General features: G+C 45.1%; 1 long non-coding RNA gene across 1 annotated transcript; it reads left to right on the top strand.

The window, feature by feature from the left end:
• Positions 1 to 14,179: 14,179 nt before the first annotated feature.
• LOC138581851 (uncharacterized) lies at positions 14,180 to 56,507 on the top strand. Its single transcript, XR_011304824.1, has 4 exons — positions 14,180 to 14,267; positions 39,847 to 39,893; positions 40,155 to 40,322; positions 55,204 to 56,507. It is a non-coding gene; the product is annotated as an uncharacterized lncRNA (long non-coding RNA).
• Positions 56,508 to 72,089: the final 15,582 nt, after the last annotated feature.

Genomic DNA, 72,089 nt, shown 5'->3' with positions numbered 1-72,089 from the left:
GTGTGTGTTCAGCCCACTCTACAAGGCTTTTTTAAGGTCTCCCTCTTCCTCTCTAAATTCTGCATACAAAGTGTGAGCTGGGGCAGTAATAAACTTATAGCAGAGACCGATTCTCGTCCATGCTACGTAGGCTTCTAATGATAATAGACCCAATATGTGTCTAATTACACTAATCGGGATGGACTGAGGGAGCCTTAATTAGGCCCTCGAAATGGCAAAAGTCTTCCTCCAATAAACAATGGTGGATTTCCGCCCCATAAATCAGCATCAGTATTATCTTTGTTTTGTATAGTTTCAAGAGCGGAATTAGGGAGATTTTGCCATATTTATAATTAAAATGTCTCAACTGGGCCACTGATGCCTTTGTGTTGAATCCTTCCATAATTGATTTCTTGCTCAGAGTATTGTGGATATCAAAACCTAAATATCGCATACTGCTAGTATCAGTTTTCCAAAGCTGGCAGCACTCTGCCTACAGTGCCTTGGGCTGGAGCACCGGTGCCCTATTTGCAACACCATTATTTTCTGTCGCATAACTTCTTTGCTCAATAGCTATTTTGTGCTCTAGCACCTTGAAGCGTTTCATGTGCTAGATGGAATTACCAATAATGATATTGGACCCAAAGAACTGGACAGACTCAAACAATAATGAAAGAACTACTACATAGGGCAATCTGGCGAATTCAAACACTCACACCAAAGTGTCGGTATACAAAGTTTTTATACCTCGATATATGTCCTCTATGATGTCATGCTATGTGGCAACCTAAAACCAATTGAAGGGAGGGATTGGTTAAGGGAACATATTTACCTATGGTACGTATAAGTGTTAATAACTTAATTGACTATCCCTATCTGTTGGGCACGCCTTGAACCACCACTAAATACATATAATAATGATTATAATTGAAAAATGGCAGCAGGTTGGTCTTTGCAACATTGTATAGCATGTTGCTACATAGACCCTCTGATTGTTTGGCATGCTTTCCTGACCTTGGACTTTCGGCTCGTTGGCAGCATGTAAGCAAAACAGAACTCAGGTGCCACAAGCAACGTCAGACTACTCCCCACTTTCCCAATTAGTCCATCGTCTCTCATGGGTCAGGCCCCAAGCCAAGACTCTCCTTTGTAGTTGACCTCAAAGCCTGTTCTCTGTTCTGAGACATTCAAGGGAGTGTAGGCACACCATTTTCTTCATTTGGGCTCATTGAATAGCCCTTGTTTTCAACTTCTGAATCACGTGTGAGGGGCCCACAAATGTGTCCATCTTTGCCTTCTATTTACTGCTATATTTGATTCAATTGGGCTGGGTGTCATTACGCTTCTTGGCCTCTGCAGACTGGCTCACTCCATCTTACATAGGTTTTCTGCCTCTTTAATTGTCTAATACTTGGCTACTGCAGGTGTTTTCTCCTTTGCTTAATCTAACAGAAATATGTCTTATGTGCATGGCTTATCCTTTTGACTCCCTTTGTGCCTCGCAATTATTCCTTGAAGTAGCATCCTTGTTCCCAGGCCAATAGACTCCTCTTTATTTGCCACTTTCTCCAAAGCTTCCTGGAAAAATGTTGATTTCTTCTTTACCATCGCCATTATCTGCAGTATTTCTCGGTTCTCCACTTTAATCCAATAAGTGAGACGTATGAAAAATACTAATGCATCATCATAATAATCATCCCAAAAAAGCTCTTCATCTGTTAAATCTGTCAACCTATATCCTTCACTGAGGGCTACCACTGCTCTCCACCCTCTCCCTGCATCATCTGTTCCATGTACAACCGCTCTTCCCTCTATGACCACTGCTGCTTCTAACTCCTGTCCATCTTCATCATCCAGGGGTATATCTGGTCTAAACAAAAGCTCTTCAGGTATTCTCAATATTTTACCTACCAACTTAGGTAACCACGATAATGAAATGGTCAATCCATACAAAAATACTTCTGGATCTAATGGGAGTCCTCGTAATGCTTTCTGGCCTGTGAAGGCTAATATTAATTTGTTCACATTCATGTAATGTAGCCCTGGAGTGGAACACACTATTCTCTCATCAGTAAAAGATATTGGCCCTCATTACAACACCGGCGCTAAACCATGGCGCTATTGGCTCCATGGTTGCTGCCGGTATTGTAACGAGTCCGCCATGGTGAAATGGGGAAGTACCACCCCATTCCAAGGTTGGCGGGGCGGTACTTCCCCATTTCACCATGGCCCTTCCCCATCCCCATGGGGAAAGGCGGTAATTACGGTACCGCAAATTGCGGTACCGTAATTATCGCCAGGGTCCCTTTACAGGTCCCTGCAATAACGGCTGGTTCCAGCCGCCGTTATGGGAATTGGGCGCTAAGGGATTACCGGTACCCTTACCGGTATCGGTAATCCCTTAGCGCCAGGGTTGTAATGACCCCCATTGTCATGTTAAGTTATGTCATCAAGTCATGTCCTAATATTTCAACTGGTGTCTGCCGAGAATATAATACGGGCATCGACAGGTAGTGTCCTCCTATAGAGATTGGTTATGCGTCTGTAAAAGGAACTAAACTCATCACCCCAGAAAATCCCTGTGCATTCATGGCAATGCCTGACATTGGGTATTTTCCCTCCAGGACACAGGAGTGAGTTGCTCCAGTGTCTACAAGGAACGAAAATGTCTTGCCTCCTATCGTTAGTATGACCCTTGGTTCCTCTTGGGGTCCGGTGTCACTGATAGTACTGAACACATCGGGTCGCTCTGTGGGTTGTCCTATTGTGGATATAAATTATTCCCTGCACCTATGAAAGGATTTCTTCCTACCACAGTCACACTCCATAGTTTAGGGGCAGGTGTTTGCGGTATTCCTACATTTGAGTTCCATTGTGGTAGTATGGCCTGTTGTGTCTGTGCTTGCTGGGTCTGTATTTGTTGCACTTGCATAGGTACTTGCTGTGGTTGCCCTTGTGGCAATTGCATTTGTAATGGAGCTTGCAGTGTTTGCTGTGGTTGTGGCGCACATGCCTGATTCTGCGTGTGATCTTGGGCATAATACTCCTGTGGTTCTGTATTATATTGTGGAACATAGCCCATCCCCTCTCTGGAGCTTGCAAATTTTGCTGCATGCTCCGTCTATTTCTACATGTTCTGGCTATATGTTTCATCCTCCCACAATTCCAGCATTGTTGCCGCTGTCTGCCATCAAATCTTCCTCCTCTGAAATCCACCTCGTCCTTCTCCGGATGGTCCATTACCTCTTCCTCTTGTCCAAAAACTGTACCCACTCTGTTCCATAGGGTATACTACATTACGTGGTTGCACTGGCTGCATCTCTTGTGTCGCCACATCTTGATTACTCATCAATACCGCTCCCTCTATGGCCAGTTTTGACAATGTTTCTGAACTAACTTCGCTAACTCCTGCTTTCTACGCTCAACTTTCTTCTTATTCCTCTCTTGTAACAATCGGCAATGGTGCACCATAGTCAATTGTATTTCTGGCCATGACTTTGCTTCCATCCCTACCTGTTTCTTCATCTGCCTTTGCATAGGCTCAGGCAGTGCCTGGTATCAATATATTGAATAAAGGCTACAGGATTTTCATCCTCACCCATCTACCTAGTCATGATCGCCCCCATATATGATGTATCGGAATATTGTACTCTGAGCACTCGCCATACATCTGCTCTGCAATTATTAAATGGCGCTCCATTGTGTGTCGTGTTTTGGGCAGTCACACCCGCATATGCTGCTCGCTTCCAAATGTCATCTGCCCTCTCCCCCAGGATGGCTGCTAGCAGGCCTTTTATGTCACCTATACTAACGCCATTCCTAATTTCATTCTTTCTAACTCATAAATCCATTTTCCCACACCTGTAGTCAAACTATGTAATTTACATTTCAATTTATCCTTGTCCATTTGTGGCAACAGAATATATTGTAGTGGTCCTCCCCCTTTCTTTAATAATGGGATTTGTGAAAACCCTGATCCATAATCACACCCACCTATGCTTCGTGTCTTCCAGGGGGGATAGTCGCACCCATTTGCCTCTGTCCTGGTAGTGACCTTAATCTGCTTACATAAGGCAGGGATACATTACCTGCACTCTGCGACTGTGCTTGTGGTCGCTCAGTGTATGGTGTCGGTTCAGGTGTTTTTTCTTTAGGGTCCTCTAAGTCAGACCATTTTACCCCTTTCTCTACACTACAGTCTTTTGAGAAATTGCCTGCGCCCTCCCTTCGCGCTTTCTCCTTTTCTTCCCTTTCTCTGTCTAACATCATTATGCCCCAGCTTGTATGTCTTTCATCCCTTTCCACATCATCCAGATCTAGTCTACTTAAAGACAGTGCTCTATGCTAATCTGCTAATGGGTCACCTGACCATCCTCCTGTTTCCCTAGATAAAGATCCTTCAACATCCTCTTGAGTTTTAGTCTCATCTGTATCTCTCATTTGCCTATATAAATCCCCAATCCTCTTCCCTATTTTTGCTGATTCATGCTCGTCAGCCCATGTCTGTATTCTCGGCATCCTTTGCAGTTCTCTGCGGGGCTGTAGGGACCCTCTCTCTTCCTCAAATTGTTCTCGTGCTTCGATCGGCACTAGTCCCCTATTTCTGTTCATCTCATCTTCCCTTCATCTCATCTCTTTTTTCTATTCTTCCTCTTGCCTTTTTTGCAACCTGCGTACTTGCATTTTCCATATTTCTATCTCCTTTTGCTTCTTCTCTTCTAGTCTCTCTTTTTCTTTCCTTGCCTCGTACCTTCTTCATTCTTCCTTTCACTTCCTCTGTTTTTCCTTTTCTTCTTTGTATGCTCTCTCATGTTCTCTTTCTTTCATTTCCTGCTCTTCTCTTTCTGCCCTTTTTTCAAACACCATCAATGCCCTTATCATCTAACTTAAGTAATATCTGTCCTCCCATCCATTCATTCTGTACTACTGTTACTCCCTTAGCCTTATCTTTCACTTCCCTATGTCTCCCGCTTCTTCCTTGATCTTACATCTGTCTGTCCTGACAGTCCTTTCTCTCATCATGCTGTTTACTTTCATTGCGTGTTGGCATATATTTGCGTTCTCTACTTTTGCTCTCTTCCGTATTATCCTCACTGTTATAAGTGGGGTGGGGGGCTCGTATGTTGGATTAACATACCCGCTCCTGCTTTCAATTCCTTTAAAGAATATAATCCCTGTTCCTCAGTATCTTTGCTCTTGTTTTCAGAAGGAGAAAGAGGAGTTTTTTCAAGAGTGGAAAGAGGAGCCGAAGGAGTTATAGCCTCCTCCTTATGCTGAGTAAGCATTCACTCCTTCTCGGGTGAATCTTCTTTCTCGCTCTGATACATTTTCCACAACTCTAAAATGGACAATCTTTTCTGTAACTTCTTCCCCTTGTATGTAGCATGCAAATCTGCTGTCATATGTCGCAATACAGTTTTTGACAATGAACTCTCTTGAGGCCACGGCATGAGTGTTTTATTAGTCGTGCCTCTGACCCACACCGGGTGATACTGTGTTTTATTGGACGTGTATCACACCAGTGTCCTGCATAGGTACAGAATAGGAGTGTCCCCCATGAAGACAAGTCGATCTTGACTGTCAATACTTACCAGATCTTTTATTTATTATATCGAGTATACCACACTAATTAATTTGAGCAGGCGCCATTAATCACCACGTATTACCAAAAAAACTATTTTTTTAACCACTTTAAAAATCTATGCAATGATGTTCTTTTTGTTCCTTCGTTTACACTTTCTATCAATTTTACCTGTTTCGTTGTTTTATTATTGATGTTTTCAGAGTCTCTTATTTATTTATTTATTTATTTATTTATTTATTTATTATTCTCCTTTGATTTTCACCCTCCTGCTTTACATCAATCTCTTGATTTAAAAATCTGATGATCACCTTAATTTTTTACTATTGTTTTATATCTCCTAATCTCTACACAATAAAAGTTGTATACTGACATATGTATAACCTCAGACACATGTGCACTCTTAAATGTTCTACGTACGCCTTCCTTTAGTACCTTTAGTAATTGTATCTCATCTCACTTTTTACTGCATTTTCGAGTTTGATATGCACTCTTCCTTTCGACCTTGCCTCAGGAATCCTTAAATTATACCCCTATTTGGAGTTTTAGTGCGTACCCTTCCGCCCCTCTTGGAACCAGGAATATAGGTATCTATTTCTCTTCTTTCTAATCCCCAAAAATCCTGTTACTTCTATGCATATATTTACAATACAGTCCCTCCCCCTTATTTTTCCACCTTCTATGTTCTACTTACATCCATGGCTCAGCTTCAGTTCCTGTGCATCGACTTTTCCCCAATCGACCAGTTCGCCTTCAGTCCACGGTGCACCTGTGGGGACCAGACAGGAATTTAGTCAACGGGGCATCTGCTGACCGATTCTTTTCACATGTGTGTATTTGCGTGCCGATCTCCACAGGAAGCTCCACGGTCTTCTGGCTAATGGCGGAATCAAACGAGAGTCTAGATCTGGGCCAAGGTCGATTAGACCAGAACCATACGCACTGCTACCAAAATGTGCTCTAGCACCTAGAAGCATCTCATGTGCTAGATGGAATGACCAATAAAGATCTCAGACCCAAATAACCGGACAGACTCAAAGCATATGGCAAACGACTACTCTATTATTAGCATAAAAATAAAGTAAGGCAATCTGGTGAATAACAGGCAGTAATTCACACACTCACACCTCGATATGCATCATCTATGACATCATCCTATGTGTCAAAGGAAAACCTATTGAAGGGAGGGTTTGGTTAAGGGAACATATGTACCTATTGTACGTATAAGTGTTAATAACTTAATTGGCAGCCCCTTATCTGGTCAGCACCTTGAACCGCCTCTAAATATGTATAATACTGATTATAGTGGAATAGTGGAAGTGGGTTGGTCTTTTCAACATTGTATAGCATGTTGCTAGATAGACCATCGGATTGGTTGACATGCTTTCCCAACCTTGGACTTTCGGCTCGTTAGCAGTACATAAGCAACCGAAACTCAGGTGCCGCAAGCAACGTCAGACTACTCCCACTTTCCCAATTAATCCATTGTCTCTCATAGGTCAGGCCCCAAGCCAAGGCTTCTCCTTTGTAGTTGACCTTGAAGCCTGTTCTCTGTTCTGGGACATTCAAGTGAATGAAGGCACACCATTGTCTTTGTTTTGGCTTAATGAGTAGCTCTTGTTTTCAACTTCTGAATTACGTGTGAGGAGACCACACATGTGTGTATCTCAACGTTCTATTTACTTCAATTTGATTCAATGGAGCTGGGTGTCACTGCTGTTCTTGGCCTCTGAAGACTTGCTCACTCCATCTTACATAGGTTTTCTGATCTTTAATTGTCTAATACTTGGCTCTTGCAGATGTTTTCTAATTTTCTTAATCTAAGAGAAATATGTCTTACATACATGGCTTATCCTTTTGACTCCCCTTGTGCCTTGCAATTATTCCTTGAAGAAGCATCCTTGATCCCAGCCCAATAGACTCCTCTTTATTCCTCGCACAAAGCTGTTTTTCCAGCATCTCCTGACTCTGCAGCACTGGTCTGTCTCTGAGGTAGCTTGATTGGTTTTAATACGAGTCCGACGTCCATCTTCCATCATGGCTGCTCTAGCCATGTTATGTTTTGCTCTGCAGAAAGCTTCTATACGTCTCATTTACCTTGCGTTTCTGCGTATATACAAGTATTAGTCAGCAGGTTTCCTTATCTTCGATTACATGTTTCTCTTGTTACTTCAGTTATCTCTTTATTCTTTGAGTATTTGCAAATTGTTTCAGTGAGTCTCAGTATATTTCCTCTATGACGTCACTCTGCTCTTGTCAGATTTCACTTATAACTCTATGATGTCCAATGGTGTGTGAAGACATCCTTCCACCCTCTCAGTGCGAGGCTACATTCGATATGGTTGTCTGAGTGCATATCATCTCTCATACACTCAATGCAATATTGGTTTGATACCTGGTTTCTCACATAGGCCCCTTCTCCTACTGTTCCAGTATGACGGAGGTGAGGGGAGGGAGCTAGGGATGAAATGTCCACCTGCTCCTCTACAATTTTCTTCTGTTGTGGTTTGCAGAGGAGTTTAACAGTAACGCAATGCACAGAAGAATTGGATCACAAACTCTCAGCTGAAAAGGCCAGTATGCCAACCTCCATGACTTATTCTCATAACAAGAGTCCTTAAGCCAAGGATTGTCTGGTACAGGATCCGCTACTTATATTGGGACAAAACAGGGCAGTATTCATTAAGGGCCTCCATGCCTTTAATCTACCGGCAGCCCTTCAAAGCCTTGCCTTGGTGTAATACTACCAGGTTCTTCCCTTTGTTGCTTCCAACCCCTAATAGTACCGGCGCATTGCTTGTTTGAGGTTCACCGTGCTCTACCCATGGTGCTAAAAAGTCTAAGACCCACATATGCTCTTAGGTGCCTGCAAGAAAGTTAAAATCAGAGGAATGTCTGGTGCACATGGAGCCTGAACAGGCTAGCAGATGTTCCTCTGGAATGTGTTTGCATTCTTGCCACCATACCTTCTGTAAATTGACCAACTAATAAAGGGAATTGATATAAGATGTGCACTCTTCTTAGAATCTGAAAGTCCAAAGAAAATGTCCAAAGCTCATTACAGGCATCTCGCCAGGATTGTCATGCTCTGAAGGTTTGGGGAGCCCACACTGCTTCTCCCCAGAACCGCCTGGCACGTAAAAAGGCCACTGGGCTTAGGGGACTGCATGCCACTTCTGCTTTTCTAGCAGCCACTTTGGCTGGTTGGGGAGGCCCAAGTCTGGGTGGGCAGCAGGCTGGGTAGAGAAGACGATCTATCCGGCTTCAGTTCCCCCACTCTGCTTTGCTCCTTTGGGCCCCTCCTTCATCCCTCTTGGTCACAACATCTTTCTCTTTGCTCCTCCTGGCACAATTGCTCCTTAGTCACCCGCCTGCCCCGTGACTGCTCCACCCCTGGTCACTTCTCTTTCTGACATCCTCCTGCTGTTTAGCTGCTCACATCCTCAACCTCACACTGTCCAACTCCACTCTTCCAACTCCAATTTCACCAAGGCATATAGTACCCTGCTAACCTGTAAGGGATATGGTGCCCTGCTCACCACCAAGGGATATGTTGCTCTGCTCAGCCCGGGTTGATGGTCCCCTCCTCACTCCGGGATATAGTGCCCTGCTCAACCAGGTCAGTTTTTCTGTACCAATTCCCGTAGTCCCAACACCACCTCTCCCCTTCTGGCTTCCTCTGCCACCTTCCTCCAACTCTGGATAATTTAAACCTTCCTCCTATTCCTGATAATAAAGCTTCTCATGCTTAGCTGTTTCCCCTCTGTCCTGCTCCTCTAATGTTACTACTTCCTCCTCACTTTCTACAACACCATTGGTTATACAATATCTCTCTCTGCTAACCTCCCCCAATAAGCCCTCTTTCACAAATGTATATCCATCCACCTAATCTAATCTAAGTGCCCCCACCCGCATTTACTCCTTCTTCCCTCCTGGTTTTATCTCTCCTCCCCTCCACCTTTCCACCTGCGCTGTTGTACTCCACTCTCCATCCACCTCCTTTCGCCTGCTCCAAACCCCTTCCTCCTCAGAAAACTGTCCTTCACCCACTCCAGCAGCTCACACTCTGAGCTATGTGGTGTGGCTTCTTATACTGTGTGTGTCCTCCCCTAGGCTTGTTCCAGGCCTATAGTTTGCACATGTGACCTGTTTGGAGGGCTACTCTGTTATTGTTTGAGGCTGCTACCTTCCTGCGACTCTCTTGGGTGAGGGGGTGGGAGCGAGGGGGGGGTTAATGGAACAGAGGCTGTACGAGGTGGGACAAGCATTTTAGATCTTACTTGGCTGCCCTGTCTCTCCCTGCCTGTTTGTCTGCAGTCCCCACGCACTGTGAGCCTAACCAGTAGCTGCCCCCTCTTAAGTAATTCTTGGTGTTTTATTAATTATCATTAATTTCCCCCTAAGCAGCTTTGTGGGCACAGCTGTGTTTAACTTGTCAGTCAGGCAAGCCTCAGTTCCTTTAGATTTGGAGAGAGGCTGTACTTTTATTTTCCTTCCTGTGTCAGTATAAAAAGGGAGGAGTTGCACTTTCTCAACTCTTGTGGACAGGGGCTGTGGGTTCTGCTGTGCTGTCTGCAGTTAGATTTAAAACCTCTGTGGGGTGGGGGAGTCACCCCACGCTGCTCTCGTGTCCCTGTGGTAGTGATTGTGGTATTGTGGTCTGGGATTTTCTTTAACCCACCACGGGTATTATGGGAGATGTAGTCCTCCGGCTCCTGTCCTGTAGACAAAACTCGGCTGGCCTTGGTTAGGGACATATTCCTTGGTGCTCTATCAACCATCTTGGACTTGGCTGGGCCTTTACCAAGGGTGTCTCCCACCCAGGTCCTAAATATCCCTCTCTGGATCTGGTCCAGGTCTTGCCTTTGACTGAGTGGGGAATTCTGGGAGTGGTAGTGGTCTTGTCTCATCTTTCCCATAGTAGCCTGGCTAATTAAAACTAGGCTTCACTCGTGTGTGATGATTACTGACAGGTGAGGCCTGTGACAGTTCCCTGCTATGAAGAGGCATTGCTGAGTAGGTGAACCCTAGGGTTTTAGAGTCACCCTGATAGGCCTTTAGAGTCACCCCAGAAGCCGAAAATATCATGCTTTACTAACATTGGAAAAATGTGATGTGCTCCAATTGTTATTTGCCTTGAAGAATCTTGCATAGAGCGAACCGTGTTTTGGCACATAGGCACATGTGTTTGCAAGTACACGTTAAATTTATAAACAAGACATTGCAATCTAGAATTTCAGTGTATAATTATTGCCTGCAAAAATGGCACATCGCTGTTTGTTCAAAATCAGAACATATTGAATTCCGAGACAAGTGCTGGGCCACAGTTGTTTAACAAAGCCACATTGGGTTAATGATATGTTTCTGGGTGTGCATTTGAAGGGCCATAGTCAGATTGGTGATGTCCTCAGAGGAAATGAGGGGCTTTAAAGCAGTCGGAGTACTCAATAATCAAGAATGCACGGATTCCCCCCCACCTCAGGCACACCAGGGAGTTCAGGCTTAGCAGGGTGGACGGTCCAGCGTGTGGCAACACAGAAAGAGGGCAGAGCTGTAGACGCTACAACGGACACGGTTTATCCTCTTACACCGTAGCCCCCCCGGATGGGAAGCTTGGGGCCGTAACATGGGAGGTGGGACATTTGTGCGAGGTCCGGTGGGGCAGCACCATTTAGGTGCTGCCCCACTTAACATGCACATGGTGCGGCGGGCAGCTGGGTCCCCGAGAGAAAGGGGACGTGTCGCCAGTGCAGGAAAGCTAGGTGAGGGGGGCAGATGACAACAGGTAGTCCCTGCCCCCTGTCACCTCGCTCCAACTTCAAAGGTTCCCCCTTCCCATCCTGGCGGATGCGGAGCGAGGACGTTTGAAGTTCAAAGAGGGGCCACCTTGCGCCCAGGCAGAATTTTGCCTTTATCTGGCAGGGGCAAGGTAGCCCCTCTCATTCTTTCTCCCCACTATCTCGCTGACAGCAGCAGGACAGCTGCATGATTAAAAAAGACCTCGCTCATCCTGCAAATAGCTGTAAAGAACCCCAGTAGAGGGGGCCAGATAGACTATGGAATGTACACAAATACAAGGGGAGGCTAAAACGCCTCACTTTAAAAATAAAAATAAAATTCAACTCCAAGATGGGCTTTAAAAGACACTGGAGGTGAGCGGGGTTTGTTGATTATTTAATTTTTCTATACAAATACAGTTATGTAAGACCCAAGCACTCAGAATCCACCAACAAAAGCGGAGCACGAGACAGAAGGATCCTCATCAAGTCTACAGGAACCCATTTCAGATACAATCAATACAGGTTAGAGTTCTAGGTGTCTTACAAAACAGAAAAGGAGGGAGGACCTTGAGCAGAAACATGTACTAGTAAGCCTCAAGTGTCTAACTCCATGCATGCATAGGGGGGTCTCACCACAAGTGGATCAGGAGCAGGGTAAGTTCCTAGTAAGGCCCCCGGAACCCACCCCCCTCGCATTATATATCCAAGATAAGCGCACTGGGGAACACAATTGGGTCGTGGGCAGGGGAAGTTCCCATTAAAGCCCTTAGAACCCACCCCAGTGGCGAAATAGTACAACACAAGCGCAGAAGGGGTTTCACAACACAAGTGGATCGGGAGCAGGGTAAATCCTAGTAAGGCTCTTTGAAACCACCCCGGCTGAAAAATAAGCAACCTAAAGCGCAAAGGCTGTCTCATAGCACACATGGATCAGGAGCAGGGAAGACCGTACTAAGGCTCCTAGAACCCACCCCCGAAGAAATAACTAGCCTACAAACAGAGCGTGGGGGCTTCAAAAACTCAAGTGGATCATATGAGTAGAACATGCCAAATTCATCTCCAAAGATTACATCAAGATGCTAAAACGCCTCCATCCATGGAAAAGTACAAAACACATGACCAAAAAATCTAATGGCTCTAAGAACCCACCGCAAGGAGTATCAAGTGAAAGGTTTCACAACGGGTTGTTTTGTCAAGAAAAGCGGATCAAGCGCCATAACTTCAGTGAAAATCACCCTGTGAGCAAGCAAGGGCGCAAGTGCTAAACCTGGTCAGGTTGAACATCAATGAAAAGCACATAAGCGCATACCTCCCCATCTCACATGGAAAGGACAAGAGAAAGCAGGCAGAACCTGCTCCAAAAGACAAGCAAACTATGAACAAGTCACAGCTCACACGCTGTGTCCAAACAATTGTCACAAGCTTTCATTTGAATGGCGGCGGGGATCAGCCTTGAGCGGGCCCTAATTGGGAGAAGGGCCCCCCTCTCACCTGATCCCTCTGTCCCCAAAATATATTATTGTTATACTTCTTATGTGATGTTATGGTTGGCTTTTCTTTTGCACCATGGCTGGTACTAAAATAAAGCTAGTGGCCAAAGTGTTTCCACTTCACATCCTGGTTCAGTCTCCTCCTTCCTGTAACTGTCATTACTGTCTTTCCTGTCATGTCATACTTGTCATCCATTACACCTGTCTCCCGCATGCCACTCCCCAGCACAAAAACACTTCCAGGCTTATCAAAACAGGGCAGGTCTGAAGCAACGACAGGTTGACTGGATATCATAGAAGAGACGTGTCAAGAAGGACGAAGCTTGGCAGGGGGTGACAGTCTTCCGCGCTATCTGGACTTGCAGACCAGACAAGCAATGACAAATGTCTGACATTTCAAGATGAGGGGCACGTGTGGGAGTAGGGCTTTGTAGCCATCCATCAACATAGCTGCGATAAATTGTGATAAATTGCCCCGTGCTGTAAAACGTAAACAAGAGTTAACACCCCTTGGGTTCACTGCAACCCGCGAGGACTTGGATCTGCGAGAGACTCTGAGGTAATTTCTGACAGGAGCTATTTCTGTAGCTTTGAGAAGCCTAAATGATGCTCAGTATTCCTTTGTTTGATATCAGTAGTTTCTAGGGATTCAATTTAATGAAGTAAGGCGGGAACCACACTCTTGTTTTTTTAGTTGTTTTATTTACTGGTGCATGATGGACTGGGATAAGAGTAAACGATTATAATGCATGTGTGCATATGGTCGGTTTTACACAAGAAAAAAACAGTTTTCTTGTACTTTTCATATTGAATTTCAATATAATTAATCTATAATTAACATAAAATGATTTCTATTTTATATCATTAATATTTTATAAATAATGTACACATATTTATTTAGAAGTTTTTCTAAACACAAGATTAATTTAATCACCCTTTCAGCCTCTCCTATGCTCTACCCACAACCGCCTCTTCAGATAACTCACTTATCTCCTTTTACAGTCTCATTCTGGACCTCGGTGTAGTGGAGATCGTCCAGAAAAAAGGCTTAACTCAGAAGTTCTCTCCTGCCACCATCTTGAGGTTCTCTGCTACAACCATCTTTTTTTTATTTCACCTTTGGTCAGCTGGTGTAAGTTGTTCTAGATCACGTGGCCTCTGCTCCCCACCCACCTGCCAATCACTTCTAATCTGTTGGTGCCTTCATGTTTTGCTGCTCTTTTGGTATTACTTAAGAAGCCTTTTAGTCTCTTTTGCAGTTGTTAAGCTGGTGCTAGTGACATCTGTTCAACATAACTGGTAAGCCGTTAACCCTTCCTTTCCTTTCTTAACTGTTAGTTCACAGGGTATCTCCTGACCACATCTGAAGCAATTACTATTGGGACCTGTTCGGACTGGAAGGACCCAGGACCAGAACCCCTGCTCCTTAAATATCAGGTAAGCTACCTTGAATATGTGTTTCACATCTCTCTCCCAATAACCCATCCCCACCATCGCCGCCCCCAAGCAACATAATGGGAAGCACATTGTAGCAACCTCACCTGCCTCACCATATACCCAAACAGCACCATGGGCACTGCATTGTAGCAACCTCATCTGTGTCACCATAAACCCAAACAGCACTCAACCATTCAGCACTTCAAGAAAACTGATGCTCACCAACATCTGCTCCGCAATCAACCATGCAACAGACATCGCCAATCTCATGACCACACACCACTTAAATACCATCTCCATCACTGAGACCTGGATTACATCCACCTCCACCCACATTTTAGATGTCATTATGCCAAATGGCTACAGCATTCTACAAATGGACCATCCCAACAAGGCGGATGGAGGCCTTACCCTTCTTCAAAAGGCCTCAATGCCATCCATCGAACTGGATGTTGCCACCATCAGCTCTTTCAAAAACCTCTCCTACCACTTCCCACTCTCTCTATTGGACACAGTGCTCTTCCACCACCTCTACAGACTTCCCTATCCAATCCAAACACCTCCTTCGTCAGAGATTTCACAAACTTGGCCACCATGTCTCTCATGTACATCAACAATGTCTTTGTCTGTGACTCTGCGTCCCCGCCAACCTAATAGTCAAGTCCATGAAGGTAGATCGCCACTACCGTCTCCACATTCTGAATCTAACTTAGCACACGAAAGGCCCAAGACACAGGAAAGATAATAGTTGGACTTCATCACCATCCTGCCCATTCACCGTCACAGCTCTTCAATTCCGTTTGACTTGCCGTTGATCTGGCAATCCCCGTTGACATTAGTCAGACCGCGCCAGTCAAGCATACCATCAGAAACCAAGCAAACAAGACCTCAAGAACTTCCCATTGGAAGCTCTCACGGAAGACTTCACCAACCCCTACCTCACTGGGCCGATCTACCGGAGATGATCCAAGACTGTGACTCTCTTCTCCAAGAACTCAACACCACCCTCACAACCAACATCACCCACCATGCTCCAGTGAAACAATGCACCCTCAAGCCTAAGCGTTCTGTGCCCTGGTGCACTCAAGAAATCAACTGCAACAAAGAACCATCATAAAACAAGAAAAAGACTTGGCAACAATCCCACAGTGCATCCAACCTCACCCTGCTCAATGAATTACATGCTACATGCAGATGACTGATCACCAACCCGAAGGTAAACTACTACCAAAAACGCCATAGCCAAGGCCAACAACGAAATCAGAGCCCTCTTCAAAGCCATCAGACATTGCATCAACCCTCTCCCTGACCCTCCCGAACCAACGCAATCAAAAAATCTACTGTCATCAACTCTTTCTCCATCGACCAAATAAGCATGATCTGCCAGCACAAAGACATTATTGCCACAACTGACAGCACATTACACATCACCACTCGCAAAACCACCAATACCTGGAGAACTTTCAAGATACTTAGCATTGAAGATCTGACTGCCACCCTAGGATCCCACAAGGCCACATTGTACACAGACGAAATCCTATCTGTCTCCATACTGAAGACCCTTGTGACTGATGCACTCCTCTCTTAACTGACAATCATCAACAGCTCCATCACTCAAGGCCTCTTTCCTCAAACCTCAGGACTGGACAAAAGCTCCCACTTCTCAAGAAACCAAAACTGGACCCAGATGACCTCAGCAACTACTGCTCCATCAACCATCTTCCCATCCTAGGTAAGTTCCTTGAGAAAGCAGTAGCCATATAGCTCCCCCAACACATTGATGCCAACAGCCTTCTTCAATACTACTAATCTGGCTTCAGACCCAGATCCAGCATGGAAAAGGTTATAATCAAGGTGATTGATGATGCCCTTAACATCATTGATGAGGGCCAACCTTGCCTCCTGGCTCTCCTCGACCTCTTAGCCACGTTTGAGACAACCACCAGGAATGTATTTATATTCTACATTATTGCATGGGGATCAGCAAGACGATCCTCGGCTGGTTCAAATCCCACTTCACTAATAACCACCAATGTGTCTAAATAGATTGCACCAGATCACCAACGCTTCCCATCACCTGTGGAGTTCCACCACACTTCTCTACTTCACAATATCCTCCATTGAAAACATCCACAGGATAAAGGCCTGCCTCCCATGAATCCAATTTTGAATGTTCACTGCTTTCATGAAGCTTAACCCCTTCAAGTCCGAATTTCTGCTGCTGACCAACATCAAACACTCTGACATCCAGACCTAGTTCAGTATCCAGTCTTTCCATCGAAAAAGTTTCCAACAAAACCTTTTCCATTGAAAGTTTTGCAACTAATTTTTTTCTATCGAATGTATGTGCTTAAGTGCACATTAATTCGTGATTAAGCTCACAGAGTAAATGTATTAGGTACAATAAAACCCTTAATACGTCTTTGCAAATTGTTTCCTCTGGATTTTCTTTCTGAGATGAACTATTACGTTAATACCCCGATCTAGAGAGTGGGGTCTCCTGTGCCCTTCAGAGACACATTTAAATGACAACTGGCCAATAGGAGCGTCTAGAAGACTAGAGTGTGTGTGTTGGTTCTGGCGACTGATCATCTATCCTCATGGCCTTTTCCTCCTCCCAGTTGTTCTCACTTGGGATATGCCACTACAGCGCATGGAAGTGATAGGTAATGGGGAATTGGAGGGGTCTTGAGGGAAGGTGGGAGGGTCAAGGGGTAACCGCATTCTCTCCTGATGGCCATCCCTAATCCCACACGGGGGACTCCCACCCATGTGATCCTCCCACTGAGTACCACTCTCAGGAGGACTATCGGGTAGCAACCTCACCTCCCTGGCGACATGGGAAGGAGCTCCTACTGGGGAAGAAGGGACGACATCCATAAATATTTGTCACATACCCTTCCCCTCGAAATTAAGGTTTTCTAGTTATCTAATATTGCGGATGTATTCTTCTGGGGTCTTTCATCGGGTTACATATTTAGGATTATCGCTATCATTATCACCTCACCGCCTAGAATTTCCCTACTCATTTTAAGTCTAGTTATTTGAGCAATCCATTGATTGAATTGAAGGACTGTGCTACCTATGAACAATTGGGTCAGCAAGTTGGGAATTACTATTACATTGTCCCATAGTTTCTCCCCCAGGTGGTTGATGGGAATTTGTGTGTGGGGATACCGCACCACCTGAATATGGACACACCAACTCTATTTTCTCATCTGGCTCCACACTTGGGGAGGTCGTTCTGATTTTATGGCCACCCCTTATTCCCACTATCTAGTTATTTCCCGTAAACAAAAAGGTGTTGGGGTCTTTCCTGCCTTTATTTTTCCTCCTCTTAAATTTCGAAGTCTCTGGATTTCCGTTCCCACTGTGCTATTATCTCACAAAGTTGGGCCCAGAGGATATTAGCGAAGGGTAACCAACTTCTTAGCTTCTTTTCCCTGACTGTGCTCTTTAAATGAGGCAATAGTGGCAACATTAATTTGTATTCAAAGAGAAATTCCTCGACTTGTGACCAAACTCCCCACATGAGAAACATTTCTTACATAGAGTAGGAGATGGATGGGGTTATAGAAGATGACATCTATTCTTCTTCATCTACATCTAGGGTGTTGATATCTGGTTCACTATCCCTGGATTTTGTGTGTATATCTAATTCCCCGGCACTATGAGGGGGTCTTAATAGGAAAGATGGTTCTTGCTCTTCTTGTTGTAAAGGGCAATACCCTGGAGGGAATCCAATACTTCCCACAAGGGATCTGTTTCCTCTCTTGTAAGGGATGAGGATCTAGAGAATGGTAACTCTCCATCTTCTCCTCATACTATGAGGTTGTCTGTATATGTTTCAATATCACTGTGTTTCTTGGGTTTCTTTGTAATGGTCCCTACTGATCTAGGGATATCTGTCTCTAAGTTGTTCTGAACCTCCTGGAAATTGTTATTGGGTGGAGAGATGGGGGGATAACTTACAGTTAGGGCACGGCTTTCTCCAACCTGTTCTGGTTCTCTACATGAAGCAGCTACATGACCCTCCAAGCGTGTTACCTTTGGGGAGAGAGAGATCTGATTACAGTAGTTTCTCCGGCATGTGTCACCGCAGGGGCATTACTGCCGATGGCTGTGATGTTTCAGGCTTTTCAAGGTGAGAGATAGAGTTCCCGACTTCTTCAATCTCCACTCTCAGGGATAAGGAACTTTCTGTGGATATTAGGGAATTGGGAAGGTTGGCATTTTCCCAATAGGCCCTGTCTTTGGCCTGATCATACTCCAGGTTAGTATTCAGCTCAGCCTCCTTGTAAGGAACTCATGGTGGCAACAGTAAAGACAGACACAAGTGATCACAGTTCAAGGGTGTTTATTGAACAATAAATGCAGGGTGGAAAAAACGCCTAAGCTAAAAGTAAATCTAAGATGGGAGCAAGCGTCGCCCATCAAATGAAAAATGAGGCAGTCCTAGTGGTGTTGTGTCAAAATAAAAGGGCCTATACTAAGAAAAACCTACTGCCAATTCCATACAACTAATCATAGAAAGAGTGAGGGATAGGGTTTCAATAAAGAAAGGAAGTGTTCCAAATAGTAAGTCAGGATTTGATTGCCAGCGTTCTCCCTACCCCGCGTTTTCATTACGGGACAAGGTGGGACCTTGGAGCACAGCACACGCTCGAGCTTTCTCGGCACGAGCCAACAGTTCCGATCCAGCTATCAGGTTCTACTGCTCCATCACCCATCTTGGTTGGTAAAGTCTTTTTGCATTAAAAAGTGTCTTGCCTTCGAGGCCTGATGTATCCAACAAACAAACACAAACAAAAGGTTATTTTCCAGAGTTCACGTTGGGTGATGGCTTCACCCCTGGGTCCTTCCGGGCGTCAACCCTTCCTGTATTGTGTTCAACCAATCAATTGAACAGTTCCTTTCTCAATGAACTTTGGGTGATGACTTTTCACCCCTGGATCTCCCTCGACCAGGCTCGGACCCACTTGACAAGGGGGACAATTCACTTCCCCTCGTTTTCCAATACCTCTTACTTTCACAAGTCTTAATGTCTTTTTAAACAGTACTTCAGGCTTTGTCTCCGAGTGTCGGCTTCGCTCTTGCGGATTCACTCTCGCCAACTTTTACCACATAGTGTTCATGTGCTCATTTCACCAAATGTGATTAATTTCCCTTAGCTTTGTAATAATCTGTCGGTCAAAGACTTTCGACGTTACAGAGGATTTCACTAGGCCCCTGTATGACCACTTTGACCTCTTCTCGCCTCTTCCCAAGGGCTTCTGGTTCTGCTAGTTTCTACCATCGGGTAATTGCCCAGAGTTTCCTGCCTGAGCACACAGGTGGTGCCGGCCTCCTCTGTTGCTGGTTGTCCCCCTCGTTCCTCAATCATATCTTTAAAAGTTCAAATTAGCCGGTGGCTATTTTTCGTTCAACACAGTTCGGTTTCTTATTGATTCTCCCCTCAACTCACCGGCTGTGATGAACTGCTTGCCTTTCTTTATCCTTGGAGTCAAGATTGGTACCACCAAGACCAGCGTCCTTCCCCGGCTTGGTTATCAGCGGAGGGGGGTCACACGTACCATAGACATCTGCTGCAACACATGCTGGCTATTCGCGGTTTTATGTTTCCATCTGCAGAGGCTTCATGGGCCTTGATCGGAAAGGGCAAGGTTATTTCTCTCTGTGTCACTCTCTCCGTATTCGCCATCTTTCTCCTCCTCTTGAACTGCTGTGCTGAGTTTGCTCTCACGTCGTACGGTCTGCCTTGCTCATCTTGTGTTCTTGTGCTCCACCTTTTATCCCTGTGGGGAAGGGAAAGGGCCGTCAGGTGTGTATGATTCTGGTCAATTGCCTAACTTTGCCTGACCCTTGTATTGGGACATGTCAGGTAAATGGCTCTGTTTTTAGTCTGTTGTCTTTCATGTTGTGTAAAAGCTTTCATGTGGGAAAATGGGGGGGGGCAGTGTCTTAGAATATCCTACGTGGTAGGATGGGGAGAAGGTGTTGAAAGAAGGGGGAAACTGTGTCTCAACCATAGGTCTCCCACTCCAACTCCCCATGGACCCCCATCCAGGTGATCCTCCCTCACTGGTCCACCCCCAGGAACTGCATCCAATAGCGATGGCCGTTTCCTGGCCACCTGGATGACAGATCCGCGAGGACTAGCTAGGGAGATACCGTCAGGTTTCCCACATCCCCCACAACAGAATAATTTTTCATGGATCCTAGTTTCATGGTAGGGGTTCTCTTGGGTGGTTTTCTCTCTTGTTTGTGTACCTTCCCTTGAGACTTCATAACTCAAATACCCGACTAAACCTCCCCTCTGAATCTTAATAGAGTTTTCAAAGAAATTCTAAATTATGACTTGGAGGTTTTCATCACAGGACAAGAGGGGTAGTATTATCAGTCCTTTCTTCTGCTTTGTGTTTAAATAGACAACTAGATTGGAAGGGACATGGACCTGAAGGTCTAAGGAAAGTATTATTTTCTGTCTCCCAGGGATCTGGCAGCCATAGGGACTCAGCAGTTCGTAACTATTTCCCTCAACATTATTCCGAACCAGATAAATGGATTTCGGGGTTAGAGAAGTGAAGGTAAGTCTTAACCTATTACTGCTTCTGTAGGAGTAATCATGGATTTCTAATCCCGGATTTTGTATAGGGGGGGCCAGAGTTCTTACTATACCACCCACTACTGTAGATAGCTAACTCTTTCTCAAAGATAGATATAGTCGGGCTAGAAAAGGTTCTGGTTAAGTTTGGGTTCCCCAAGCTTGTGGGCAGCATCCCACTTCTAACACCATATGTGACGGTCTAGGAGTAAGAGACGGACACAAAGGTAGCATGTTTATTAGCAAATGCCTTTATTAACAACAACAATAGACAGAGGTTTGGAGGAAATCCTAACTAGCCTTACGACTAAGAGGGGTTTCCCTGCCTCAACCAAACTAGTTAATGATACTGTATCAGAATGTCGAAAGTAAAGTTCTCTGTCCTATGTCCAAATCCAAGCTTGTCCCTCACAAGCTAAACTCAATATAAAGTGAAAAGGGGAAGTGATTATTGGCTTTTGACCTGCAGCCCAACTCAGTAGCTCAAAACAGAAGGTTCAAAATGGTGTAGAAAAACAAACAAAAGTTCCACAAGACTCAAGGTGTTGTTCCCCTTGCCCCAGAGTCTTTCCAGTTTTATCCAACTTGGTATCTGTGTCTTTAACAGTTGAGACAAGTCTTTATCTTTACTTGATAAACCTGGTTCCAAGCCGGGTTGAGGGTTCCTGACCCTATTCTCAGTATCCCTCCTCTTGGCATGCTCTCCTGCCAAGTGAGACACTCAACGTTCATAGATTCACAGTTTGCTTTCTCTGTATTCACTTCCACTCAGAGCCCAGGCGGGCAGGGGCCTTATTGTTATTAAATGCGCCTACAGCGGCGGGGCGCATTTAATAACAATGGGGTGCTGATGCAAAAGCATCAGCACCCTATTGAGATGATTACCTCCCCGGCACCTGAGCAGGGAGTTAATCACCGGAATAGAGCGCTCATGCTAATTCCTGAGCGCCCTATTCTAGCGAAAAGCACTCCGCTCCCACGTTGGGGAAGTAATCATCTTAATAGGGTGCTGATGCCTTTGCATCAACACCCTATTGTTATTAAATGCAACCTGCCGCTGCGGGGAACATTTAATAACAATAGGGCACCTGCTGCACCTTCTCCCACTGCGCCAGCTAGGGGGAGCCCCTGAAAGACTCCCTGGAGCTGGTGTGACGGGGGGCTAATGGGCCCTGGGCAGCCCCTCTCTAGTGCCAGCGCTGACCCCTTGCATGTGGCGAAACAAACACTCTCCATTTTACCACTATGAAATAGGAATCTGGAAAAAACAAAATGGAAGGCACAGTCCTGTTGTTTAATAAAACAAATGTAATTTACATCAATGTGAGAAACAGATACATCGACTACCACACAGTGAACCCAAATACACGATTACCACACAAAACAAACACCCACATACCAGGTCCAGACCTTCAGCATAACATGTTGCACTTATTGTGTATAAGTGACATGAATTAAATTCCAACAGAGACCTGGAATTCATGGGAGGGTTACACACGTATATCGTCCATGACACAGGAGAGCCACAGTGTTGTGTTGCACTGGCACAAAATGGTGCTCATTAGAGAAGTGGAGAACTTGGCTCTGGGTCACTGGGTTTGATGCAAGAGGAGTTGAAGTACTTTGGTATGTTTCGCGTTTAATTTGTTTCTGCATTACTGTGGCGTTAATTAATCTGGACCAGTCAATAGTGGCAGCTATAGGCAAGGCACAATTTACAGGCGGAAGTCACAGGCAAGGTCAAATAAGAAGGGTAATTACTAACATTATCGACCGGCTGCGAGGTCAAAATAATGCTATTAGCAGATACATTTACCAGCTCTGGGCCAGATTCTGAGCTCCATGTAAAATAAGAAAAGTGTCCTTCCGTGGTGGAAGGACACTTTTATTATTTGCCCCGTTTTCTGTATCTATAGAAATATTGGCACAAAATATGGAGCAATTAAGAACACTGTCATTTCAACAGCAGAAGGCAGGTTTCCTTGCTTCACTGTAGCTCGCGCACTCCCTCCCCCCTTTGCTCAGCAGTTACTAGCTGGTGGTAAGTTCTTGGAAGGCGCTGACTTTCGTACGAGTTTCCACAGGAGGCCTATATGCCAGTTGCCGCAATGGCATTCCGAGGCCTCTGATTGGCTGCGCTATTCCCAGCCTTACAATGTATGCGCTAATGCGATTTTTTTTTACATTTAATTCAAGACCAAAGGCTGGCTGACCTCGGCCTGACTCCTGCTGTCTGAAGGCACACGGTTACTTTGTAAAGAAAATTGAATCATGTACCACAATAGTTTAAAATAATGTGTATACATCAGATTAACAATTAGACAGACTAGTTCTTAACTAAAGTGTAAACTGGAGAGTAAACGCGATTTTCGAAACAGAGAGAAAGGCATTGTGCTCTGGAAGTAAAACGTGGTGCTGCACAATTTCTGGCACATACATGAAAGCTAATCTCCTATCTGTTGCCATGGTAAAATAAACAACGTGCAAACAGAAGGCTCTGGGCGGGAGCATCGCCCTTCGGAGCCTGGAAGCCCCCGCCCTGGGACAAGCCTGCATCTCCAGATTGCCAGGGAGCCGCTCAGTATACGGTATAGTCGTGACGATAACCTGTGATGGATTGGGAGCCAAAGGTGGCGCTGGAAATGTTTTTGAAAGTGACCCCATATTACACTGCGAGAAAAAGTAGCAAGCAACCCAAGCCCATCTAAGTATCGTTTATGGGGTTCTACCCTCCCGAGAAAATTAGAAAAATTGGTGCAATTGTTGAATTCAAGCACATATGTTCCTATATATAGGGATAAAAAAAGTAGTTAAAGATACCAAAAAAATGGCATGCACGTACGTTGAGTATAAGATATGACGTGCTAGAAACCTTATTATACATTCTTTACTTCAAATGGATTTGGGGGTGATGTAATGGAAGGAAGGATGCGGTGGCTGTGAGAGGGTAAGAAGAGCAGAAATCCAGGGTACCTACACAATAGAGGCTCATGGGGCAAAGGCCCACCGGGACATCTGCAGAGTTCGCTCTAGGCCAGCCCAACAGTGGGGATACCTTCAGACATTTTGTTATGTTATGTCAGTGGGATTTTTACCACACACCGGTGCCATTTGCATGGTCTCCAGGCGCTCTGGAAAATCTGAAAATAAGAGATGGGTTTGTTTGTTAGCGGGATTAGTGGGAGAGGGCACAAGAGCCTTTGCAATGAGGTTGGTCGTTTCAGTTTGGAAAAACGGGTCACTGTGTGGGTTTGCTTCCAGGTGGTCTGGATTGGTGGCCATGAAAGGCGTTTGCCTCTAGATAGCAGGCCTTGTGTGCCCCTGGTGTAAGTTCGCTGAGGTTGTGTGAGTTATTGGAGGTGTGGCGCTCTGCTGTTTGGTGCCAGTGTGGGGGGTGTTATAGCGGTCTTCAGTGCGTAGCATAGTTGGCTTGCATGTGGTATATTTGCAGGAGTATGGAGGGTTTTAGTATGACATTGGGTTAAGTTGCAGGTGTGCAGGTAGCTTGTTTGGCAACAGAAACCTACTTTTCCGTGGTCAGCTATGTTGGGTCTCTCTTTGACAATGGCCTATGGCGTGCAAATTAACTTGGCATATTAAATAGCCCTATTCTTATTGCTTTCTTGAAGGTTTGGTGTTCTACGGTGCGCGTTCCCATGTGGAGGGAGCTCCAGAGTTTCGTTGTGTTGCTGGAAAATGCTGATCCACCATATTTCATTTTCGAATAACGTTTGGTTTCGAGGAGAATGTCATTACTAGACCTCCCGGTTCTGTTTGGTCTGCAGATGGAGATAGTTTCTTGAAGGAATTCTTCTCCTTGGCCATGAATTGCTCTACTGAGAATGTAGAGTGTTCTGAAATATGTCCTTTTCTTGACTGGTATCAAGTGTAGTGATCTTAGTGCCACAGTGACAGAGGAGGACTGGCAACAATTGTCCTGGGGGGCACGTTTACTCTTCTGGCCCATAGTGCAATAGCCCAAGCCCACAGTGCAGCTGCCCCAACTTCCAGATCAAGTAAACTCAATCCTAATCTCTGCCCTTGCCACACATTCTCAAGTAAACATAACAGACATTATTGACATGACTTTCTTTTTCAATTATGTTTGTGGTTCTTTAGACACCAGGACCCCAGGGAATTCTCCCACTTACCAAACAGTAACATTATTTCATCAGGGTAATACAATTGGTGAAATGGGAAAGCTGGCATTTGGGCCCAGTTTTCGCTGTGTCGCAGTTTGTTATTTCACAGGCGCCTACATCTCCTCACATCCCAGCCCATCTTTAGTTTTAGAACAATGTGAAGTGGTGGCAAAGCTAGAGAAGTCATTGCTAGAGCAGAGCCATTGCTGAACTATGCTCTGACACCCACACATGTGTTATCATGGAAAAAGACCCATGCCTGGCTGCCTGTCTCCCCAGCCCACAACTGGCACCCTGTGTACCCAACCCCACCAATATAAGAGCCTCACTTGTCATCCTGCCTCACCAGTATGCTTAACATACATTGTTAACATTATAATTATTTATAGAGTAACACTATAAAGTAGAAACCCATATGGGTGAGGCTTTCTCTACAGATAGTTAAGGAAAATAAGGCACAGTGATGAAAAGTGATTAGCTCAGGATCACATAATCTATGAAGTGTGGAATGTGGGGATATGAGACCTGTCTTCCTGGTTCCATGGCTTCCAATTCAGAATGCAGGGGGGGGGGTGTCATCTTCTCACATTTCGTCTTCAATGTTAGAAACAAAAGAAATGTTTTCTACAAAGTTGTTCTTCAAGGGCTAAGCTAGTACACTGTTCAATAAATGGTTGTCAAAGCACCACTGTATCTACAAGGAGGAAGCCTATTAATTGCCTATGTCCTGAGGCAACTACATCTGAGAAACAGACTAAGATTATAATTATAATTAAAATTAACTATAATTATAATCTAAGTCTGTACAATTGTATGTACTTTCAAAGTATCAAGTCACATGATAAAGCAACCTGAAAAATATAAGAGAAGTAGTAATTGAAAGATATGTTAATAAAGCAAGTTTACAACACTTAATCAGAAAAAAGAAAGAGGGCCAAGCCAGTCCCACAATTGGGTGCAGTAGCATGCAGGTCAGACATAGATCTCAGCAACAGTCAACCTGCTGACTTACCGTTCCAGATCTGTATCTCTGTCTCATTTACCCTATTTTTCTTTATTCATCATCCTCCGGTATCCTTCGCTTGCACAACATTCTCAATGCCGCCCCCCAGTTTCTTACAATTAACTTTGAAACCTCTGTTCCTCTTTTGATCCATCCTTTAACTATTAACTCAATCCCCTTCCTTTACCTTGCACTCACTTCCTTCCCTTGCCCACATTGCTAAAGACGGCAAGAGGACGTGGCTTTTTATGTGCTGCCAAGTTGCACTTTCTTGGAAACTCGGCTGCATATTTCAACTCACGGAAGCAGAGAGAACTGCAAGAGGAATAGTCCTAGGACCTGGTGATGGAGAGGGAGCAAGAGCAGCCTTTTATATTTATGTGTGCTTTCAAATAAGGTGCAGAGTGTGTGTGTTTTTGTTTGGGTATATTTGTGACAGTGTAAAGTATAGGTGGCCGGATGTATCTGTGTTCATGTGACTTTGTATCTGTATATCTCAATTTGGCGTTTATTTGCATGTGTGTCTTTTGTTGGTCACATAAGAGTGTTCTGGACAAGGTAATGGAAAGCAATCACAGACTTAGGGGGTCATTCAGAGTTGGGTGGTAACAGTAAAGGAGTCAGTATTTGGCAAATACCGTTGATTTTACTGTCCACCTAATTCACAGTATGAGCAAATACCATCGATGGTATTCCATGGGAATACCAGCGGTAGTATTTTAGGTGGACTTTTTATAGAAAATCCAACTGTTTTTACCTCCACATTAAAAGTGGAGGTAAGAAATTCAAACTGGCCCCAAATTTAAATGTTCTGTTTTTTATTGTACAGACTGGAAACGGGTGCTCCCCTTCAATAGAGTGAAACACATTTTTACAAAGGGCCATGTTGAGTGTGTTCAAAGTTGGGCATCTCTGATAAACCACATCTCACCACCTTACTCATATCACGCATTAAAGGGCCAGAGTGAACCTTTTGTGCAGAAAGAAAATCAACAGTAGTGATATGAGCCTCTACTGTACATAATCCATTTTTCCCTCCACATTGATGCTGGAAATGGCTGAAGAAATGTTAAAAAAACCTTTTTACGTTACTGCTATTGGAGGTGGTATTTCTGAAATAGCACTAGAGGTATTCCAGAAGTATCACCTTTGCTGGTGGTACAAATTGAATAGGGGAGATTTTTAGAAATACCACCGGAAGAGCAGGTAACTTTCTTCAGTGGTATTACAAAGTCTGCATGACCCCCTCAGTTTGTAGTCTTCAAATAAATAATGCCTAAATATTACATCTTTCTGTGTGTGTTTTTCAACTGTGTTTAAAAGTAAAGGCCACAAACAGTCCAACAGCAATTTCTATAACCACTACACGAGTAACATCCATGGGGGCTATTCAGGGTGCTATTGAACTATTTTTGTATTAACACTGGTGATAAGGAAACTCACATGAACATAGGAGAAGCATTTGTACAGAATCAAACTCTAATAAGATACGGACCATTACTTTCTTGGCAAGTAGCGGCCACTTGATAGGCTGCTGTGGATTGTAACGGACCAATGGTGTATGGTGAGCAGTGGTGGCAACATTTCCACCCAGGGTCAGAGAATCTGTAATTTAAATGCATACATTGTGACCGGCCTGTATGAACATGCCCCCACAGCCTTGACTCCTCTCCTGCTCACTCACTGTGGAGGTTATTATTATTATTATTATTATTATTATTATTATTATTATTATTATTATTATTATTATTATCCATGCACATCTAAAACATTGCTAATATCAAGACAAATGCCTTGCCCCATTTACACAGCATCTGAACATGCTTTGCAGCACTCTGTTGGAGTGAGCTGGAAAAGCTGGTCATCTCCCAGCTTAATCTTCACACTGACTCTGTTGGCTGCCTCCATGACCATAAGTCTGGCTTCAGAGCTGCCAGAAGCAGGGAAACTGCTCTCCTGAACATCTGTGAAGACCTGCTCTCCAACCTTGACTCTCATCACTTCTCTGCTCATCCTACTCAATCTCTCTTCTGTGAACTATGCCATCCTGCTCAACCATCTCCATGATAACCTGGGTATCACCGATCAGGCCCTGGCCTGGCTGACCTCTTTCCTCTCTGACCGTCTCTCACGGGTCCAACTTCGGTCCTTCCTTTCCTCCATCTCACTTTCTACTGGTGGTGTTCCCCAGGGGTCTAACCTCTCTCCCTGGCTGTTCAACTAATACCTGGCACCCCTTGCCCACTGCATTGCCGCTCTCTGCTCCACCTTTCAGTGCTACACGGATGAAACTCAGCCTGTTTTCAGACTCCCCTCTGCCACCTCTTCTCCCTCCCTCATCTCTGGCTGGCTGTCTGTCTGCCATCCAGGAGTGGTGTGCTGCCAATGATCTCTGCCTTAATGCCAGTAAGGTAGAGATTCTCCTCATCGGCACACTTGCACCCTCCTTTCCTGTCACTCTCAGGCCGGCCTCCCTTGGCCATCATCCTACTCCCACCTGTGAGGCTGAGAACCTTGGGGTCATCTTCGACTCCACACTCTCCTTCTCTCCTCACATCTCTGACGTCTCTAAGAAGTCAAACTACCAACTGCGCCTCCTCAGAGGTATTCTTCCTTTCCTCTCCTTCCCCTCTCCTTCCTTTCCTCTCCTTCCAGAAATGTACTGTCTCTAGAGCTCTGGCTCTCTCTAGACTAGAATACAGCCACAGCCTCTTTCTAAATCTGTCTGTTTCTACTCTCCGCCATCTGCAACTCATTCAGAACAGGACTGCAAGTCTTATCCTTGGCCTCAAGCCTTGGGATCATATCTCTCTAGCCCTGAAATCTTGTTATTGGCTCTGAGTGGCTGCAAGGGATAAATTCAAGACCCTCTGCATTGTCCACAAGTCTTTCTGGGGCCTGGGTCCAAAATACCTTCAACTCTCCCTCTGTAAATACCTTCCCACTCAAGCTCTTCACTCCTCCACCTCCAACTCACTCAGGGTCATTCGCTTCTCCAAGCAACAAGTTGGGGGTCGATCTCTTTCCTCGGCTGGGGCCTCCCTCTGGAACAGCCTTCCTGCCACTCTGAAACTTGAGAAGAACCATCTCTGGTTCCAGAAGCACCTCAATACCTTCCTCTTTGCTTCTGCCTTTGCTCTTCCTCTCCCCTGCTGAACTGTCTGCTTTGGCTACGTGCACCTGGCTACCCTCTGATTTCGGGCCCATGTGCCTGCCCACCCAGACACACACCCACACTGCCTCCTGGCAACCCTTGCACTTGGGTCTGTATTTGTAACCCTACAGTCCCCTTACGTGCACTTATCAGACATCCCCTGTCTGCGCCTTAAACCTCAGACTTGCCACCTTGCTGGCTGCATTACCAGTTGTTGTTTTTATCCCTTGCTCAGCACTTTCCCCCTTCCCTCTCCCCTGCACTTGCACGTCCTCAATGTCACTGGGCCTAGTAAGATCATTGCTTTTGTCCTCCCCTGTTCCCCTCCCTTGCCTCGTCGCACTCTGAAACATGTGTGTGTAAGCGCGATACAAATAAAATATCATATCATATCATATTATATCTGTTCCTTTGTGGCGGGCTAGATCTGAAGGATTTCATCTTTTTCAATTATTTGTTTTAAATTGTGTTGCTCTGGCCCATGGAGCAACAGCCCAGTCCGCCCTGCACAGTAATGTGTTCTCTCTTGTTCATTTTTAAAAGGTATCTTGCTGCTACGTTCTGGATTTGTTGTCGCTTTTTGGTGAGGGAGTCGGGCACTCCAAGGTAGAGGCTGTTGGCTCTGTTGAGTGGGGTGGAGAAAAACCAGATTGAGTTTGCGGAAAAAGAGAATGAAGATGATTTGGGAGTAGACTACACACTCTATAATCTTGGATAGGAATGGAAGAAATGCCAGATTATTATTAAGAAGCGAGACAAGGTGGAAATGGAGGATACAGAAGGATCAAGAGTGGGTGTTTGAAATAGGGGCAGAGGAGAGCGGCAAGTTAATGAGGGAAGTCAGGAATGGGAGTCAGAGAGGATAGATCTTAGCGTGCTGAAGATGAGAAGGCCTCCCAAAAGCCCCATTGTCACACAAGACCTTGCACATGAATGAGAATCTTCAGGACAGGATACAAGGCATTAGCATGTCACTGGGTGGTGGGAAGGACTGGCATGATGGTACTGTGCCCTGCCTAGAACCATGGTGCCAGTATCCACAGCTAGCATGATAGTGTCACTCACGGCAGATTGTGGTTCGCTCTAATGCAGTGTACTACATCATCTCGCAGCAGCATTTTAAAGAGAAGTTCCTGACAGATATAGGGAAGCTTGAACCCCCAAAATCACACCCAATGGATATTCAGAATACCAGCATGAACTACAAGGAGATGATAGCCATTGAAATCATCTTTGTGGTATCGCAGTGATCTCCCGTTCTCAGCTGGAAGCATCAAGCTGATTTTAACATAGGGGAAATAAAGGGTTTTTCACAATGTTCTGTTCTTAAACCTATTGCTGTACCTGCCAAACACCAAGTGAGCAAGGCCTTCATTTGACTGCATGGCAAGTTGAAAGCTCTGCTGTAAAGCATTGTCATGGATGGTATCATAAACAGGGCTGAGTCCACTGAGTCTTCACTCCTACAGACCACATAGGACCCTCCACTCGCAAAGACACTCCTGTCCTGATGAAGGCCTACACCATTGGAGCTCACCTAGATCCACGCAAAATGGCCGAAACACTGTCGTGTTGACATGTATTATATGTTGTTGTTCAACTCTTGATTGTGCCCACACTCTATGGGCCCCCACCTGTTTATGATTCCACTGAATTCTCTAAGCTTCCTTCCCAAGGAACCTATAGAGAATGAACAAACGGTACAAGTAGATGTCTCAAATATTGACTACTTGATCATTCGTACTTAGGTACTACACTTTGTATGTCCTCAAATGTGAATGTCCTATGTTTTTTTAAAAATACCAGTGTATTACTACACCACTGCACTTCAAAATAAAACCCTTTTGTGCAGAAGAACAGTTTCATGACAATTCTTTGACCACCCACACAAGGGGTCACCCACTCAGGGTGTAGCAGTGGTTACTCTTCAGCAGAGATTGACCTGACCTTGCTCATTCATTTTTTGATATTACAGTAGTCTCGCATAGGAATAAGCACAGCTCATGTTAATATAGTACAATTTGCCTGGGAAAGAAAAGGCTTGACTAGCCTAAGTAGTCTCAAGTGGTATTGTGCTTTCTTTGCAATGCTATTGGTATGAGCGTCCAAACTCAATGAGGACTCAATCACAATACCTAATGTCTTAACTTCTTTTGAGATCTAGATCAAATGCTGTTCGATATAAAAACCTGTGTAATCCACACTGAGCTTTGCTCTTGACTGGCTGGACCCAAACACGAAGAACTCAATCTTGGAACCATTTATACATAGACCATTTTCCAGCATCCATGCACTAATAGATTTATGCATGCTTACGTACATTTTGTATAGAATGTTTGTGGCTTTTAAGCCACATCCTATGCCGTATCATTGCTTTACAGATTTGTAAACCCAGTTCTTTGTGCCCTGGTATGTGCTGTTTAGAGATAGTGTGTATAGTACTGTCTAAACATTGCTTGTGCTTAACAATTTCAGCATCATATATTATTCTCTGCACACCCTCTGTATTCTTGCAGTATACTCTTTTGTGCCATAGTATGCTGCTAGCCATTCTACAAAATCATATGATGACATTGTAGAAAGGGTGTGCAGTGGCATGATCACTGTTATTATTAAAGATTATCTCTAACTGTCTGACTGTTGACATCATCAACAGTACATTTTTTTCTCTTAGCCATTCTCCAGTTTACATTTCCAGGTACATCTCCTACCATTCTACCATGAAGCATTATTAAGTTGGGTGCCATATAGTCACCATATGTTCATCCCTGTTTATTTATCTTAGTATGTATCATAGTAATTGGCGGGATATATATTGATTTATTTTGGGCTATAAATCCATTCATTTTCTGAATTTCCACAATGTGCATTCAAATCACAATTATTGTTGTCATTTTACTTACATTTCCCATAATTGTGTCTATTGTTTCTGCAATGTTTAACATGATCTCAACATGATCTCATCATCAGTATGCACTCTTCATGATGGATGATACACATTAATAATTAACATTGGTTCAGTGTTTTTATCATTGTCTAATTTAAATTTCCCACTCAATAATTATGTTGTTTGTATATTGTACTCACATAATTTACATTTGTTTTTGTGCCAATTATCAGGCCACCAACAGGTCTACCCTGATGGCCTTTTTTTGCAAATCAATTAATTATCTGGTATGCATACATAGCTATGGCAGAGCATAACCATGTTTCTTGCCAAATAACCATATCGTAATAACTTAAAATGTAATACACCTCATGTCTATTATCAAAATGTGTCTGACCTTTTGTATTCCAAGAGAATACTTGTTCCAGCTTTCCCCATATTGACATCTCATATATGGAGATTTGTGCAAATTTTGTCTTCCAACTTCTTTATTAATATCCTTCTTCTTGTGGTAACATTTGCTCCGACTTTCACCATATTGACATCCCATGTATGAGGACTTGTGCAAATTCAGTCTATTTTACTTGGTTAGTATTCAAAAATAACTTGTAATTGTTCTTGTGCGTGATGGTATGCCCCGGGGTTCCCACCATAACTAGGCCAACTCACTGATGTCTGATAGTGTGTCAGACATGTGGCACGTTGCTGCGGCAAAGTCCTTCCTTGTGGATGGTGTCTACCGCTTTGCAGACCCTCTTGCAGCTCTCGCATCAGCTGCGCATTCACTTGCCGGTGAAGCTGCTGCTTTTTGACATGGCCGCATCCTTGACAGGTTTGTTGCTGCTGCTGGTTCCTTAGCGGTTCTTCTCTGGCACTTTTCTCTGGGTCTCCCACGACTCCAGTAAGTAATACTGACAAGCGGCAGCTTGAAAGCATCTGCCTCCTTCAACACAGTTCATTCCCAGGCGTCTGCCTCCACCTGTGGTTCTGCTTCCCACTTTGCCCTCTCTGCTTCTCTTCTCTCTGACTCCCGATTGAAAGTGTAAATCATTTTTAAATACCCTCCGCAACTGATCTTCATTGTACCAACTGGTCTGCGTATTTAGCTTAGGGTTTCTTTCAATCCATACTGACTCCTTCTTCCTCGTCACTGTACTGAGGCATTATGGGAGTTGACGTCCATAGGAGTTATAGGACTTCTAATGTGACTTTGTGTGGAATTTCTGTTTAATACAAAAACATCTTTGACAAAGGATGTCAAATGTGTGTGATATGTATTTGAGGAATTAATGTAATTTTGCCCAGAATGTGTGTTAGGAAGGGCCTTTAGGGTTATGTAACTGGGGGGATTGGTATAGTGACAACATGCCATCAGGAATTTCGGAATGTTGGGGTCTTCTTCATTTATAAGAGAAGAATACGATGTATCTCCCGATGGGGTATCACATCTCTCCGACAGCCGTCTCCTCCCATGTGATCCTCCCTCATAATACCATCCCCAGGGTCAGGAACAGATAGCGACTGCCGTCCCCTGGCCATATGGGAGTAGATTTAAGGCCGAGGATCAGTGATGACCCCACAGGATTCATCACAATATGCTATGGGTAACCATGCCCAATAATTAGTAACATTATTCTGTTATGTATTACACTTGGTACTGCTCTCAATTAATAAACATCTGCCCACCTAAATCGGAAATCGCCCCTTTCTTCTCCTATGATTCTCCTTTCTCTCAGAAATGTTATTTTCTTTTGCATTGTCATCATCTCTATGAAGATCGTAACCCATTTTTAATTTAAATTATGCCTGCAATATGATCAAATGTACTATATGGGGTGAATAACAGTGAACGCATGTGACATTCCCTTATTACCTAGGCGGCGTTCAATATAATCAATGTCCTCTGATGTAAATACTCTCAACACAGATATACATCGTAGCAGTGAACTGTTTAAAGGCATAGATGTAGGAGATCTAAAAAGATTTTTGTATAGTAAAACAAAATACAGTTGTATTTGGAATTTTCATTAAGATCCATATCTTGATTTGCAATCGAAATGCAAGGTTTATTTTCCTGGTTCCCAGTCTGGGAGTTTGTCAATAGCCTCTCAATGGGTGGTCAGGTTGGTTCCACCACTTCTAATCTTTCTTCAAAAGTTAAATCAGTTATTTCACCATTTTGGTTGTGCACCAAATTTAAATCAGTCGTCTGTTTTTAACCATTTTTACAAAGTTCCACTTTTTGTCTTATGTTTGCGTTTGTTTTTCTTTCTAGTATTCATTATTATGCTCCATCCACAGCTTCCTGCAAATATACTTTATTCAAATCCATAATGTGCAAGATTTTATTTTTCATATTCTTTCTGATTTGTTTTCTTCCTATTCCCACCCATTAGCATCTATTTATATCTTTGTGTTGATATTAATGAACAGAGGTTTCCTTTACTTTAACGCTGGCCTTTCCCCAAGTATTCACTTGTTTAAATTAATTTCAGAGTTTACCATGATTGAGTTCTCCAGTTCATTTATTTGCTCAGTAATGGGTTTCGAGCTTCACCTTTTATTCATGTCTCCATTTCTCAGTTCGTAAACTTGAGTAAATGGAGTTATATTTTTAGTTGTTATTATATTTTGTTCTAATCTTTCCAAGATAGCCCCATGTTGCATTGTTCTTTCTGAATGTCAAGATATATGTTAATTAGTGAATTTATTATAAATGAAATCGATGGTGTCTTTAAACTTGTAGGCATTGATTTATTAGGACTATCAGTTGTCTCTGAAAGACTATCAAGTATTGGAGAGGCCATTTAGCTTTCAGATCTTCCTAGTAATGGCTTGCATTGCTCATGATTGCTTGCCATGACGTTGCTGTCCTTAGCTTTGTGTTGCAAATGGTAATGTAGGTTAAGCAGCAACTTATTATCAATAGGGGGCTGACAGTGGGCCTCATTCCGGGTTTGGAGCTAACCATGGAGTAATTAGCTCCATGGTTGCCTCCGAAACCGTCCCAAATCCGTCATGGTGAATGGAGTAATTACCGGTCGATTCCAGGGTTGGAGGGACCGGTGATTACCCATTCACCTTTTGCCCTTCCCCATTCCCATTTCTGCCCCATAAGGCTCAATGGGAATGGGGAAGGAGGTAATTACAGCACCGTAAATTACGGTACCGTAATTACCTCTGAGGTACCTTTGCGGGGCCCGTACTTAACTCCTGCTAAAAGCAGGAGGTAAGGAAGGACCCGCAAAGGGAACTCGCAATACGGAGGTAAGGGATTACCGGCATCGGCACCCTTACCGGTGCCGGTAATCCCTTACCTCCAACCTCGTAATGACCCCCAGTGTTTTGATTTCTAACTTCCTTTATTTCTTTTTTTGTCTATTTGCTGCTTTTCCCACCAAAGTAAATTAACCAGTACTCTTCCCTCTGTCATAATTGTGTAGATCCCCATCAAATTCTCCTCTTGTTGTTTTTTATTGATTCTATTTTGTCTGATTTCATTATACTTTGCAAGTTATATGGAATAAGGATTACACTCCCAAAGGTTAAGGTAGCAATGTAGAAACCAAAAGGTTCTTACCTTCATTGGATTAGCCTTGCCCCTTATTGTGCTTTCCTTGGCATAAGACTTCTACAGATTTACCAAGAATTCTAAAGCACTCTGCTGGCTGCTGACTGCTGAGAGTCGGCACTTTCCCTGCACTTCCGTTTGTGGCGGGTTTTATGCCAGAGAGTCAAGGTAAGGAGAAGGCAGAGTCAAGGAGAGATTTGAAATCTTTCTTAGCCAAAAGCCCAAAAGCAGAATCCGGTTAGTTGTAGTGGGGGCGTCAAACCCCCCACATGTTCAGCATACCACCAAGATGACAGATGCCACTCATTGAAGCAGCCCCACAGACCAGAACCGGATAACATCATCAAAGTAATCATGAAGAGGCAACATGGATGAATACACACATAAACACTCACACACATGTAGATGCGTTAGTAATGAAGCACACACATTCCTGAACGAAGTTACGCAGACACCTAGGCTGCATTACTCTTAGGCACAAAGAACATGCTTATGACTCACTTGACTAGGTGAATAAGTATACATATAAACTGCTTACTGACACTTACACACAAATAACATGACCGGCAAGGAAAATAAAGTTTCAAGTTAACAGTAGATGATAGGGCACCTGCAAGAGTAAAAGCTGAAATTCCTCAGAAATGCGAGCAAAGAAACGTAGGTTTGTGGTCACTAAACATGTGATCTAAACCTGGGAAACAAAGCCCATTTATTCGAGGCCAGACAGAGACTGTTGTTCCCACCAAACTGAAGACAGAAGATCCAAAAGTAACACAGCATGACGTTGGAAGCTAGAATGTCCTTGGTCATGGCCAGAGGAGTCAGAGAGTGGTAACCTTATTGGGAAAAGGCAGCACTCTGGGGTCCTCCTCCAAACTCCCCATTGTGCTCATGTGCTAGTTGCTTTCCCAGGCTGAGAAGGCATTTAATAGCCAATCCTTACTCGCCTCTAACGCTGCTCACAATGTGTTGCAGCTCACAACACACCAGCATGACATGATCTCACTTGAAACATATTGTAGGTGGTCCCAGGTGGAGTTACCCAATATGGCCGGACCAATTAGATCATCTAACCCCTATCAAATGTATGTCTATCTATACTGTTCACCCAATCCATTCTCATCTAAAGGTTTAGAATGTATCTTTTGTTGGTAATGTCACTGAGACTGAAAACCACCATGACAGGCCTGTTACAGTGGGAGAGAGCTTTGGAAATCATGCAATGTCTGATTCTCAATCCCCGTTGCAACAGCTTTTAATAAACTGAAAGATTTGTCACATTTCTGGACTTTTGCGTGTCCGATTGTGGGGGATTTTCTCTGGCCCAGTTCCTCGTCCTTAACTTCATATGCTAGCAGAGGGGATGGTTGTTAATGCCTTCAGCAAAAATGCCCTCTCATCCACATTCCTGCCCCCTCCCCTTGGGACATCTAGAAGATCAGAAGGTGGAGTGTCAGGCTGTGGGGGCTACAGCGGCACCCGAGGGCTTCAGCAGATCCACAGAGTTGCGAGTCCAGAAATCTGACAAATATTGGGGAAGGGTCATTTTTGTTTGTGATTCATTTTGTGTTATTGTGAAGGATCTGTGTTTCTCGGCGTTCAATAGGTTTTGGATGAAAAAAGACAATACAAAATATACCTGTTCTCTAGGCAGTTATACTTAGTTTGCGGATAAAAAAGAAAAAAAGACAATAATAAGGATATCTGTTTTTTAGGCAGTTGAGCTTGTTTTACGGATGATTTATGTATGGATGCCTGTGTCTAGGCGTTGCTTAGGTTTCCGAAGGTGGTTTCTTAGTTCACCCCATGGAGATGTATTCTTATAAGCTGCAGTATAGAAGAAAGACCTCATGGTTTTGGTATTCCCTGTGATTTGAGAGGCAGGAAGACGGGCGTGTGTTATGTCATTTGTGTTGCTCTGTCTTGGGATGTCATAATAATTGCAAACGTATTTGAAGTATTATGGGTTTTCTTTTGAGCTTGTGATGTCATGAATAAGGTTGATGAATAGGACTTTATGCGTTTATGTGGGAGCGAAAGCCTGCAGTAAGGGCACAAGCGTGGTGGTAAGAGAAAAGAAAGAAAGGAAAAAAAGAAAAAGAGAAACAGGAAGTATTTTGAAACAGAAGGCAATGGTTTTTAACTGTCAAAGATGAGATGGTATTTAAATTGTCAAAGAGTGTTATGCCATTTGGGTTTGGCTCAGGGAGCACGTTGAAGAATGGTGGACTGGCCTTTAAGGGCAGAAGTTAAAGTGAAGGTGGCATGTTTTGGAATGCACCCAGATATGCAGAGAGTGTGTGCTGAGGAATGCAGCAATTGTGTGTGTGTCTTCTTTTTCTTTCTCTTTTGTGCTGTGGTTGTCTGTCTAATATATGTGTATTGAGCATTTTGGTGGGTAATTGAAGTGTGATACATGGGCCAACCCCCCATGAAGCAATGTTTTTGAGTGTCATGGGTATGGGAGAAGCAACACACATTGGGCCTTATTACAAGTCTGGTGGTAACCCTGCCGGTAAAACCGGCAGGTTGCCGCTGGACTTGTAAATTTTACCGGCGCCTGGCTTGCTGGTAACACCAGGGGATTCCAACCCTGCTGGTCTGGGAAGTCAGGCGCGGGTAAAATATTAGTTAGACCACAGAAGCACCGGCACAGAAGCACCAGCACTGTTAATAATGGTGCCGGCGCTTCCGCGAATGTCTGCATACCATGGCCGATGTGCCCGGCAGTCAGACTTGTACTTTGATGGTCCATAAACAACGGTGCCGGTAAGCTTACCGGCACCATTGTCTTTGGACCAGCAACATTGTAATGAGGCCCATAGACATTTCAATCTAGGAAAAGAATATTTTTTCTTGTGAATGTCAACTTTGATTACATGTCAAATGATGGCAATACAAGTATTTATCCATTAGGGAAAAAAAGCTTTAGACCCAGCCACTGTATGGCTGGTATTAAAATGCAAGGTAAATGAAGCATGCTTTACTGGAAATTATTGGTTGTTAACTTACATGTGAAGCTGACATGACAAGCCCGGAAAGGTGGTCTGGGGGATAAGGACAAATGTAAATGGCAGAGGTGCAGAGAAGGGAGTCTTTGGAAAAGGTGGGATTTCCGGACCTTTGACAAGATAGGGAATGGTTGGAATAAAGTGTAGTGTGCTTCTTATAAGATGTGATTGAGTAGCATAAGCGAAGAGGGCTATGAAGTAAGTTAATTAAAGAGGTGAATCCCTTTTAGTGGTGTGATCTGAGGCACATAAGGTGAGCACAGTGGAAAATAGAATGGAAAAGCATGAGATTTGGACTAGAATATATAGGAATGAGTGAGGTTATAGATGATATGTATAGGTGTGTATGTATATGACTAGTGCAGATTGTTAGATAAGACAAAGTCAAGGATTTGAAATTCTTATCTATACCAGGATGCAGCAAAATCTTGTATCTAGTGAGCAAAGTGATTTTTCACTGACATTCCCAGTGGAGCAAGTATTAGGATGGTTATGATGAGATAAATGTATTGTTAATGTAGGGCTTTAAGTGGGCCAGGGCCGAGCCCCAATGTATCTAAATGCTGCCCCAGAGCCAGAACTCATTGGACTGTCTATCCTTATTGAGGTTTTAACTGAATATTTGGATAATAATGTTGGGTTTTGACAGCTAAGGTCATTTTTGGGGGCGGCTGGACTGGTACCTTCAACAAAATGAGGGCAATGAAAAGAGAGTATGTTAGTTGATGTTTGTCAAATAATGTATTACGGTGGTGCTATTAGCGTATCCTTGATTGGCATGGAAGAAAAATGGATTAGCGTTTAAGATTGTATGAGGTAAGGACACCTTTTGGTTTGGGAGTTGGTTAACATGTGGATGTTTATATGGATTAAAATTGGGTGTGCGTATTTATGACAGTGTTAACACGCTTCTTTAAATTAGAGTTCATTCCCTTTCATTGGACACACACACATCGAACCCAGCAGACAATCCATTTAATCACACAGGTTGCTTTTTGGTTTTCAAAGCACACAATAAACCAATTGTTTGGGATTGAGCCAGACATTCTTTCAAGCATTACCTCTGTGTCATGACTCATTAGGGTTGGAAGGTTTGGCATGCCTGGAGAAACCGCCATTAAAAAGTGCCATCACATTTTCTTCCACTTGCTTGCTAGCGGGCTACTTGTTTTTCCAAAATGACGTCCTTCTCTTCGCCATATTGCAGAACGGCTGCAACAAGCAGACACTTTGCAACCCTGATCTCGGCTTTGGGTAAGATGCTAGTTTCTTACTTCTTACCGCTTCTTAGCTCCTTGCCTTCATTACCTTTTGTTTCCTTTGCCTCCTTGCTTGCCTTCACCCTGCTACCAATTTGTTTCCATTCTGTTTTGACTTGGTTCTTCCTGTTCTGGGTGTTATGCTGTCTGGATCCCTGGAATTATTCTATTGGAGGTACTTGCTGCCTCGCCTATCCTCTACCATTGGATCCTTGCCTTACGACTGAATTTTCTGGCTTTTTTCACCCTCTTTTAGGATTACAGCTGGAGAAACACTAGGTCCTGCTGTTATGCCTAGCGGACAGAGTGGCTTCTTCCAGGGGCAGACCTTTCCTCTTCGAGTGTCGGCGATTGGGACGAAAGAAAAAGCCTGTTGTTACCTCTCCCTCCAAGGAATCATCGGAGTCAAGCTTTAAATCTGCAGGTGAGGAAGAACAAGACATTTGTGATAGATTGTAACACCTTGAGGAGATGGCAACAACAGAGCAGTTGCATGAACTTGTGTCTGTAGTTCAAGGAATTAAAGTGGAAGTTCAGTCACTGAAGGCTGAGAATGCCGTACTTAGGCAGCCCATGACAACTCGGTGGGGGTGGGGGGTCATTCCATGGATCTGCCACCCTGGGTGCAGCAAGTTTGAAGGTTCCCCCAAAATACTTAAAGAATTCATAGATGCATGTATTGTCTATTTCACCTTTTATCCTACCACTTATGCCTCAGGCAGATCTAGAGTGGGGTTTATGGTCTCAAACATGACAGGAAATGCCTTGGCCTGGGGAACCCCGGTGGTGACTTCAGCCAGTCCCATTTTGCAGGATTACTCGGCCTTTATCACTTCTTTAAGACAAGCCTTTGAACATCCTGAAGTGGTTTTGGTGGCTTGTGAATCCCTTCTCGATGTCAGACAAGGAACCATGGACCTTCTGTTGTATATTTCCACATTCAAACAAATTGCTAAAGAGGCTGAATGGCCAGAAGGAGCATGGTTCAGTGCTCAGGAGAGGCCTGAACAAAGACATTAAAGATGAGTTAGCCCGCACTCTATGCCCAGACACTTTATCAGATCTGATGTCCATGGCTCTTCAGGTGGATTATAGACTGTCAGAAAGAAGATTGGAGAAGAAGAGGAATAAAGGTCCTGCTACATCACTGCCGACGGGACTTACTCACAATACCGTGGAATCCCCTCTTAAAGAAGGACCTATGCCGATCGGATCAGTCCGTGAGCCACTTACCACTACTGAAAGAAAAAGGAGACAGGATATGGGTTCATGCCTGTATTGCTGTTCCAACACACATCTACTTCGTGATTATCCAGAAGTGCCACTTCGACGCCAGGGAAATGACAGACCCCGGTCATAGGAGGCACCACCATCCGGGGTGTCTTGAAGTGTCTCACTGTTTCTACACTGTCCCTATCAGGAAGATTGGATTCCTGCTTAATGGTAGTTCCCATATGCCTTCATTTCGGAAAAGGTAGAAAGATTCACACTTCGGCTTTGCGGGATAATGGGGTTGCAGGAAATTTCATGGACATCATCTGGGCAGAGAAGGAAAATCTTCCTTGTTGTCTCAAACCCATCAATCAACCCGTGGAACGACTTGATGGTAAACCTATTTGCAAGCAGTGGCGTCCATCTTTGAACACCATGAAACCATTAGTTTTGGCATAATCAGGGCAGCTCATTTTCTCATAATACTAGGCATACCCTGGTTATGCCTGCACAATCCTGACCTAGATTGGGCTAGGAACACTCTTCCATTCACATCTGATTATTGCACTGTGCATTGTCTACCTGAATGTAAAGGCAGTACATTCACTGCAACACATGTGGCCACACAGCCTGCAGTCTGTGAGATATTTCAGATTCCTGAACCTTACAGGGAATTCGCTGATGTCTTTGAAGATTGAAATCCGAAAGAACTACCCCCTCATAGGGCAGAAGACTGCGCTGTTGATTTAGTTCCGGAAGCAGTTATGCCTTTATGCAGGATGTATTAACTCACACTTCCAGAAAAAAGTGCCTTGAGAGAATACCTTGATAGCAACTCACAAAATGGACTTATCAAAGAATCCAGATCTCCTGTGGGGGGCCTCTTTGTTCTTCATCCCGAAAAAGGACACTAAGGAATTGAGGCCATTTATCGATTACAGAGGACTGAACAGGGTTACCATTCGAGATCGCTATCCCTTGCCCCTCAATAAGGATGTTCTGCAGGGGTACAGGGGGCCTCCATCTTTACCAAACTTGATCTCCGAGGGGCTTATCATCTGCTCCTAGTGAGAAGACTAGACAAATGGAAGACAGCCTTCAGGACACCTTAGAGGCACTTTGAGTACCAGATGATGCTCTTTGGCCTGGTCAGTGCCCTGTCCATTTTTTAATGCTTCATGGACAGATTGTTTTCCGACCTTCTCTTCCTTTCGGTGATAATTTACCTAGATTACATTTTAGTGTTTTCAACTTCCAAAGACGTCCATCGGCTTCAGATCAAGGAAGTTTTGAAACTACTTTGTGATCATCCTATATTAGTCAAACCAGAGAAATGTTTGTTCAAAGTTATCTCAGTCCCCTATTTAGGATTCATTTTGTCTGAGAAAGGCATTGAAATGGACTCTCGAAAAACATCGGCAATGTTGAAATGGCCAACACCTACAAAAATTAAAGATATCCAACGTTTCGTAGGATTGGCCAATTTTTATCGGAAATTCATAAGAATTTTTCGGAGACCGTCCTTCCCATAATGGCATTACTCAAGAAGGACGTTCCTTTTGAATTGAATCCTGCAGATCTCATGCTTTTAATCTCCTGAAGACCAGTTTCAGTTCGGCACCCATACTCAAACAACCGACTGGACACAATCTTTCATTATAGAAGGCAGCCAGAGCTGTTCTTAAGCAAGTTATCTCAGGAAAGGAGCATCCCATAGCTTTTCTATCCCGGGACTTCAAGCAGCAGCAAAACAAACTACTTGGTATTAGAAAAGGAGTTGTTAGACATAAGATACGCTTGTCTGGAAAGCATCACCTGTTGATGGGAGCGACACATCCTTTTGAGATACGTACAGATCATCGCAACTTGAAGATGTTGCAACAAATGGATTGCTGTAATGCCAGACAAGCTCGCTGGGCCTATTTCTCCTGCTCAATTCTACTTTCACATCACGTATATACCAGGGAATGAAAATGTTTCGGCTGATTCTTTATCCAGGGACCCTGCTGTGATATCTGACTTACAACCCCACAAGGAATGCTTACTTCCAGGAAATAAATTCTTGCTAGCAGTTACATCATTTCTTCAAGATGTCAAAGAGGTGTCTTTAGGTTATCAAGCACCTAACACCAACACAATATAGCCACTCTTAACTAATCGAGAAGGTTTGTTATTTCATGGTGAGAGTCCTGTGGTACCTTCATGATCCCTTCAGAGACAGGTCATGGCTGTCATGATGCCTACCCCCGAAGCATCAGGCCAGGCCCAGCACCCCCGGGAGCAGGCATCACGCCCCCGGGTAAAAGCCCAGCGGCCCTTTATAGGAGCTCTTTGGACTCTGTCCTGGCGCCGTTGGCACCAGGCTCATGTTGGGCATCAGTCCTGGCGCCATAAGCGCCAGGCTCATAAGGGGAAGTGTTTGGTGCACTTACCTGAAGCAGACCATGCTGCACACTCATCTGATGCAGACCATGCTGCATGAAGAACCAAGCCAAATGAGGCTAAGGAGGAACTATTTTTCCGATTGAACTATTTTGTTACTTGGGTCGGGCTGTGGAAGAATACTCACCTGGAACTTCTTCCAAAGCTATTTAAGCCACGCCCGGACAGCCACACGTGCTTCGTGTTGTTCTGCATGCCAGCAGCTGAACGCTCACCGTGTCTGCTCCTGCACCTGGACTCCAGCCACGCCCGCCTCAAACCTGGAACACCTGTAAGGGAATAAGAGAAAAGAAAGGTGAAAACCAAGAACTTATTCAACCTTCTTACCTGCATCCGGAATCTTCACGCCAGCATTCCTGAAGGAAGACTTCCATTTAAAAGCACCGCGTTGCTCGCTGCAGCGCCGTGCTTCACTCACCTATTCCCGAGACGCCGCCCGGCTCTATCACGGCTCTCAGCACCAGTCGCCACATCTCTGCACCTAGGGGAGAGAAGAAGAGACAAAAGGTGAGCAAGGGAACACAAGAGGAAAGCCGAATTTTCAGCCATATTACTTACCGGCTTTTCTTGGTGAACAATTCCACATCTCGGGTCGGCACCAGAAGCAGGATGGAGAGTTCATCTTTCCAAACCATAAGGTGAGCTTAAACCGGGGGTTTTGGAGGAATCAGAGAAGAACGAAAGGGGGAAGGGGGGGAGCAAGCACACTATTCGGCAGACAGTTAATCCCCTTTCTCATCTGCAGAAGGATAATCCTATGGGCCCGACAAGCAAGATTTAGGGGTCCTGTTCAATTGGTGGTCCGAATTCTGCGCATCACGCTTGAAGAGGCCACAGCAACCCAGACCAGACCAGCACCTCCTTGGGAGCCAGGCGAGCGTTACAGAACGCAAAGCCTTCCTACAAATTCCCACCCAGGCGCTATGGAAACTTCCGAGACTGACCAGTTGGCCCAACTACTGGGGGAATTACGGGCCGAAGTACACGCCGCTTGTCAAGAAACTAATGCTCTCAGGAGGGAAGTGATTGTAACAAAGGAAAAAGCTGATGACCTGGCTAGACAGCTTTTGCAAGGTCAAGCTGGACAAACCCCTTTACCCGGTTCCGGAGGGAACCCCGCTCCTGTGCTTTCCAGTAACCCGGTGCAGATAAATCTACCTGGAAACATGCCGCTGGCCCCACCCGAATGCTTTGCTGGGGACCCCAAACGATTCACCGTATTCATGAATCAGTGTCATTTTCATTTCCTGTGCAGACCTGGGGCCTTCCCTAATGACCAGACCAAGGTATCCTTTGTATTGCCATATCTCAGCGGCAGTGCTGCCGATTGGTCAGTTCCACTGGTAACTCAAGATGACCCAATTCTTCATGATTTTCAAGGATTTCAAGCAAGCATGGAAAGGTTATTTGCTCGTCACTCCCAGGGGCAGGCTCTAGATGACGAACTTCTATCTCTGCGACAGGGCAATCAAGACCTCCTTTCCTACATTGCAACCTTTAATAGACTAGTTGTGGAAACTGGGTGGCCAGAAGATAAAAGAATCACGTTATTTTATCGAGGTCTACGCAGAGAACTTAAATATGTCCTGGCCCAAGTTGTAAATCCGCCCCAAGAATGCTCAGAATATATAGACTTAGTGGTCCAATTGGATCACAGACTGCAAAACAGAAAAGCTGATCGGTCCAAGTTTGAGACCTGGGTGTTAGTCAAGACCCACGCTAACCTCAAGGGGGCTGAAGCCCCTGAGCCAATGCAAAATGGAGGAGTTAAAGGACCTTTAATGCAAAAGAAACGTGAAAGAAGACGGCAGATGCACTTATGTCTTTATTGTGGATCCTCTGGACACTTTCTACGAGATTGCCCGGCAAGGCCGCCCAGGAAGGTGGTAGGAGCCGCTGATAAAATCCATGAAACCTCTGTATCGGGAAACGACCCCGCCCGACAAGCGTAGGGGTCCACTTGCCGAGCTTGAAAACAAACTCTCAGACCTCGCATTTCACTGTGCCGATGGTCCTCGTAGATCCGGAACAGCCTAAACGGTTGCATGCAATAAAGGCATACATCGATAGTGGGGCTATAGGAAACTACGTGGATCGTGAATTGGTCTCCAGGTTTAACCTTCCCCTGCGTCTTAAAACCAGCAAAGATGTCATCACCACAGTTGATGGAACCGAAATTGCCTCGGGACCAGTAACACATTCCAAATCTGAGGTGACACTTGTAGGTCCGGACGGCCATCGGGAGGCAGTTGTGTTTGATGTAATCAAGGCTCCACAGTTTCAGGTTATTCTCGGAATCCCTTGGTTAGAGACACATAATCCTCGAATTGATTGGCGAGCAAAGAGAATAAACTTTCCGGAGTGTGCACGAACCTGCTACCCAGAAAATCTGAAGATCAGTCTAGCATCAGTAACCTCTGTTTCCATGCAACTACCTCCGGAATACCAAGACTTTCAGGACGTCTTCCAAAAGGAGCAGGCCAACACGTTACCTCCTCACAGATCGTACGATTGCCAAATCGATCTGGTGCCCGGTGCACAACCCCCTTGTAGCAGGATTTATGCCCTTACTGAGCCGGAGAATCTGCATTTGAGACAATATTTAGACCAATACCTAGCCAATGGTTTCATTCGCCCGTCAAAGTTTCCGGCATCCTCGGCTTTGTTCTTCGTGCCAAAAAAAGAAGGCGACCTTAGAACATGTATCGATTACCGTGCATTGAACCAGATAACTGTTAAAAATCGTTACCCTCTGCCTTTGATCCCTGAACTCCTTGACCAGGTGAAGGACGCTTGCATATACACCAAGTTAGATCTCCGGGGGGCTTATCATCTGGTACGAGTAAAAGAAGGCGACGAATGGAAAACGGCCTTCCGTACAAAATATGGACTATTCGAATACCAGGTGATGCCTTTCGGGTTGTGCAACGCGCCTGCTGCCTTCCAATTCTTCATGAATGATGTCCTTCGGGAACTCATTGATGTCTGTGTTGTCGTGTATATCGATGACATTCTGGTGTACTCCTCTTTGGAATCTGATCACAGAAAACATGTCAGGTCCGTCCTTGAGAAATTGCGGCAGCACAAACTGTTCGCAAAGCTGGAAAAATGCGTTTTCCATACCACCGAGGTTGAGTTTCTAGGATTCATCCTGACACCTAAAGGGGTCCGAATGGACTCACGGAAAGTGGATGCCATCCTCAAATTGCCATCACCTAGTTCGGTGAAAGGTGTCCAAAGCATGCTAGGTTTTGCCAATTTTTATCGCAGGTTTATCCCGGAATTTTCACGGGTGGTGCAACCCATCACTGCACTCTTGCGGAAAAATAACCGTTTTGTATGGACCGAGGAAGCTGAACAGGCCTTTCAGGAATTAAAAGCTAAATTTACGTCCGCACCTATTTTGAAACACCCGCGTCCTGATCTCCCATATATAGTCGAAACCGACGCATCCAGCTTAGCCATGGGAGCTGTCCTGTCTCAGAGAGACCCCGAAACCAACCAACTGCACCCCGTAGCATTTTGGTCCAGAAAGTTCTCGCCGCCGGAGATAAATTATGCAATCACTGATAAGGAATTATTAGCCATTAAGTCCGCCTTTAAGGCTTGTTGGCATTATCTTCTTGGCGCCAGGCATACCATCACCGTGATCACTGATCACCGAAATTTACAATATTTACAAACTGCCAAGGCTCAGTCTTCACGACAGCTCCGATGGGCTTTATTCTTTGCTGAGTTCGATTTTGTAATCACCTACCATCCCGGATGTAAGAATGGCAAAGCGGACGCGCTATCTCGAATTGGAATGAGAGAAATGGACACAAACTCAGAACCTGTGCCGATAATTCCCGAACAAAGAATCTTGGGGATAACCACTTTACAAACCCTTGAAGACATTCAAGCACGGGTAAAACTATTCCTGGACTCTTCAGCCTTGCAGGATTGGATTAAGAGGGGATCTGCCTTTTCAATCAACGATGGCTTACCTTACTTCCAAGGACGTTTATTTTTGCCAGAAAAGGAATTGCAAGAACTGGTTATTTCCCGTCATCACGTTACTCTGATAGAAGGACATCCTGGCATTGCCAAAACAGAGGAAAAAATTAAACGACAATTCTGGTGGCCGTCCTGGCGAAAGGATATTAAATCTTTCGTGATGTCCTGTGGAGTTTGCGCCCAAAACAAAGGTCAAAAAACAAAACCCGCCGGTCTTCTTCAACCCTTAGACATTCCACCAGCACCTTGGCACACCTTGTCACTAGATTTTATCATGGACCTGCCCTCTTGTAATGGATACAATACTATTCTGGTTGTGGTGGATTTATTTTCCAAGATGGCCCATTTTATTCCCTTGAAAGGATTACCTTCAGCTTTTGTTCTTGCCAAGGAATTCCTAGAAAATATCATCCGTCTGCATGGATTCCCGTCCATACTAATCTCCGATCGGGGAAGCCAGTTTATTTCTCATTTTTGGAAAAAGTGTTGTCAACTGGCACAAATCGACGTAAGACTCTCAACCAGCCACCACCCACAGACGGATGGTCAAACGGAGAGAACGAACCAGACCCATGAACAATATCTACGATGTATGTTGCACCAATCGGAGAGTAATTGGAAGGATATTTTATGGGTGGCTGAATATGCATACAATAACACGATACACTCTGGAAGTGGTCAGAGCCCCTTTTACACCCTATATGGACATGACCCTCGTACTTCAGACTTGGACTCGGCTTTGAGCCTCGAAATGCCCTCAGTGTACCATTTGCATTCTACGATTACTCAAGCCTTCAAGGATGCTACTGCACACTTGCAACATGCGAAAGGGAAATGCAAAAAGAATGCGGACTTGCATTGAAAGGAGCGCCTCCATACCAAATAGGGGATCAAGTATGGTTGGCTACCAAACACTTATCGCTCAAGGGACCTCGGACTTTTAATCCAAGGTATTTAGGCCCTTACTCGATCAAAGCTATAATTAACCCAGTGGCAGTCAAGCTAGATCTACCAGCTAACATGCGGATTCATCCCGTTTTTCATGTGTCGCTTTTGAAACCAGTGCAACCAGGAACCAGATTAATAAAGCCACCAGAACCAGTCCAGATAGATGGGGAGCCTGAATTTGAGGTGAAGAACATTTTGGACTCTAAGATCTCAAAATCAAAACTTTTCTATCTAATTGATTGGAAGGGGTATGGGCCTTAGGAAAGATCTTGGGAACCTAGCGACCACGTACATGCACCTCGGCTAGTAAAAAGGTTCCATTGGAATTTCCCGAACAAACCGAAACCTCCTGGGGAAAAGACCTTGGGAGGGGCCTTGGGGGGGAGTGCTGTCATGATGCCTACCCCCGAAGCACCAGGCCAGGCCCAGCACCCCCGGGAGCAGGCATCACGCCCCCGGGTAAAAGCCCAGCGGCCCTTTATAGGGGCCCTTTGGACTCTGTCCTGGCGCCGTTGGCGCCAGGCTCATGTTGGACATCAGTCCTGGCGCCATAAGCGCCAGGCTCATAAGGGGAAGTGTTTGGTGCACTTACCTGAAGCAGACCATGCTGCACACTCACCTGATGCAGACCATGCTGCATGAAGAACCAAGCCAAATGAGGCTAAGGAGGAACTATTTTTCTGATGGAACTATTTTGTTACTTGGGTGGGGCTGTGGAAGAATACTCACCTGGAACTTCTTCCAAAGCTATTGAAGCCACGCCCGGACAGCCACACGTGCTTCGCGTTGTTCTGCATCCCAGCAGCTGAACGCTCACCGTGTCTGCTCCTGCACCTGGGCTCCAGCCACGCCCGCCTCGAACCTGGAACACCTGTAAGGGAATAAGAGAAGAGAAAGGTGAAAACCAAGAATTTATTCAACCTTCTTACCTGCATCCGGAATCTTCACGCCAGCATTCCTGAAGGAAGACTTCCATTTAAAAGCACTACGTTGCTCGCTGCAGCGCCGCGCTTCACTCACCTATTCCCGAGACGCTGCCCGGCTCCATCGCGGCTCTCAGCACCAGTCGCCACATCTCTGCACCTAGGGGAGAGAAGAAGAGACAAAAGGTGAGCAAGGGAACACAAGAGGAAAGCCATATTTTCAGCCATATTACTTACCGGCTTTTCTTGGTGAACCATTCCACATCTCGGGTCGGCGCCGCATCTTTGGCAGGTACCGCACCCCGGCCCCTCTGGGGAAAGGACAAAAGATATTACTGGGGAATTATAAAGACATTTAGAGGGGTCACCCTCATCACTGACTCACCTGATTTTACCACCGGCAATTTAAACCCTCAACGCATCGCCTTTGTTCTGCACCTGAAATAAAGGACAGAAAAGACAACATAAAAGGAGGCCAACACTTGAACTTTTACATCTTCATACTTACGGCGTATTGCTCAGAAAAGTCAAGTGGATGTGCCAGCGCCATTCTGAAAACCAGTGAAGTAACTGGACGAACGCGCGCCCCTGCACCAGAAGCAAGATGGAGAGTTCATCCTTCCAAACCATAAGGTGAACTTAAACCGGGGGGTCTGGAGGAATCAGAGAAGAACGAAGGGGGGAAGGGGGGAGCAAGCACACTATTCGGCAGACAGTTAATCCCCTTTCTCATCTCCAGAAGGATAATCCTACGGGCCCGACAAGCAAGATTTAGGGGTCCTGTTCAATCGGTGGTCCGAATTCTGCGCATCACGGTGAGCGTTACAATGGCTTGGTGTCATGATTCTATAACTGCAGGTCATAAGGGATATGCAGCCACACAAGACCTGGTGTTACATTCTTTCTGGTGGCATTTGGTCAGAAAGGATGTTAAGGAATACGTGATTTAATGTTCTGTGTGTGCTCAAGCCAAGCACAGCACCTCAAAACCCATCAGTTTATTAACCCAAGAAAGTATGCCAGCGCTTCCCTGGAGTCATTTGTCTACTGACTTCGTGGTGGATTGGCCCAAGTCTCGACAGTCCACTGCTATCATGGTAACAATACACTCTTTCTGTAAAATGGCAAATATTTCTCTGATACCGGGACTACGTACTGCACAGGAGATGGCTAAGGTTTACCTACAAGACATGTTCCGCATTCACAGACTCCCAAAAATCATCATATCAGACTGAGGTTAACAATACAAATCCTCATTTTGGTATACCTTGTGTGAACTCTTGGGTATACAACGCTCTCTATCATGCGGCTACCACCCACAAATCAATGGTCAAACAGAACGGTTAAACCATACCATGGAACAATATCTACGCTGTTTCACCAATGTTAAGCAAGACAATTGGGTAGACATGTTACCAACTGCAGAATTCTCATACAACAATGCCATTCATACTGCCATAAAGATGAGTCGTTGTTTTTGCACTCACAGATACCAACTTAGATCCTTTCCATGTGGGCCATTCCTCTCTCCTCGTTTACCGTCCATCGATTCTTTATTGGATGACATCTCACCGAGACAAAAACTGGACTACGAACATCTGGAAGAAAACAAGCAGAGGAACAAGAACTATGCTGACAAACATGGCAGTCCGGTTCCCACTTGGAACGAGGACAGTTTAGTTATCCATAAAAAAGCTTCCAAGATGGGTTTGTCCGTCTAAATTATCTCCACAGTGCATCGGCCATACAAGATAATCATGGAGATAAATCCTGTAGCCTTCAAATTACTTCTGCCAAAACATCTCTGCAGAAACTATACTGTTTTTTCACTCGTCATTGTTGCGAACTTATCATCCTGATGACTGGAATTGCAAAAGACTACCAGATCAGTCCATACACCCTGAAGATCCTGAAGAATACAAAGTATCCAGAATAGTGGATTCCAGATATTGCAAGGGTGCTTTACAATATCTTGTGCACGGGAAGGAATTTTGAACCTCCCAGGATTCTCTGGATGTAATTGCACATGTGAAAGCTCCCAAGTAACTCCGACGTTTCCATCGACAACATCCTGGTAAGCCTGGAACGGCGAGGATAAGAATGGGGCATACTGTTACATCTCATCAGGGATGGAAGGCTTGGCATCCCTGGATAAACCGCCATTAAAACGTGCCATCACGTTTCCTGCCATTTGCTTGCTAGCAGACTAATTGTTTTTCCAAAATGGCATCCTTCCATTCGGCATATTGCAGAACGGCTGCAACAATTGAACGCGTTACAACCCTGACCTTGCCTTTTGGTAAGACGCTAGTTTCTTACTTCCTACTGCTTCTTAGCTCCTTGCCTTCATTGCATTTTGCTTCCTTTGCCTCCTTGCTTGCCTTCACTATGCTGCCATTTCCTTTCCATCCTGTTTTGACTTGGCTCTTCCTATTCTGGGTGTTACACTGTCTGGATCCCTGGAATTATATCGGAGGTACTTGATGCCTCGCGTCTCCGCTACCAACGGATCCTTGCCTTACGACCTAGGTTTATTTTGTGCCGGGTGGCTCCCCCCTCCTTTTTGAGGATTGCACCCGGAGAAACACTAGGTCCTCCTGTTATACGTAGTGGACACAAAGGCTTCCTCCAGGGGCAGACCTTACCTCTTTGAGTGTCGGAGTTCGGGATGAAAGAAAAAACCATGAATCTCTCTGTCCAAGGAATCATCTGAGTCAAGCTTTGAATCTTCAGGTGAGGAAGAACAAGACATGTGTGAGACTCTGAGCATGGCATTAGGATGTTTTTTGAAGGACACTACATTGCGTATAAGGTGGAATCACAGAGGGGAAGGGAGAAACGCTTTTGATTTATGAAGTGAAATCACTTTTGGAGTTTAAATGCATTGCGGGATGATCATTTGTAAAAAGGAGATGCTTGCCCAACATTTCCCCACACTCACATAATGAGACAGGAATGACTTCAAGGGTCAAGACAGGGCCACGCTGACACATACAGGAGTAATTATGAGTAGTGAGATGCCCCATATATAGATGCATATAATTGAGCTGTGCAAAACATAACAGGACGATCAAGAGCATGTAGGGGAGAAAAAGAAAGCGAGCATTTAAGATTAGAACACATTTTTCAAGCATGCAAAAAAACAAAACAAGGGAAGGACATAACAAAAGGGGGGGATACCATACCCTTCACATTACAGTGCACAGTACAGTGCATAACCACATGAACAATATGCCCAAGATCACACAGTGTCTGACGCATGCGCCGGAGTTGAACCTACATCACAGACAAAGGTAGTCACTGCAGGCACCAATGCAAATGCATATGCGCACACAGGACAGGGGGTGAAGCGGCATTGAGGGGAGACACATTTCTAGCAGAGCATGTCCTTTTTACTCCATTCATGTCAGCATTCTATGGCTAGAAGATTCAAATGAGAGTGCCATTAGAATGGGAAGTAGTTCCCCATGAAGTATACACAATGTGAGCCTGACTGGTAGGGACAAAGGGCAGACTATCACAGGTACCAAGTGTTTTTTTTTTAATTCAGATGAAAGGCACGCATGGAGAGGGAAGATTGACAAACGGCTACGAGCGAGCTCAAGAGTTGCGATGGTGAGGGAGGACAGAGTGACTTCACATGGGGAAAATAATGAGAGAGTGTAGTGGGGAATGGAGACACTTCGTGATAAAGGGCAGGCCGGCTCAATTGATAGCTAGATGCGCGTTTGTACCAAATAAAGGGGTATTTAATATAAGTTTTGTGCATCAATTAATCTCTATCACCAAGGCACCATGACCCTTCACAACATCTATGCCACTATCCAAGCCTGGATGGCAATCAATGGCCTGTGTCTTAACGGGGAGAAGATTGAAATCCTCATCCTTGGTCTAACAAACACAATAACGAAACTAAGCCCCCAATGCACCAACTTCAATATAGACAACACTACCATCCCTGTATCATCCACCGTCAAGACTCTAGGTGTTCACATTGACGCTAATCTATTGATGGACAAACAAGTCAGTGCCATAGCCTCTGCATCTGCATTCAGCACCAAACTCATCAATGGCATTAAACCATACCTATCCACCCCCAACCGCCTGGCCATAGCAAGAGCAACTATAGGCGCCAAACTCGACTACTGCAACACCCTCCTAGCTGGCACCTCCGCCAAGAACATTCAAAGACTGCAAACCACACAAAACAATGCACTCAGAGCCGCGCTGAGCATCCCTAGAAGAGACCATATATCTCACGCCAGACGTGAAGCACATTGGCTCCAGGTCAAAGACCGTATCACTCTGAAAATCCTCACCATCACACATAGATGTATCTACAAAACCGCCCCAACATACCTATTTGAAGCATTATCCAGGACCACATCCACTCACCCCACCAGAGCCCAGTACACCAACCAGCTACACTTACCACACATAAAGAGAGCTACAGCTGGAGGTCTAGGCTTCTCCTACATTGCACCAAAACTTTGGAACTCTCTCCCGGCCACCCTTAGAGTTGAAACTTCCATCTCTGTCTTCTGCAACAAGCTCAAGGCCACTTTCCTCAACTTGCCTTTCCCTGGCATCCTTGATTGTAATATAATACAAATGTATATCTATATTGTAACCTGTACATATATTACCAATGACTATATAACTATTTTGTACCCTGTATATATATTGCTAATGACTATGTAACTAAGCTTTGTACTGTAACAAGTGCCACGATGTCCTCGGACTGATGTGCGCTATATAAATACGAATAAAACAAACAAAATTAACAAATATAAAACAGGGACAGGGAAGATTTGGCATCAATATTAAGTACATTGCGAGCTGGTAGCACACACGATGCTCACACATTGAGGAGGGCAAAGCTGTAGTGGTGGAAAGAGAGAGCATGGTGCACAAAATGTGTGGAAATAGAGGGGTATTTCATTGGGGGGTTTTGTCCGTTTTTCCCATTATTGGGGGCTGCGAGGGAGGGCAACATCCATGGTACAGAAGGATTTCCCCCCTACCCCCGATACCAGATATCCCTGCAACATGAGTATAATAACAGATTAAGTAGCAGAAATCAGATATTTAACTGAACACAGAACAAGGGCCAGGAATGAGGGGCTGCTAGGGGAACGCACCAGCCAGTAAAGAAGCAATGTACCAAAATAAGTAGCACAACATTTTTAATATGCTTAATGGACCTTGGATGTGTCGTAAGGTTTAGGAGTCTCATTTTTCCATATGGACTCATTGGTGTAGTACATCAATGTAACTGGAAGGAGCAAATGAAGGGAAGGTGAATAGGGATAACAGGCAGGTACTGGGGAGGTGAAAGCAGTGTGGGAGGTCCTCCATGGCAAGAGAAGGAGGTGCAGGTGAATAACAGGTAGAAAGTGAAGAAGGAGAAGAGGGGTTTTGAATAGGAAGCATCTTCGGTACAGGGAAGAGGTACAGGTAAGGCACAGTACTTAGAAGGTGCCCATCAACAAGAAGAAAAGTATCCTTTTTATGAGATGTAGAAAATGTAAATCTATAATGAAATGTCTTGCAATGGTTTTATGATGTTTGAAACTTAATGGATGTTTATGTGAAATATAGGGTTAAAGCATTTGGGGAAAGGATAGAAATGTATATGTTAGAGATGGTAGGCAACCTTATGTGCAAATATGTCACACCTGCATGCACATGTACGTACATGCGCTTATTTCAGCATCATGGGAAGATCTCTTAGCATAGGGGAAGGTTAGGGAGGTACTAACAAACAACAGTTATGTTTTGCAGAGACAACACAGCAAGAGAAGGCAACGGCTGCAACGCAACACAGCACAAAGAAGGTGAACAAGAGGAAAAGGCCAAGACAAAGACAGCTCATGCAGGCCTGCCAACAAAGACATGAGCAGAGGAGGACAGGTTCACCGTTGTTGGAAGAAAATGAAACTTCTTGGACTTCACATAAAAGCAACTGCCATCGCATTGGCCAAGAGCGCAGGAAGTGTCAACCCGTCACAGGAAGGAATCGCAGAGCGACGAGGCAAAAGCCCAACATGCAGGAGAAAGTACTCATTAAAAGGGGAGTAACATTCTGTCCATTACTTCAATATGACTTTTTTCCCCCGTTTGGTCTCCAGAGGACATAAATAAAATCAGCTCCTGAATGTGCCAAGAAGAGGAGCAGAAGTGGCAAGGACTGGAAAATGGTTCTGTCAATATGGTTTCAGTTTTGTTCTTTGTCCCGCTCGTGCGCTTAAAGGAAAATGGGACAGCTAATGCTCCAGAGAAATTAGGAGAGCAACAACATAATGCATGGCATTAAAGGCAGAAGTGGATTGGGAAGTGGGCATGTGAGATGTGAATTAGATGGAAGGAGTAGATAAATAAAAGGAAGAAGTCATTAGTAGAAAGTACTTAGACAATGGCAGGATGTAATAATAAAGAAAATGTATATACACTTTGAGAAGCTCACCCTGTTTTCTCTGTATTTCAGGTGCAAAGGGACTTTTAACCAAATATCAACGGGGGAATGCGCAGCCCACAAGCAGAGACAGAAGGCCCTATCACCCCAAAGGCTTATGGGTCCTGGCCTCGGAAGGCCTAATGCCCAGATGTCACGAAGTTGGGGCACCAGGAAAAGCCCCCTAATTGTGTGCTCCTCCATCCCTGTATCCTCCCATACTCATGTTGTTCCCATGCATTGCCTGTCCTACTATTGAGCACTTGAACTCATTGAAGGAGTGTTGGACCGATGAAAGGTTCCTGGATGTGGACCAACTCGCAAAGCTATGTCAGGGGTGACTTGCAAAAATATACATGGTGTCGAGGCAGAAGACCAAGGGGACAGGGACAAGAGAAGGAACTTTGGGGTGGAGAACAAGATTACTTTGGGGTGTCAACTTTTCAACAAAAAAAAAAGAAGATCCCTACCAATGGATTGTTGGGTCCCACTAAAAGATGTTGGAGTGTCGCTTAGGTGGCCTCCCCAGTGATTGTGGTGGCAAGGGTCACCCGTTGTGCATTAAAGAGGGACATAAATAAATAATGGACACATATGAAATGACCTTATGCACACTTGCAACATGTGGAATTGCACTGCTGAAAAAATGGCATCTAAGTTGTTTCTGTATTCTGCTGTCTCTACTTCTTTACCTCCTAAGTAGTATGTAAAGTAACAATGCTTTCTGCATGCATTATGCACATGAAAGAGAATGGGTCAGGTATGTGTTCTCAGAGTTATTGAAGTAATGACCTGACCCTTTGCTAGTATTGCAAAAGAGATGAAGCAGCTCCAATGGAGCATCATTACCAACTTTAAAAACATGAGTGCTTGTATGACCAATTTGGCACACACAACTAACAGTATATATAGTACCAGCACATGACCCGTGTGGGGCAGAGGCTTCCAGGCCGAGAGCACCTAAAGGACTTCTGTGGCGGTTCCAGAGGAAGCAGGCTACACTACGATGAATGACGCAGAAGATATTACCCCATGAAGACAGTTACATGAAACATGGTCAATGATAGAGGATTTGCTGAAATGCAGATGCCCTTATGCAATACCTGGTATGAGAGGAGATGCAGCAGTATTCGTAGACCACCATTGGGACTATAGTTCACATGCAGATGCCACCCAAATAGAGGAGGAGTATGTGCCCTTGTGCCATTGAATACACCTGCATTGATGTTGCCCCAGAAAGCTGAAGCTGAACACAGTGAAGAGGAGGAGGTGAACTGGAGCACTGACAAACTCAGAAGGAGCTTAAGAAAACTGAGGGGGGTGGGCATGGTGTGGACCCACAAGACACCCGTCCTTGGGGAGGGGCTTTGAGTATGTGTGGTCCATATATATGGACCAGAGGGGGGATTATAGTGGGAGCGCCAACACCCCCCCATCGCCAGCATACAGCCAAGATGGCAGATGCAACTCATTGAAGCAGCCACACAGACCATAACTGGATGATATCATCAAAGTAATCATGAAGAAGCGACATGGCTGAACACACAAACACACACCATAGATACGTTAGACATGAAGCACACGCATTGTGCAAGAAGCTATGCAGGCGCTTAGGCCGCATTACTCTTAGGCACAAAGAACATGCTTATGACTAATTTAGCTAGGTGCATGAACATACACATGAACTGCTTACTGACACTTACACACAACTAACATGACCGGCCATGAAAATAAAGATGGAAGTGACAGCTGCATTGAAATGAATGGAAGACACTGGAGAGGCCTGACAAACTGATTTCCCTGAGAAAAGCAGACCAGGCTGGCAGTGCAGTCACTGTGCATAGCTTTGCCAAGGACACCAGGAGAGGGAAAATTTAAAGTTAAGAGAAGAAGATAGGGCACCTGCAAGAGCAAAAGCTGAAAGTCCTCATAAATGCGAGCAAAGAAATGTAGGTTTGTGGTCCCTAAACATGTGATCTGAACCTGGGAAACAAAGGCCATTTATTCAAGGCCAGACAGAGACTGTTGTTCCCACCAAACTGAAGACAGAACATCCAAAAGTAACACAGCATGACGTTGGAAGCTAGAATATCCTTGGTCATGGCCAGAGGAGTCAGGGAGTGGTAACCTTATTGGGAAAAGGCAGCACTCTGGGGTCCTCCTCCACACCCCGCATTGTGCTGATGTGCTGGTTGCTTTCCCAGGCTGAGAAGGCCTTCAATAGCCAATCCTTACTTGTCTCTAACGCTGCTCACAGTTTGTTGCAGCAGCCACTCACACTGCACCAGCAAGACATGATCTCACTTGAAATATAGTGTAGGTGGTCCTGGATCATCTATCCTCTATAGAATGTATGTCTATCTATGGTGTTAACCCAATCCCGTCTCATCTGAAGGTTTAGATGTATCTTTTGTTTCTGATGTCACTGGGGTTTACAACAGGCCTGTTACTGTGGGAGAGAGCTTTGGAAATCATGCAATATCTGATTCTCAATGCCTGTGGCAACAGCTTTTAATCAACTGAAAGATTTGTCAAATTTCTGGACTCTTCTGTGTCTGAGTGTAGGGGATTTTCTCTGGCCCGGTTCCTCGTCCTCTACTTCACAGCCATTTTCTGCTAGCCTCTTGACAGCCCACACTTTCTCTGTGCGCTTTTTGCATGTTGCCACAGATTTCATGCCAGACAATCATGGCAAGGAGAAGGCAAAGTCAAGCAGAGATTCAAAATCTTTCCTCAGCCAAAAGCAGTATTAGTTTAGCCTGCTTCCACTCGTGGGCGCACTTCGTGCAGTACCATGAGTTTTATGCCGGATAGTCACACTACGGAGAAGACAGAGACGGAGTCAATGAGGCATTTGCAATCTTTCTCAGTCAAAAGCCCAAAAGCAATATCACGTTAGCGGTTAGCCTGCTGACTGCCCGCACTTTCCCCAAACTTCCTCTCTGGAAAAAGCTTTGTTAATCGCACCCATGGTGCTTTGACTATGAATTAATACTTTATTAATTAAGTGATATATTGTGACTTTCAATACTGATGTCCTCAAAAGACGTGTGTCCCAAGCCTGCTCTGCCTACAGACCTATGCTACACTTCACTAATTACATCTAATAGGGGCAAAACATTTCTGGGATTTCTTGTGGTCTTGTGCAGAAGGGATTTGACCTAGCACTGCGGGCTGGACTGCCCCTTTTGTGGTTGGATCAAGCCCAATTGGCAAAGGTATTTCCCCCCTATCTAGTGGACAGGAAAAGAGAGGATTGTGTGATACTGTTGGTTGTGGTTTTGTTTGAATAGAGACAACAGACAAAAAAAAAACAATGCCATACATAGCATCAGGAGCCCCACGAAGAGATCTGGAGTGCATTGGCTTGCGAGTGCGCCTATCAGGGCTTTTGGCAGCAAGAGCAAATTTGTTAGGGGTTTAGTGGGCCATTTCACTAACTGGCCTACCCCGCATTATGATGCGGCAGCGCGACCAGTGGAGAAGACCTGCATGGAATTTGCATCATAGTCCGGTGCCACTGTGCTGTCTTTGGATATTAACTACATGGAATGGATAATAGAAAGGGAATCCAGGCAGTCTTTGTGTTTCGGTGCCATCATCTCCTCCAAACAGTACACTGCTGTGCGTGCATGTGCACACGGCAGATATCGGTAGTGGCAACCGCCATGAATGAACACAGTGGCCACCATTACCTTGGATCCCCAGGGACTCCGCCTGCCCCTTTTACACTTAAAAGCCAAGCAGTGTCCATAGGTCTCCATCAAAATAGCGATGTGGACAGAGAAAACCAAGCAGCTTTTACACTTTGTGAATGGCATGGATGCGTAAAAAACATGCACAGCGTTTGTTTCTGTGTGTTTATTTTCATCTGTGAGATTTAAAGTTACAATCAAAATGACGGTGTAAGTTGCCTGAGATTCAGTTTATCATGGTGGTGAATTTGGAGAAAGTGTTGTAAATCTCCCCCCGTCTCACCTGTGATCGGGATCTCCCTTGTTCGGCCGCAGGACTCTTCCTGTGGATGGTTCGGGTCTTGAATAGGCTCGCCCGAGCCTCGTCAGGTTGCAGGACACGTTCAGAGTTCCGGGACGTTCGTGGTTCTAGGGTATCCAGGATAGCAATGAACGAGTAAGTAGGGGGGGAAATCCAGGAACAGGATAAAAGGCAAGGAAGGAAGTAAAAGGATCAAAGGAAACTAATGTAGAGAGTAAACACACGTCGGGTCACTACCGAAGATAGCGTTGAGACGCGCGGACCCGCAGGGGCGTGACCAATTTATAGTACTTGCCACGACGTGAAAGCTAGTGCGTAGCATGGAGCTTGGTTCGGCCATGTTGGGAGGAACAAGGAGTACAAGCCCTTCGTGACAATGACCATGAGGTCCAGAAGGGGCAATTTCGCCGGGTCATGACAGCATGCCCCCTCCGAAGACTGGTTCCTCCAGGCTTGTCTGGGTGAATAAGATGGAATCTTCTGAGCAAACGAGGGGTCTTTAAATTAAAAACTGGTTCCCATGTTCTCTCGCTAGGGGGGGTAGCCTTTCCACTCGACCAGATATTGTAGTCGACCCCTCCTATACCTGGAATCACATATCCTGGACACCTCATATTCCAATTGGTCGTCCACAACAACAGGTGTGGGTTTGAAGGGTTTTCGAGTAGAACTAATGTAGGGTTTCAACAGGGAAGTATGGAAGACTGGATGCATCTTCTTCCAGGAATCCGGGAGCTTAAGTCGGAAGGAGACAGGATTGATGATCTCCTTTATAGAAAATGGACCATAATAGCGAGGAACTAATTTGTTTGGTCGTAGATGTCGAGGTAACATTTTCGAGGCTAACCAGACTTGATCGCCAACTGAATATGAAGGTGATGGTCTTCTCTTAGAGTCCGCATATCTTTTGGTTCGAGTCTGGGCCTGTCTTAACTGATCCTTGACCTCTCTTTGTAAGTCAATCAGCGTCTGAATCCAAGAGTCAAGGGTAGGTACCAGAGTAGATTCTGGAAGAACTGATGGTAAAACAGACGGGTGATAACCTTGACTGCAATAGAAAGGGCTGATCTTGAGAGCTGAATGATCTGAGTTATTGTAGGAGAATTCGGCTAAAGGTATAAGGAGAGACCAATCGTCTTGAAGTTTGGTGGCAAAACAACGAAGATATTGTTCCAGGGTTTGATTTACTCGTTCCGTTGCCCCATTGGTTTCTGGATGATAGCCTGAAGAAAGGGCACGTTGGATTCCTAGAACACGACAGAGATGTTTCCAGAATTGTGAAATAAACTGAGGTCCCCGATCCGAAATAATCTTCGAAGGAAGGCCATGAAAACGAAAAATATGTTCCAGGAAAATTCCAGCAAGTTCTGAGGAAGATGGTAGTTTATACAATGGTGTAAAATTAGCTAGATGAGTGAACAAGTCAATGGTTACCATGATGGTTGTATATCCTCGGAAGGTGGTAATTCAACAATGAAGTCAGCGGCAATAACTTCCCAGGGTCTGGTTGGCAACGTAGGTTGTAGAAGCAGACCCGCCGGCCTCTGATTATCGTATTTGTTCTGACTACAAATAGCACAGGTCTTGATGTATTGAACTACACTGGACTTCATCCCTGGCCACCAGAACTAAGACGGAAGGTGTTGGTTCCTCCTCGATGGCCGGAGTGAAGGGTATCATGGCATAGATTCATTACCTTCTGTTGAAGTTCTTTTGTCGGAATGACCACTGAATTGTTCTTGAATAAATATCCTTCCTTGATTGTTAGACGCCAGGGATTTTTCTTCGATATGTCCTTCCAGAGTTCAGATAATTGAGTCTGTACTTTGATTTCTTCCAGGAGATTGATCGCTTGAGATACAAAGATTGTGGGTGGAAACATTTTAGGATAGATCTTATCCTCCAAGGGAACGTAGTCGGGACGCCGAGAAAGGGCATCGGCAATCAAGTTTTGCGATCCAGGAACATGTGAAATTTGAAAGTGATATTGAGCAAAGAAGTAGGCCCATCGAGCTTGTCTACTGTTCCTGCACTCCATGCATTGTAGGACCTGAAGATTTCGATGATCAGTACGGACCTGAACTGGATATTTAGCACCCAGGAGTAGATGTCTCCATTCAGTGAAGGCATGACGAATAGCCAATAACTCCTTCTCCAGAACTGAGTAGTGAGTCTCGCTGGTGGTCAGGGTCCGTGAGAGATAAGCAATGGGATGTTCCAACTTATCATCGGATTCTTGTTTTAAAACTGCTCCTATGGCGTAATTGGAGGCATCAGTTTCCACTAGAAAAGGACGATTTATGTCAGGTTGGGCCAGGATGGGGGCCTGAGTGAATTCCTCTTTCAAGCGTTGGAATGCCTTGTCTTGTGGTATAGACCAGTTAAATGGAACGTCTTTCTTCAGGAGATTAAGAATGGGTTGAACAATCTCGGAAAAGGTGGGAATGAATTTCCGGTAGAAGTTGGCAAGCCCCAGCAAGGATTGTATTTGCTTAACAGATGTTGGGGCGGCCCAAGCCAGTATGGCCTTCACCTTTGAAGGGTCCATACTAATTCCTTCTGAACTAAGGACAAATCCCAGATAGTGAACTGATGTTACATGAAATAAACATTTTTCTGGTTTGGCTAAGAGTTGATTTTCACGGAGACGTTGACGTACTGCTTTTACATGTTCTTCATGTTGCAAGGAGTCCTTGGAGAAGATCAATATGTCATCCAAGTAGACGATAACATTGAGAAACAACATGTCAGAGAACACCCTATCCATAAAACGCTGGAAGACTGCGGGAGCATTAGTCAGACCAAAGGGCATGACTAGGTATTCAAAGTGACCAAAGGGTGTTCTAAAGGCTGTTTTCCATTCGTCTCCTTCCCGGATACAGATCAAATGGTAAGCACCTCGGAGATCCAGTTTCGTGAATATCACTGCACCTCTCACAGCTTCAAGGATATCCGAGATCAGGGGTAGTGGGTATCTGTCTTTCAGGGTGTATTGATTTAGGCCCCGATAGTCCAGGCAAGGTCTAAGCTCTTTGGTATCCTTTTTTGGAACGAAGAACAATGAAGCACCAGCTGGTGATTTTGAAGGTCTTATGGTGCCGTTCTCAAGATTAGTGTCTAGGTATTCCCGGAGGGCTCTCTTTTCAGGTTCTGAAAGGATAAACATCCTGCCAAAGGGAATCACTGCTGAGGGTTCAGTATCTATGGCACGGTCTTCGGGTCTATGTGGAGGTAAGGCTTGAACAATGGCAGTAGAGAATACATCAGCATACCCTTGATAGACCTCTAGAACTTGTACAATATTGGAAACCATGAGTGGTGTCTCTGGACACCTTGGTAGACTTATAGGAGCTGTGACTGAGGTATCCAGGTTTAAACAATGGTTCATACAGAACTCCGAGCCCAGGAATAAGGATCCGGCCGTCCAGTTAATATATGGATTGTGCCTTTGTAACCACGGCATGCCCAGAACCAAGGGGTAATGGGCTGATTTTATAATGTCAAACACAATTCTTTCTTGATGATGATTTATGGAAAGATGGATCTCCCTTGTTTGCAGACTTATGGGTCCTGAGGAAAGAGGTCTTCCGTCAATTGCTTCCACTGGCTGTGAAAAACTTCTAGTTTCATATGGAATGTTATGACTTCTGACCCAATCTTGATCAATGAAGACTCCCATTGCTCCGCAATCAACCAAGGACAGTATGGGGTAGACCTTGTCCTTGGATGGCGATAAAAAGGCCTCTAATATCACCAATTTGTTTTGTCCAGGAGAGTTCAAGGATGGAATTGATGTGGAGCAAACATCGCTCTCCCGAAACCTTGCTCCATTTAGGATCGGGAGCTGGTGTTTCCCAAGCGTCGGGGAGGAGCCAGAGGACACTCTTTAACTAGATGTTTATCTGAGGCACAATACATGCATAAGCCTGTGTGTATCCTTCTTAACCTTTCCTGCGGGGAAATTGGTCCACGAAAGGCTCCAAGTTGCATGGGTTCAGAATCAGTGCTCGGATTCTCAGCAGATTCTGTCCTTGTAGTATTCTCTGGGGAGTTTCTTTGAATTGAAACTTTATTCTTTTTCTTTTTGGCCTTTCTTTCTTGGATTCTGAAGTCTATTTGCATAGACAAGTCCAGGAGGGCCTGGAATTAACTAGGATGTACCACCCTGGCTAACTCGTCCTTAATCTCTTCATTTAGACCTCTGCGAAACAAGGTAAAACTGGCTTCCAGGGGCCAGTCCGCCTCTTTGGCTAGCTGTTTGAATCTGGTAACATAGGTCAACATGTCTTGGGATCCTTGTTGGTAGTCAAGTAACTTCTCTTGAGCACCGTGGACCAGCTCTGGTCGTTCGAACACGGTCTTGAGTTCCGCGATGAACCCTTCATAATCATCCAGGAGAGCATCCCCTGAATTGAGTAAAGGAGTGGCCCATGTAAGGGCATTACCGGAAAGATGCGATATTATGAAGCCCACCTTAGCCCTAGGAGTTGAGAAATAGTAGGGCTTGAAGGTAAAATGTACCAAACAAGAATCCAGGAATCCACGTAAGGTCTTTGTTGAACCGTCGTATTTATCAACCACTCCTCCCAATAATACGCTGTCCTTGTTCGCGGAGTCACGTGACAAGACAAGCTGTCTTAGCGCCGCATACTCGGCTTTTAAATTCTGCATCTCTGTCGAAAGTTCTTGCATTCCGCGCATCAGGTCCTGAATAGCATTCTCCATGGTAGAATCCGTATTGATCGTTTGGCGTCTCAAACTGTCGGAAATCTCCCCCGTCTCACCTGTGATCGGGATCTCCCTTGTTCGGCCGCAGGACTCTTCCTGTGGATGGTTCGGGTCTTGAATAGGCTCGCCCGAGCCTCGTTAGGTTGCAGGACGCGTTCAGAGTTCCGGGAAGTTTGTGGTTCCAGGGTATCCAGGATAGCGATGAGTAAGTAGGGGGGGAAATCCAGGAACAGGATAAAAGGCAAGGAAGGAAGTAAAAGGATCAAAGGAAACTAATGTAGAGAGTAAACACACGTCGGGTCACTACCGAAGATAGCGTTGAGACGCGCGGACCCGCAGGGGCGTGACCAATTTATAGTACGTGCCACGACGTGAAAGCTAGTGCGTAGCACAGAGCTTGGTTCGGCCATGTTGGGAGGAACAAGGAGTACAAGCCCTTCGTGACAATGACCATGAGGTCCAGAAGGGGCAATTTCGCCGGGTCATGACAGAAAGGGAATTAACTCATTGATGCCATCCGATATAAGGAAGGGTCTCCTACAAAAATGTGCCCCCGCCTTTGCTAATAGTAGCCCAGCACGTTACACCGGGGTACTAATAGTGACTTTTTTCACTTGTGAGACTCTCTGGCAATTCGCAACCAATGCACCCCCCTCCCAAAAAACCCAATGGCCGCTACGGATCAGGAAACGAAGATCATTCTCCCTTTTCATGGCGCCCATTTAAAACAGTTAGCAAAAAAGAAGATGCCTGCTATGAACGGGAGAACGGAGTACACGTAGGCCATTCTCCCTTTCCATGGCGGCCATTTTAAAGATAGAAAAAAACGTTTTTTTAGAAAAATGCCCGCCATGGAAAGGGAGAAGGGACTGGATGTAGTCCCTTCTCCCTTTCCATCATGGCGTGTCCCAGATCAGGAGTGGGCGTGCCGAGGACTGAAGTGTACCCAGCGTGTTGCTCCCGATCAGGTCGTGAATGAAGAAGGTAAGTGGGACGGGAGGTGGAGGTAGAGAAATCTAAGGCAATGGGGGATGGGGAGGAAGGGAGGGAGGCACTTACCTTTTTCCCCATTGGGGGAGATGGTGGCCTCCAGCCATGAGGAGGCTCAGAGTGGCGGATTACTGCATGGTAATGCCCCCGTTCCTAACCTTCCAATTGGCTGAAAGGACAAAGCCACACTCCCGCCGGGTACTAATTGGGTTATAGGCGAGGACGTCCAAGTTATATTAGTGAACAACTTGGATCACAATTGCGCTGTTGGCAATACTTTGATTATTGAAAAAGGCCCCCACCTACTCTTCCTTATTGTAACGTGCAACACCATTTTAAAGGACATTGTAAGTTTTTAAAAATAATATCAACACGCTAAAAAGAGTGGGCGAAACTGCCATCATAACAGCTGATATTCCAATCACACTAAAACGCAAGTGCATGGTGGCCGAGAGAAAATGGCTTGCTTCATGTACACCCTCTGACAAACTGGCCTGCTGCCTGCTCCAAAGGCAATACCGGCTCTCTGTCCTAACCGAGAAGAGAGCCCATATCCAAGCCCGCTTCTTTGCGACATCCACCAACTCGGCTGAACTCTTTAAAATCTGCAAGGAACTTGCCAATCCGGCCGCAGTCTCTACCTCTCCTGTCCCTCCCCAGGGCCTCTGCACGGCACTGGCTTCTCACTTCATTTCTAAAACTCAGGACATCCTGTCCTCACTCTCCTCCTATCGCCCCCCTCCTTCCATTTCCTGCTCTTCCTCTGGCCCTTCTGCAGCCAACCCCCTCCCTCCTTCTCTTCCTTTCCCCATTTCTCTGCAGATGAGGTTTCTAGACAAGTCCGATCTATGAAAGTCTCGTCAAAACAGGTTCACCCCTGTTCCTCCAAAACTATCAAGGACCACATCGACTCCCTGGCTCCTGCCCTGGCTGATTTCTGCAATCACTCCTTCGCCACTAGAGTCTTCCCATCCCCCCTGAAACACTCCCTTGTGCACCCTCTTCTTAAGAAACCCTCTGCCGACCCCTCCTGCCCGGCTAACTATGACCTAATTTCCATCACTCCCTTCCTTGGTAAACTCCTGGAGAAACCTGCCATCTCCCAGCTTAATTTCCACACTGAATCTGTTGGCTGTCTTCATCACCATCAGTCTGGCTTCAGAGCTGCCAGAAGCACAGAAACTGCTCTCCTGAACATCTGTGAAGACCTGCCCTCCAACCTTGATTCCAACACCACTTGCGTTCTCATCTTGCTTGATCTCTCTTCTGCCTTTGACACTGTCAACCGTGCCATCCTGCTCAACCGTCTCCGTGATAACCTGGGTATCACTGGTCAGGCTCTGCGACCGACCCTCCCAGGTCCAACTTGGGTCCTTCCTCTCCAATATCTTTTTCTCTACCTGTGGTGTCCCCCAGGGGTCTAACCTCTTTCCCTGGCTGTTCAACCAACACCTGGCACTCCTTGCCCACCTCATCGCCTCTCTCTGCCCCAACTTTCAGTGATATGCGGATGATACGCAGCTCATTTTCAGGCTGCCCTCTGCCTCATCCTCTCCTTCCCTCATCTCTGACTGTCTGTCTGCCATCCAGGAGTGGTGTACCGCCAATGACCTCTGCCTAAATGCCAGTAAGACTGAGATTCTACTCATCGGCACACCTACCCCCTCCTTCCCTGCATCTCTCTGGCCGGCCTCTCTTGGCCCTCTTCCTACTCCCACCTGCAAGGTCAAAAACCTTGGGGTCATCTTCGACTCCACACTCTCCTTCTCTCCTCACATCTCTGACGTCTCTAAGAAGTCACACTACCAGCTGCACCTCCTCAAAGGTATTCTTCCTTTCCTATCTTTCCCCCAGAAGCTCACTGTCTCCAGAGCGCTGGTTCTGTCTAGGCTGGACTATTGTAACAGCCTCTATCTAAATCTGCCTGCCTCTACTCTCCGACCTCTGCAACTTATCCAGAACAGAACTGCGAGACTTGTCCTTGGCCTCAAGCCCAGGGATCGTGTCTCTCCATGACTGAAATCTCTGCACTGGCTCCCAGTGGATGCGAGGATTAAGTTCAAAACCCTCTGCATTGTCCACAAGGCCTTCTGGGGCCTAGGGCCGCAATACCTTCAACTCTCTCTTCCTAAATATCTTCCCTCTCGAGCACTTCGCTCATCCGCCTCTAACTCCCTCAGGGTCAGTCGCTTCTCCAAGCAACTGGTTGGTGGTAGATCTCTCTCCTCGGCAGGGGCCTCCCTCTGGGACAGCCTTCCTGCCTCCCTGAAACTTGAGGAGAACCATCTCTGGTTCTGGAAGCACCTCAAGACCTTCCTCTTTGCTTCTGCTTTCTCTTCCCCGCTCCCTTGCTGAATTCTTGACAGTAACTGCACTGGTTACCTGGTCACCCTTTCCATCCCGGGCCCTGGCCCCGCCAGTTGCCCACCTGCACTGCCTCCCTGGCAACCCCTGCACTTGGGGACTGTTTTCTGTATCCTTGCAGTCCTCCTACCAGCACCAATCTCTGCACTTACCTTGCACTTGCCACCTGCTGGCCGTTTTTATTTTTATTCTACGATCCCATGTACTGCACTTTTCCCCTCTCCTTTACCCCTCGCACTTTTCCCTTTCCCCCTTCCCATGCACTTGCGCGTTCTGAATGACATCTGGCCTAGTAAGATCGCTGTCTGTTTTCCCTTGTTCCCCCTCCCTTGCCTCGCCGCGCCTTGAAACTTTTGTGTATGGGCGCGTTATAAATGCCATATCATATCATATCATATCACTGTTGCCATGCCCTACACGAAGAAATCTTGAACGGCTTCCCAGCAAAGGCACTTTTCCGCCTTATAATGCAGACTGTTTCCATTTATTCTATCAGCCACCCACAACAGCATCTCATCTAGTCATTCAATTAAAAGCACTGGCAATTCTGTGGGAATTTAACATGTGGGCGGATTTCCCCAACTTGCCATCAGCTCAAATTGAGAAGACTTAAATCTGCACACACAATAAAGGAAATACTCTCTAATTGATATTTCGGCCTTTTACCCAGATCTGATGATTTCACTCCCCATTCCAACAGGATAGTTGGACCATTATTTAATTTGTTGTTCTTGGCATTTTCATCAATCTGTAATTATACCACAGAGCTAACTTGGTAAGAAAAACATATTTCTTTCCATGGAGGAACTTTTGGAACAACTATTGAGCTTTCCAAAGGTTCTGGCCTCAAATACACCATACACAATGTGGGGAAATTTTGAGTGGATCCTATTGGTCAGCTTAGATAATTGTTTGCCAATAAAAAGAGCAAACATCGCATTTGCAAAACTTATCTAGTAATATCTGGTTCAACAAAGAGCTACCACTTCTAAAGACCACAAGAGAACAATATGAAAAGATTGAGGCATATATGGCCGTATCTTAAATATCTCAGAGCAGATTCAGAATATAGGACAATGAAGACTGATGCAAAAAACATACTTTGCTGAGTGGGTTAATTGATCTACAATTGTTTTTAAAAGGAATTGGTTAAAATCCTAAATAAGCTGAGGCAATCCGATAGAAAAAAATAAACATGTACTCTCTGTTGCCCAACAACAATTATTTCAAGAGAAAATTCAACTGATTTATGCTGAAATGTACAATAATCCCTGTTCAAGCCCTCCTTTACCATTGTGCGTAGCTCCGGGACGTCTGTGTGAGCCGTCGAGCGCCTTGAGCAAGACACCACGCAGATTGTGCACGTGGCTTGCGCAGAGGGCTGGGAAGGGTGGGGACTCAGAAAATGGGGAAGGACATGCAAAAAAGTGGGCATTACGAGGGGCAGCCCACAGGCAGTCTCTCACACACCCACATTTGCGTCAAACACCACATACTCATAGAAACATCCGCACAGCCTCTTGGCATAGGAATGGCCACGCAAATCGCTCAATCAGTCCACCACCCGAAGGCAGCTGTAAGTTCTTGCGCTTAGGGTTCGCAGTGCAGAGGTGGGTTTGCATGTCAGATTTAGGGGTGTGTGTACGCAACCGGTGTTCCGATCTAACTTAAGGGTGCTTGTATGCAGTGTAGCAGGGTGCAGGAATGGTTTATAAGGGTTCGCACGCAGATTTCAAAGTTCAGATCGAGTTACATTTTCTCATACGCATGTTGTCCGGTTGTCATCAACGGTGTTGGGAACCCTGCGCCAGGTCCTCAAGATGCAGGCCTGCTAGTGGGGACCCCACGCACTGTTTGAAGGGTGCGTTTGTTAGTGCCCGGGGAAGCGTGCAATGGTAGCTGTTCTGGCTGTTTATACTTTGCGTGTGGGAGTGTCAGGGGCGTTCCGGGCATGACTTGTGAATACAGTTACTTTGAGCAGTCAATTACAATGAATATGTGGGCCGCGCCTTTTTATTCTGCACACAGGCTTGCGCAGTGTCCTTCTCGGCACGCGGCCCTTGCGCACATTTCTTTGAATTCGCCCCTAACATGGTGTTCTGTTTCAACTCCTTCCCCTCCCCCGATATCTTTGAAGATGTTCCAAAAGGCACCCGCAAAGTATCCCATGTGGCTCCCACTGAATCCAGATTTGCCAATACTTTTGTAGCGGCAGAGCTGGGGTTTGCTCATGTGATTTAGAAGTTAGTAAATTCTTTAATCACCAAGGCCATGAGTGCAGCTGCTTTCAAAGACACTAGTGAGAGACCATTATTGAGCAAAAAAGCTGATCCTGTTAGTCTGTCAAATTTTAGCCTGATATCAAATATTCCTTGTTTGACAGAAACTATTAAAGTACCCCAATTACAAATGGTTGTTGAAGATAACCATCTTTTACACACCAGACATGCTGTTTTTCAGCCTATATCAGCTAATGAGTTGATTGTGGTAGCCATGCTTAGCGACCTAAAAAGAGCCCGTGTGACGAATCAACTTCTGGGGCACTAGTGGTCATGGGGTGAATATCGGTTTCTAAACCATCAATCAGCCCTGTGGAATCAGAAAAAATACAATATTACGGCTGTTACACCGAGCAAAGGAAAATACACCGACACAGGCTTATAAAGATTCCCAGAATCTTTATTACAAAACTGAACAGTATTCAACAAAGTACACAAATAGCTATTTGGCCGTCAATACATCACAGAGACCACCAGCAGGGTTCAATATGAGCAGTGAGGGAATTTCCTAGCTGGACATCGACGCATTTATACAATTTGTAAAATGATGTCCAGCCCCCTTACAGGTTAATCATGCACTGGGCTAGGGTCGCGCCAGGTTCACTTTCCTAATTTACATATCTCATGCATGCGGTTTACTTTTCAATACATTTACTAACACACTCCATTATTCTTCAATTTAACATTTACACTCTTTATATATTGCTTTAATACAGACCAAACAATGTTTTGCATATTATATTCGGATAGCATTACTGTTCTTGTATACTTGTAGTTTATCATTGAGATTCAAGTAATCCCCTGCTCCCGAGGTCAACAAAGGACAAGGTCTACATGACCCTAACATGTAGCCTGAGGGCAGGTTGGACATTAACTCCCCTACAGAGGTTGGAGAGGTTAAGGCAAGAACAAGGATACACGAGACGGCCATTTTAGATTACAGGGTGATTTTGTATAAAACCCCAAAATGGCGGTTTCTAACCTAAAATGGAGGCTTGATTCAAGATGGCGGCTTACATCAATTTCTAAGGTCAAGACCTTGCCGCAGAGAGTTATTCGCGTACAATTTTTAAGCAACTTGGCGTAGGCCAATATACATACAAATCGTTTGTGATAAGAGGCATAATTTAATATCCAGTTTGACAAGCCCCACACCTCTATTACACCAGGAGGGATCCAACCAGTTTGGAATAACAAGCAAATTATAAACCTCCTTGTCCAATTTTGGTAATGTGGATGGAATGGCAGGCTTATCTCCGAAAGGTTGTGGATAGTTGTTTAGTTGCAACACAGCGAAAATACAATTATTACCCAATGATAAAAGGGACTGTCCAGTGAAGGTTGTATCAAAAATATTAATTTTATTTATATCACAACAGACAGTTCTAGCAACACTATGAAATACAATCAACCCTGTAAAGGAATGCAGATGACAGACAGTTTCAAAGAAGGAAAAGGGTTGCACTCTCGATACTAACAGGGGAGTAGTCGGTATGGTTAATAAACACAAGAGTTTGAAGTTACTTAGCTTCAGCACAAAGGGAGCAATGGGTCTTAATATGTCTCTAGGGGTCTTCTATGAAGGACCAGGGGTACAGAATAACACTGCACCTTGTGCTGTAGGTGTTCTTGGTGCTCGACAGGGTTGAGTCAGCTTCAAGACATTTTGCAGGCTTCTGTGACAGAGTTGGAGATGGGAGTCAACTGCGCTATCAGGCGGCAAGACGGTTTGGCGAGCAAAGCTGAATGAACGGCTGCAAGGTGGCTTCCACAATGGCTCTGATTCAGGGATCGTTGTCTCAGTGCTTTTTGTCAGGTTTGAAGCACTGGTCGAGATGTCTCAGATGTCTTTAAGCGAC

The sequence above is a fragment of the Ambystoma mexicanum genome, chromosome 3q, assembly GCF_040938575.1.
Source record: "Ambystoma mexicanum isolate Mex_15411 chromosome 3q, UKY_AmexF1_1, whole genome shotgun sequence".
Taxonomy (NCBI): domain Eukaryota; kingdom Metazoa; phylum Chordata; class Amphibia; order Caudata; family Ambystomatidae; genus Ambystoma; species Ambystoma mexicanum.
The sequence above is the reverse complement of the archived record's forward strand: the minus strand, read 5'-3'. Positions and strand labels throughout refer to the sequence as shown.